This window comes from Ptychodera flava, chromosome 2 (assembly GCF_041260155.1).
Source record: "Ptychodera flava strain L36383 chromosome 2, AS_Pfla_20210202, whole genome shotgun sequence".
NCBI lineage: Eukaryota > Metazoa > Hemichordata > Enteropneusta > Ptychoderidae > Ptychodera > Ptychodera flava.
In genome coordinates, this window is record NC_091929.1 from 39902709 (window position 1) to 39968143 (window position 65435).

Here is a 65435-nt window from a genome sequence, read left to right on the forward strand (position 1 = left end):
ACATGAGGATTTCGGGAAATTTAAATTGAGGCACAAAATTTCTACATACAGCATGTCATTCGCTCAAGTCTGAGAGGATCCTCCATCAAATAGAGCTAGTAACTAAACCTTACCTCCCACGCACTCCTCTGTTGGCATAATCTGTTTTGCCTTGACGGAGCCTCGACATTATGAACTCCTCCTGATGACGAAGCGGAACGGGCATTGTCGCAAAAGTCTATCATCTGATCAAAATGCAAGTTGGTAAGGAAATAAGTGTGTGAGTGAGTGGATGAGTTATTGGCGGGTAGGTCAGTCAGACGTAGGTCAATCAGTCAATCATTCAGTCAGTCAGTCAGTATGCAGGTAGGCAGGAAAATGAGGAACGGGGGAAGGGGAGGAAGTGAAGGAAAATGGATGGGTAGGTAGGTTTACTAAGGAAATAACGAAGGAAGAAATGGAGTAGGTAGGTAAGGTAGCTGGCTAGAAAAGTTGAAAGGTGGGTAGTTGGTCGGTTAGTAAGTTTGTTTATTTGTTTGTTAATTATTAAGCTAACTGATTAAATAGTTCGTTACTTCGTTAGTTAGTCATTTAGTTAGCTAGTTAATTAGTTAGTTAGTTAGATAGTTAGTTAGTTAGTTAGTTAGTCGCATTATTGTCATTCAGTTGGCTTTACAACTTCATTCATAATCAGAGAAGACAGTCGACATATTTACGTTCGTCAAGTATTCTGAAGAGTTAATTACTAGATGTGAGCCTGGCATGTTGGTGTCAATAAACTAACTCACAAGTTTACTGTATTGAGTGAATGATGGCTATTGTTGCACGACAATGTGAACATCGGTCCCAGACTTTGGATTTGTCTTCAAAGGGTCTTTAAACACATGGAGCGGTATAGCTTGCAAAGAACAATTATGGCCAGTGTTTACTATTTTTCAGGGAAAATTACAAGGAAAATGGGTCGACGTTGGGAACCTTGTAAATCTGCCCAAGGGGATCTTCTTTAAATTTTCATTCTCAAGGGAAACCGATACTTGCTATTATATTTTCTTGCGCCCCCCCCCCCCCCCCGCCAGGACAATGAGAGTTTACTGACTGTATATCAACGGATAGTATACTTTTTCCGGTTCCGGTTCCGGTTTTTCCACTTGCAAACTTATACTTTATGTTACAATTCGATTCAAAATATCGATATCATGATAGAGTATGCCTAAAATATGAAAAGCAGTTATGTAGTTTCACAGAATAAAATGAAAACAATTATCCAGGTCACACTCCCCTTGTTGTCAATAAATTTTCCATATGAGCTTTATCAAATATATTTAATTTTGAGTTCATGTTGCTATTATAAGTGTAGTTTTTACCAATTACACATGAACGAAAAGGAATCTTACTTCCTTCAAAACTTCAAATAAAACTGTCCCACTTACCTCTAACATGTTGGGGTAAGTGGGACGTTTTTCCTGTTTTATCAAAATCGTTTTCATATTAATACCGTGAAATTTATTCTTTTTCTTATTTCACAGATTTGAGCAAGAGACAATACACATGCATGATAATTATATTTCAAATCACTTTGAACAATTATTGATAAAATATTAAGCAAAAATGCTTAAGTGTCCCACTTGCCCCTAAATTAATTTTGCAGCATTGATTGTTGATTGATGAAAAATCTACCCCCAAGATGCAACATTTAGCAAGCTACCCAAGCCTGTAGCATTGGCTAACTATTGTATCGGTGCCAATGACTCAACTTATAATAACTTACATTCGGTAAGAATTGCTTGTACATGATTGATGCGCTGTATCCTCTGTCTTGACGATCGTCATAAAAGTGACAGCCTTCACTTCGACCTCTCTGAGGGATGCCGTTTCTTAGATTACATCCGGAAGACCAACGTCCTAGATGGATGACATTTAAGATTACGGTAGTACGAGTTCGATATTTAAAGACAAACATTTTGCTTAAACTTTCCTCCATTATTTTGTAGGTTAAAAATAACAGTAATAGATAGCCGTGCAAAAATTGGAAGTAGAAAAACAAGCAAATCAGAATTGACTGACATTTGGTCTTTCAAAATGTCCACTTTCCTGCCTGAACAATGTGGGGGTACTTCACTTATTCCTAAAGCTGCAAAATGAGTATACACAAGTAGCAGACAAGCAGTGTGTAATACTTTGAGATTTTACTTTACCCGAGACACATTCTATCTCACAACATTAATAGTAACATGCAAAACGGAACACCAATATACCTTTTATTGCCGCAGAACATCGAATGGCTTCTACCGCTCCTTTTGTTGAAAAGTAATGTTGTTTGTTTTCATCAGTAGGATACTCATCAAATACACCATATCGAAGGTGTCCCCACTCATGAACCATGGTCTGAAAATAAAATACCCAAATATTTTATTCACTTTTTCCATTCCGCTATCGAAAACATAAACATCCTGGAATGTTCTGTGGACTGTCCAGTCTCCCCGATTTAACCACGCGTGTGGTTATTCAAGCTAAGGGAAAACAACAAACCTTTCCACCGGGTCCATAATTATTTTGTCACATTGGGATCCAATATATAATTGGGAGTCAGGTGCATGTATCTTCCCATTTGACCGCAACAAGGTTAAGACGTATGGAGTGTCTGCTAAGCCTTGTATCCTAGTGTGATCGATGATGATATGACTCCTGTCATAACTCTCTGTCGTTGCCCTTGTAGATGTCACAGAGTCCGACCAGTGGCTGGGAACTGTGATGGTAATTTGTCGAAAATACGCGCGTTTCCTGAAGAGAAGTAAAATGTCGATGGATTATGTTCAGAAGAAAATGAAGGAATAGACCGTGGTACCTTGCAAAGTGCCATGCTGTGGTGATGTAAGAGAAGTGTACACATTGCATAAATAGCTTACAATGTAACAAAGCATTGTGTTATTTGAATGACTTTTTGATTTCCCGTTACAGTTGGTTGAATCAATATTCACAACCTAAGACGTATGTATATTGCTCCTCCCGTCCTAACCTCTTACAGGTATACAGTCACCAGTAATCTAAACATGCCCATATATGGTCAAAGGGGCGTTCCTTGGTATTCAAAATGCCCATGTGGGGGCGCTGTTTTTAAAAGCGCCACCCGCTTAAAATCTGTGATTGGTTAGATTTTCTCTTTCCATGATAACTGTAACAAAATGGAAGAAGTGACATTATACCCTTAACAACCTAAAAATTGCATATATGTACGTCATTGCAAAATACCGTTGTATTATCATTACAAGAAAGTGTCCTAGGTACATTACAAGACGGCTCTGAACTTTTGAAAATAAATCGTTCGTTGTCTGTTCTGATGTATGAAGAAATTTGCTACAATGTAGCTTCCCGGTAGCAATATTGAATACATCCATTCCATTGTTATGTTATGTTATGCCTCATTCTGATTTCCAGAGTAATGTGATTTTATTGACACACCTTCTGTTAGAAAAACACTTCAAAATGTCAAAGACATATAAACTGAAACTCTGAATTCACCTTGAACTTTGACATACACCATGGGCATTGCCAAACTCTAATCTCCTTTTCAGTAATCAGTGACACTGGAGTTTTGCAAATAACACCAACTTTTCAATTTAGATTATGCAGCTCCTATTTCGTAGAGTTATTTATGTTTGTTTAAAAACAAAAGTCGTCTAAAATATGGGTCAACAGGATTATATTTGTATTCTTTAGCCTACAGTAGATGTATAATTGGAGCATTAGTACGGCACATTTGTCTGAGTGTTTTGATCAAATTAAAACAGAGATTACACAGTGAAAAGTAAATGGTTGAAAGCTAAAACAGATGAGTATCGTATGCATAAAATTACAAGTATAATTGACTTTAGTAGAAGTTCGTTTACCTTTCTGGATAAAATGGCAGCTTATGAACAGCAGAAACATGGCACATTGGCAGTTGCGACGTACATCTTTTAGACAAACCCTGCAGTGAGTGTTAAGCTAAGCATTACCGTGATTTTTTACACAAAATACGGCTTCTTGTCCCTATCGGTTTATGAATCAGAGGTGCTGTAATGTGACCTTGAACTTACCTTGTCGCTTTGTACAGCTCTGCAGAACCATCGGTGAAGATATCTTTAATTTCATCAATGAGTTTACTGTTTTCTTGAACTCTGTCATCTATACCGATGATTATTCCGATGTAACCATTGTTCTCTAGCTCAAGTTCGTCGGCGGTCCGGAAGCAGTGCCGACCACATCCGTCTACGCAGTGCAGCAGCAGCACCATCATCACGACCAGTGGGAACACCATTCTGACCCTGCGCCTTATTCCGACCCGAATAAAACGACAAAATGTACAGCTAAAAACGGGAACCCTAAATCAATGAAAGCAATGAAAAAATTGATCCGTGTCAAAGCACCGCCAATATTTCCGTTACTCTATGTGCCTTTTGCTTCAAAGGATATGACTCGGTTACAGAAGTGGTATATGACTTCATTTCCTTTTCGATAGTCCAAATTGTTCAAATGTATCTAAATACAATTTCTTCGTTAAAATCCCGTTTAGTGTGATCAATTGCGCCCAGTGGATAGGCAAAGTTGACTTGTGAGAGGCTCAGAGCATTAAGGGGGTGCTAAGAGGGGCTCTAAGACAAGGCGCTATGACGGATCTCTGACAGCTCCGAGAGCAGAGCTCCATCTTTCTTCTGAATGCTACCATGAATTCGAATCCGAAAATGACCAAGCTAAACACGAATTTCCCGGACTCTGCCCAGTTTTCCTGTCAGGGGTATCCCGGTACGGAATATTTCAAGACCGATTGTGATCAAGACGGACTGCACCAAGGCCACAATTCATTTATTATTTGTAAGAATAAAAGTTTTTTCACCAGAGATACCTCTATTTGACCCATTTAAAATATGGTTGCTGGTAAAAAAAAGGCGTTACATTGATTTGTACAGCCGTGAGGAAGACACGCTAAGAAATTAAAATCTCCCTCCTACAAACATTAAATGAAACACCTGATGACTTTCAATTTTCAACCTACCAAATATCAAATTTTCATATGAATGAGGCGTACTATGCTTGCTTACGATGGTAAGAAAGAGTAACCATCGATAAAAGATACGCAACGCTCACATTGACAAGATAATTCATAAGTTCCATTGTGAGAACGTGACTGTCAAAAGAAGCGACACGGTTTTAGCGTCTGACTTCGTAGACGGTAATGAGTGTCGGCTACAAATCCTGTCACAAGCTGCCAGTTAAAACGCATCAACTGGAGTTGCTGACTTATCTACGCTTTTTATCCCCGTACCGGGCGTATCCCCATCGTTCCATCTAAGAGGACACGCAAACTGTCCCCGTGTACATTCTGGGTAACCGAGACTAACGTAGTGGCAAGTTGGTGTGGAAGCATAATCAACCATTGTCAAGAAGCGATGTTTTATTATGAAGTCCGTAAAAAGCTATGAGTGCCAAATGGATGTTTTGCGCTGGAATAAAACAAACATTGCAGCGATGTAAGAGAGCCGATACGAATCTTAGGTACTTTCTTGTAGAATTATCACGCGACTGAGCTAATATAGCTGAGCTAATATATCTGCTTTCGTGTCTTCCCACACAGGATTATACACAGAATTGACCCGGACATCTTTAACAGTATCAGATCACTTACATTTTCAGGTTTTGATTTGATATCAACCAGATGTGATGTTTTGTTCAAAAGATACTATGTAGGCCACGCTGTCATTTTCATTACAATAACATGACCTTTCACACCCTTTATTCCAAAAACAGTACTTGTTGTGGCGGAAATGCAGTTTTTCCTCGAAATGACGTGATTGTAGATTCCATTGACACGATCTTGTGAGTTGGTTTCGACAAAAAAGCAGGATGTAAAGTCCTCTCTTGGCAAATAGACTTAGTTGGATTTCCGGCACTATAGAAAAACAAAGGCTATACTTATTGGCCCCTTCATATTTCTTTTATAATTTCTTTTATAATTATTTTGTATGAACTTCCCTAACCTCAGTGACAGTTCTGGCGACTTGGTTTCACATCTTACTTTGTAAGAAGTCTGTGAACATGGTAAAACATGCAGCCTATCCTCTTTTCAAAGTGAAAAAGTGCCGTGTTCATACATGCAAGTCAGACCTCATATTTCCCCACTCCGCGTTATGCTGTACATGACGACAAGTCTACGAAGTGGGCCTAAAATCGCGTACTGTGTGTACACTCTAATTACAATGTACGGTTTTTTACTCCAATACATTAACCAATAGTAGGGTTAACCCTTTGAATGCTGTAATTTTTCCCACCAAAATTTTAGTGCAACATTTTACCAATTTTTTTAATTTTTCTGTAATGTTTTTGATAATTTTTAACCAAACGGATATCACATTTCATTGCCTACAGTTTATGATCAAAATTTTGACAAAAATTTCAAAAAAATTGACTGAGGTATATTTTTAAAGGTGACAAAAATTGACTTTGGCGCTCAAAGGGTTAAGCTACCCCTGGGAAAACAGGTTTTAATAAACTTGTCCTTGTTTTACTGGTGCCCCAATTTATACTCAATAGGGTTCTGCATATGCGGGTCAAACCACATTAAATATATCGTTAAGGTCCAGCTAAAGTCGTCAATGCACTCTCTCAAAGATCCGTCAGGAACATTGCTCACCTTGACTAAAAAGTCATATTGAGATATGGTAGCTAATCGGAGGTTCAACCTCCACGACCGAAGCATAAAATCTAGGTCTTTGCAACTCCCGGGCTCATGCAAAAGGGAGGCATCGTCTGATTGGTCAGCTCGCATCAAAGCTCTACTGCTATTGGCTACAAGTGACAGGACGCTTGTCGAAGATCAAATTATCTTGCTTGAATAGAACGGAACATTACATACACAACACCAGAACAGTGAAAGCGGACTGCACTTTTAGCTCATTGCGCGTGCGCACAGTCGATCGTTTATAGGCGCAGCCCGGAATTTGCGTTTCTAATGTTAAAATTACAATTAACGCTATAAAGAAATGTGTAGAGATGGGAAAGTGGCTGCTACCTGCAGGCATTTGATGGCCACTACAGCCGAATAATTACAACGTCAATTGCAAATGAAATAAGGACATTACAAATTGCTGAGAAATCTTACTTTCACTAGTGATCGGTAAACAAAGGTAAGTGCTTGCCCTGTACGGTAATACGGTTGTAGGGCTGACATCAGTGTGCGAAATTAACGTCGGTCCGACGGTCCAAGACCGACAGATTTCTCGTCGGGCCGAAAGTTTTTAGCAACATGTCGGTCCTTATGACCGACTGAAATTTGGAATAAATGATGAAAATTTCTCCGTCAAGACCTGTAACAGATGCTGATGATGACTGACTCTGAATCATGCGATTCAGACTTGAATGCCATTCATGCACCTATCAATGTTTTCCACCGTTGAAGTACGGGGCAACAGGGAATATTGATCGCACTTCGAGTTCTGGTAGTGGGGAATTCGATCTCTATGGTACGCCAGACGGGGAGGGGGTGAGGTTGACAATATTGCAAACTGACTCCATTTTCTTTGCTTTGATTTTTCATTGAAGCGTTCAAAACACCAACAGTTCATAGAAGAGTTTAGCAAACCTACTAAGAGAACAGTGCTGTTGACTAATCATATTTGGTTTTGAACATGGAGGTATTTTTACCTCTATGGTTTTGAACTACGCCCGATACAAGGACTAGATGTTACACGACAGCCCAATTGTGCTACTTGCAGTCGGCAATCAAATTCACGTTTCGCTGTGTTTGTTTGTGGACCGCTAGAACATCTTGCTTGCTCGTTGGTCTTTAACCAAAGTTCACAAGGCCGACTGTTACCACGATATATCGACGTAATAATAAGTATACATTTTATAAAACAGAGCGGCCTTATCATAACAGTTTTGTCGAGTTGCACGATCCGTCGTGTATACTCTCTGAGGCTTCAAATTGTTTCGATGTATATCGATACCGTTTTACGACAGGCATGCAAAACTCACCGTCATCCTGGGCTGTAGGCCTAAATGTCGAAAAAATACGTCTTTTAAGATTTTACGGTATCATTATCTGATCGTGTCGATAGTTTTCAGCAGTATCGAGTGTCTGTCAAACTTTTCAGAGTCATTTTGATAACTTTAAGCTTTCAAAGGGCGATGAGACCCAGCAATCGCTCAGGCAAAACTTTTCAATCAAAAAATATGCATTCATTTCCGCGAGTGGCGTTTGCCATTCATGTTGTCTGCAATTTCTATAATCGAGAAAAAGTTACGATACTTGTCCTTTTTAATTAAAAGTATAACTTCATCTGGTTCTTCATGAATGCAACATAGGCTACATTTAAACATATTTCTTTTTTTTTAAATGTTGAAAGTAATCCATACGTCATATCAAAATACATACCAAGTATTTTCTCCCTTTTGTTTAAAAAGACGTAGTAATCAATGTTTGCATAAAAAATTATTCATACACCTATGACTGTTTTCAAGGTACTAAGTTATTCACTCACTCTTCTACCACTCGCGTTGGCTAATTTCAGAAGTGATTTTCAGCTTGCCAACCATTTTCAAATCACAATATCACATGCCCTGGTGTAGTGTACATTTTTACTCAGCAATGTAGAGAACACCATTCCCCGTAGAAAGTCATGAAAGACAAATTTTCTCGCTTTCATCAGCCACATGTAGCCAGTGCATGAGCCAGTATTCCCTGGCCCCTGGGTGTTTGACATCATTTTATAGTCCGAGAGTGGGGGATTTGACATGGCTAGAAAAAAATGTCAAATTTTCCTGTTAGTCCCATAGTCCTTTCCCCCGTGGCGGAAAACATTGATAAATGTGTGCGCGAGGAAGATGAGGGCTGTGATCTTTTTCAGATTCCAGATCATGTAGATAAATGATTCATGATCATTCACCGACACTATTCTGCATCTATGTGAACAATAGTCCTTTTGAGTGAATACTTACTGACTCTATTGATAAAAGGACATGAAAAATTAAATATTACAACATTCAAAAGCATAATATTGGCGCAGAAGTTTACTTTAATGGTCGTTAACAACTGCATTTATTGAGGACCGGCAGTTTTCTGTAAGGACCTGAAGCTTTGGCTTGGTGCAGGTCCTTATGACCTGAAGCTATTTTCTCTTAATTTCGCACACTGGCTGACATACGCCTTGATAATCGGCATCATAATTCGTATGGAAAAGGGGCGCATTGGAGAGAGAGAGAGAGAGAGAGAGAGAGAGAGAGAGAGAGAGAGAGAGAGAGAGAAGAGAGAGAGAGAGAGAGACGTGGGGGATAGGCACAGAGACAAAACTTACCTGCACATGTAGCTGTTGCTGGTAGGTCGCGCAACTACAAGTGAAGTGGTTAGATGATCAGTCTTAAGCTTTATTGTACAGGGGCGCCCTCATCGAAGAGATTGATGGGCCTCCGTTTCAAATCACCGAGCGCGATCGAATCGAATGAATTTAGGAAGAAATTGGTTCCCGAAATGAAAGTACAAGGTGTGAAACTGGCTACGTAAGCAGTGTTGTCATATTTTACCAAAGAGCAAACTTTTCTCTCGTGGCTGAAGCTCCGAAACAAAACGCAATTCCCACAAAATGTTTTATGTGGATTCAGTTGGCCATTGTCTTTCTGACCTTTCTTTTTATACCAGTCACATACCAGTCATATCAGAAACAAATATTTTTATGTTACAATGTCATGCCGTTTTGCGATATAGGAGCATATCCGTTTGTAATTATGTGTTAAGGAAGTTCGCGCCTTGAAAATGAAAGAATTCAACTTTTGCTCAATCTTTTCGGTAGGAAAGTTCAAGTTTAACCATCCTCTTTCAAAAATCAAGAATGAAAATCGGGGTAAGGCCAAAAAAGATAGTTTCTGGTAACCGCGCGCGTCATTTCAGAACCTGCGCGTCATGTCTTTTTTTGGGGGGAGGGGTCACATACTCATCAGTACAGCTATCCTTGATATCCCTGTTTGCATGTCCAAAAAATGCTAAAAAGAAGACGAAGTGTTATGCAGCCAGTGCTAACAGACAATAACAGTTGCATCAATAGTGCCAAACCACTATTGTAATGAATAAAAATAAAAACAGAAAGAAAAAAAGAAAACCGCGTCGCCGCATCACTTTGCTGAATGCCAAGGACCAGAAGGTTTTTTTTGCCTAACCGTGCAAATTTTGGTATTACAGAAACAAATCACCCAATATTTGTCGAAATTTGAAATTCAAAATCTCTATTGAGGAGAAAATGTAATTTCCGATTTTCACAAAACTAACCCGATAAAATCTGTACTTACTTCATAAGCTTCGAAATGAGCCCTCACAACTGGTAGACCAAAAGAATAATAAGAAATGAGAGAGTCTGAATATCTGTCTCCGGGGCGCGTTGGCGTCACACTGGTGTAAATCGTTTTGTACAGAGAATCATCAAACTTGATTTCGCTACTGCTCAGCACTAAGTCTTGAATACAGAGAAGTGTAGCGATTAATGTCCGGAAGTACGTCCGTCAATAAACCTGTACAGATATACCACACTCCATTTAAACGAAGTGAAACTTAGATTTCACGAAAGGCTATCTTTGCACTACAGATTTCGAAACAGTAAAAGTTCAGGAAGAAGAACAATTTCTTGCAAACAATGCATGACAATACTGTACACGTGAACAGTATTGCCATGCGTCACAGCAAACTAGGTCAAATCAGCGTTTGGAGTAGTAAAGGGAGTGTTTATACAATCATGTGTGGGCTTCTTCAATATTTACCAATAAAATTTGCACTTTTAACAATACTATCTACTTCTGAAATAAAATCTATTTCTTAGTACGCCTATTGCAATCAATCAAAGGAAACGGAAGTATCACATTTACAGATTGATTTTTTTTCAAATGTAAACATTCACCGTATACACCGTTGTTGGAATGATCAAATCAACCAATTTGTTTCCGAAGACATTTTGAAAATAATCTAGGTAGAACATGTCTTGGAAACAACGATATTGGGACTCTCAAACTTATAAAATGAATTTGGCCCGGCGCTCGCGGTGCTCATTTTGAAGTTTGTGGAGTAAATAAAGTTATCACCGGCTTATTTTTGTAAAAATTTAAATGTTACGATAGAGTTCACACGGACATGATGGCCATTTTGAATTTCAAGAATCTGTAAATATTGAATAATTGGTTTCTCCAAGAACAAATTTTGCACGTTGACCCGTGAATTTTATCCTGATTTCCAAAGGGACTAGTTTAAAGTGTTCTTACGGAAAGCTTCAGCAAAGATTTAAGTCTGTCTATTTCTAGGCGCGTACTGTCTTAATGCAAATGCAAGCTACGTGCACATTTACTGGTTGAGTTTACCATTTACTTAAATTTGGGTTCTCCTGGAAAATGGCCTGTGATTCAAGGAGATCAGGTCACCATCTGGACTGAAGACGCATAAATCACTTGCAACTTGAGAGGCGCATTTTACACTTGAATATATGTCCGGTTATGTATCCGTTCCGTAGTGCGTAGGAGTGTTCACAAAAGTTGGCAAACAAGAGAGTCAAGCAAAGGATAGATTACAAAATACACCGGTGCAGTCACCCTGACTATTACCCGGTGGCACAGCGCTAGGATCAACCAACCCATCAACCATAAAGAGCTCCGCTTGACTTTCAGCTTTGAACCAATCAGGCTGCCGTAGCGGCCAAGGGGTTTTATCTGAGATGTCCCCAACCGGCACAGCTTCAAAGTTTCATTTAAGTCTACTTGAAGTGGTGGCTCAAAAACTCAAAACAAGACCCAAAAATTTGATTTCTCTACTATCGATAAGCCCTGTCTGAAGGATTTCAAACTAGGGACTTCGCAACTTCAGCCGGCAAAGTATTCCAGAGAAAAACAGTATTTGGGAAAAATTATAAGTATCACTTGCAACCTTAAATTGCCGGAGCTTTGTAACGGTGCTTGGGTGGCGTACGGCTCGGTGCTAATGAGAGATAGTCCGAAGCTGGAATGTCAACAAGATTATTGATTATCTTATTATCCAAGTAGGAAATTCGACTTGTGTCCTTTATAATCAACCTAAGTTCCGATCCGATCCGATCCGAAAACTTTCACATAAATTACCATTGTAGATGTATATCAAAACGACAGTTTCTCTGATTGGCCGTATAGAGGGAACGTGGTCGTATTATAGTTTGGGGCGAAACTTCAGTGGGGTTCAATTCGGTGCCACTACTCTGTGTGTGAGACAGTCTTAGCTTCAGCAAACATCTTCTAGTTATAACTTTCACCTGTATCATAAAAACAGCTACGTTGTAGATCAAGTGCAATCAACTGTTCAGCTATCCATCCAGACAGAGTTGCCCAATGCTGGTACTGTAACCACGTGAAAGCGGGACCGTGCTGTAATCAATAAGTCGGTGACTTTGAAATGTGTTGTGATACCAAAGCTAATCGTTTACATTGTGCATACAGAGTGTTACACCCATGGTCTCACACACAGAAGTGGCACCGAATTGAAACCATGTATATCACTTTCAGCTATTAAGGAGCCGTCGTTATTTACTGTCAGAGGGTCGTTTGAATTTCATCACAAATTCCGAAAGTTCGAGTAACCCACCCCGCCCCCGCCAACCATGATGAATTTAAGTAACACCCTCTCTGACTCTGAATTTTGACTGACACCCTACTTAGAAAGTTAAATACAATACACGTATTTGTAAAATTTTAAAAATACAGCAATAGTAAAGACCTTTCAAATCCTGATGTACCCTGCTTCATCATAATCGGTTATCTCATGACAGTTGAAAAGGAGAAACCAACGAAATAAAATTCAAAGTCACAAAAAGTAGAGATATAAAGCCCACGCTATAACCAGTATCTAACCAAATAGTATATTGTTTAATTTTTGATGGGTATCATGGACAGGGTTTTCACTAGGATATCTGACTGGGCAGAATTTGAAAGTACAGGGGGGAGAACACACGAGAGGCTGAGGGGGAAAGCGTCAGAGATAATCATAATCATAATCTTTATTTCTTATATAGCGCATTACATATTTAAATATCTCAATGCGCTTTACATTAAAAACAAAGAAAAAAGTGACAAATAAAAACAGTAAATTTAAATGTTCAATAAAAGTAACAGCTGGTAAAACTAAAACTAAAGAAATGGTTAAAAAGATCAACAAATAAAACTCAGGTATAAAATTACTTAAAAGGGTATAAAACTCATGTATAAAATGACTTAAACAGGTAAGTTTTTAACCCGACTTTAAAATTATCGAGTGACTGAGATGCACGAAGGTGCGACGGCAAAGAATTCCACAGACGAGGCGCACATATTGAAAACGCCCTATCACCATAGTAAGCTGTGCGGCCGATGGGTTGGTGTAACTTAATTTCCCCATTTGAAAATGAACGCAATGTATGACTAGTACTACGTCTAATCAAAAGCTCATGAAGGTAAGATGGTACATGACTACAGAGAACTTTGAAAGTAATACAAAGAATTTTAAATTGGATACGTTGTTCAACAGGGAGCCAATGAAGGTCACGAAGAATGGGAGTAATGTGATCACATTTTCTCTTCTTGGTAACAAGTCGAGCTGCCGAATTTTGAATTGTTTGCAGTTTGCGTATTTCAAATGAAGGGAGGCCAAAAAGTAAACTGTTGCAATAATCCAGGCGAGATGTGATAAAAGCATGAATGAGTTTCTCAGTTGAAGGCTGATCGAGTATATTACGGATTTTACCAATCTTCCAAAGAGCATGAGAGGCCGATTTACACACATTGACAACATGTGCAGACATACTGCCACTAGAATCCATCGTGACACCAAGATTGCGAACAGTGTCAGATGGGTGAACACTGACATCACCTATTCTAATATCACAACGAGGAACCGGACCTACACCTGTAAATTTAGAAGAAAAATGAATGACCTCGGTTTTACCATCATTTAGAGCGAGCATATTGTCTCGCATCCATCCCTGATTTCATTAACACATAGCTCAATTGAAGTTGAGAGGTGGTTACCCCTATCTTGCATGGAAAATTTTGAGATATTGATGTGTGCAATAGTGCAGTCTGGTGCAATCTGAGAGGTCTTTTTAATTTGCTTTTTACTACTAAAACTGTTCGAACACCCCAAGCGGGAGAACACGAGAGGGAGGGACCCCTCTCACATTGAAAATTTTGAGAAATTGATGAGTTTTAGGTGCGTGACGGTGATCAAACAGCGACCACTGTGTCTCTATAATCGCCTTTGATATTTTCGTGCCTTCCAGGATATCTAATCCGGAAGTCAGCAGGTTTTGAATCTTACCAGTGCACATTGCAAATCCAATTTAACTTCACATGCCTTCCACGCACCAATTTTAAACAACAATCAGTAAATCGTCATTTTTTCGATCTCGAAAGGATATCAGTCGAAAAGATACTTCACTTAAAGGGCCATTATTTGTAACTTTTGACCATTTTTTACCTCGGAAAATTCCAAGTTGGAGGCTCATATTTGTTGCAAAATGTTGTTTTACGAAGAAACAAACATGATTAGTGATGTTACAGCCACATAAAACTGCTAATTTTTGTTCAAACGTATTGCCCTTCCGAGCTCGTTTGTTGACGTCTGGCGTGCTCAGCGTGCTGGTGGGGAGAACGCAGATATGGTGACGCCGCGATCACGCCAGATGTACAAGTTCACGTTTATTGTCGGATCAAAACAACATTGCGTCGTGGATTGCCAGACATCTGGCTACGCAACGTGCTCGGACAATGGACTACGACGTAAGTACCGGGCATAAGTAATGAATATTTATTTTGAAATTGCTGTAATAACTCGCGCAGGTGCAGAAGAATGCCTACGTTGCAATTCGCGTGTCAACAGTTTGTATTTCTGTCCGGACAAAAATTGAAATTTTCGTTGTAAAATCACATGTTATTTAGTTGTAGGGCACGTAATGTTTCCGAATAATATGCGATTCTCTGTTATTTGACAGGCTATTCAACATGAGCCAGTGATCATTTCAATCAAAACTAACGGAAAAATCGCCAGAAGATACAGCTAATGGAACTTTAATATTGTTGCAATAAAAATGATATGTACGCGCTAGATTTCTGCGTGAATGCATATTTCCACCAATAACAACTTGTTAGTTAGAGTTTCTGATATTTGTATTAAAATATTGGTGAAAGTTCTTTAAAAAATGTATCAGTATTAAGGAATGTGTGTTGTGTATTTTTTCATAGCTATATTAAAAAGTGGTAACAAAATGTGCCGAATTTCACTGTGATACTTGCGTTTGATACCAGAAAGGCTGACCCCCTATGATCTTTCCATACGGCATGACTTGACTAGCCATCAGAAAGCCTATCAGATGTCATCCTCAGTCATGTTTGGAAAAGCTTGTGACCTTTTCAAAGGTTAAAAGTCTGTAAGTCAACAGCATATAAATCAACAAGAGCAATGACGTCATGTTACTTTCGATAGCAATTTTTATCTTTATAAAAAGAACCAGATGCGAATTTAATGTGCTTTTGAGATAGCCGCCTGAAGTGGAAACTTTGTACTTTCAAGTCTGTATGCAAATAGCATCGTCGATTTTAAGCGGTTATGAGCGCGAACGGGTTAGGGAACAACTAGTTCAGTACATAGGCCTATGCCCATAAGTATGTTTGCGCATGTCAAAACCTAGACAATAGTGCCCTTCGGTCATTGGTCAATGCAGCAATCAATTGAATTTAATTGGTTCAGATAAAGGCCATTAAGATCCTAAGTGTATGTATAAATACGACAGGCGAATCTCCCAGGTATGCTCAGATTGAATCTAAATTCAAGCACTGATCAAAATGTCTGGACGTGGTAAAGGAGGCAAAGCAAAGGGTAAGGCCAAGAGCCGATCCAGCCGTGCTGGTCTGCAGTTCCCCGTTGGTCGTGTGCACCGTTTCTTGCGCAAGGGCAACTACGCCCAGCGTGTCGGTGCTGGTGCTCCAGTCTACTTGGCTGCAGTGCTCGAGTACTTGGCCGCTGAAATCCTCGAGTTGGCTGGCAACGCTGCCCGTGACAACAAGAAGACCAGAATCATCCCCCGTCACTTGCAGTTGGCTGTCCGTAATGACGAAGAATTGAACAAACTTCTCGGTGGTGTCACCATCGCCCAGGGTGGTGTATTGCCAAACATCCAGGCAGTACTCTTGCCCAAGAAGACCCAAGCCAAATCCAAGTAAATCGTATGCCTAGCATACACATACCAAACGGCCCTTTTCAGGGCCACCACATCCTCAAAAAAGAGAACTACCGTAATAAGTCTCTTACTATTATATTGTTATATAATGATAACCACTTCCCGAGAAAAACACAGAACACTAAGATGTTACAATTGCATAAAATACACTTGAATAATAGAAAGTGAATCACGAGGGAATATACTAGAAATGACCACTTAAAAATTGGTAGTTTCTTGAAAGAAGTCCATGAATATAAGCAATTACCATAAGCACAATGTCATTTTAAAGATATGAAAGACGCTCATTGTGCAAAGAGACGCCATACGAGTACATGAGAGCTCCAGAGATTGCGGTGTTTTGGTTTTTTGGGGGTTTTTTTATGAAAATTTATGAAATGGGAATGCTCTACAGGAGATTATTTTATCGATGAATAATGATTCCTTATTTTTCAAACCGATGAGTTTTCGGGACAATTTTAGTGGGTAATTGTGGCTGGCCAGTGAGAACGTCGATCCAGGGGACGCCTATAGGGATTTGAATTCCACTGTCAATCAAACCTTCTGCAAAGTAAGACACGAGTCGGCTTGATGCGTACCTAATGTCGATTAGCATTCGCCTTGTCTACTAACAGTGACTAAAATAGATAAAATATGTGTCAAGATTTCCAGTGTCGAAAAACGTGCGCAATAGTTCACAGTTCTCCAACTTTTGTACCTACCCGTCACATTCTTGGGATAAAAAACGTGATCAGACTACATTCAAGTCGATTACATCATGGATGTAAAAAATTTTTTTACATCCATGATTACATCTTGGTGACCGTGAAGAAGAAAATGTATTTATCGGGTACTCTCTTTTTGGAAATCTTGGTGGCCCTGAAAAAGGCCGTTTGGTTTGGTTTTGTGGCTTTTACCCTACACCAAACGAGTCGGACAGGCGCATTGTCATTGCCACATTAATGATGCTAAACTCAGAATGACAATAAAGAAATGTTCAATACCCCGACACAGGTGTGAAGCGGTACGGTATCCGTGTATAGTTTCCCATGGAGTGTGGTTTGTACCTCCATGAGTCTCCTAATAAACCAAATGTTTATTTGACTTCCTCTGTTTTGTTCCTTCGTCACTCCTGGTGTACTACTGTCTCTATATCGGTCAAAGTTCACTATGTCTGAGAAATTTACGAGATTTCCTGTCCCAGTTTGGGAAATGCATCTGATTTTGGTACTTTTTTTGTTCCAATCCAAACGAAGTCTCGCAACTCAAATTGGCAAATAATGTAATACACGATAATCTGGGCTCGTTGTCTGACTTCCGACCGTCATCTTGGCCTCATAAAAGTTTTACGTTGGCTGGCTGAGTACGTCGGGATCACGGTTCAAGCTTCACAAAAATTTTCGTTTTATCTTATTTATTCATCGATGTTTCGAAATCTAATAAGACATGTACTTCCAAGAATTTAAGACATTCGAGCGATGCAGATCGTGTATAGTAATCTTGTTGGTCGCAGACAATGTCCGCATCCGTCGCCAATCGACACACTGCTGCAATCGGTGAAATCTGTTTTCACCACGTACGGTGAAAACACCTCATGCAAAATGTACGTATTCCAAGGCGCCCATCGACGTTCGACATGAATAGTTTATGTTTGTAAATCTACTAATATAGCAGCGTTTGGCGGTAAACAATGAAAACGATACTATGTTGAGAGGGTGGAGTACCCGCTAATGCGCGAACCCGGGAACGTCGGGAACGGCGGCTTTCAACGCTTTTATTTCTAAGTATTGAAGCCTGAAACGACAGGCCAAGATTTCACATACAAATTAAAGTACACGTGTAGAGTATTTGGGCATTATACATATCAAAACAGATGAAATTGAATGAATAAACTTCAACACACCGCCGCGTTCGTGGTTTAAACGCGTTTGCCAGCAAGTAACTGCTGTCGAGAAAAAGGCGAGCGACGGGGACCAGTCTACATCACGGTCCTTGCGGAGGGACCGTGTCTACATGCTCATCACTCAAATTACGCGATCATTTGAGGCAAATTTAAATATTATAAGGCTTAGCATGTCAAATTTCTCGAGGCTCAGTAATTAGCCATCGTAAGTACGTCGAGGGTTGACGCTAAATTTACATAACGTCCTAATTTATGCATCGCAAAGGCATTATTTTTGTTGAAAATAGAATACCTTGTTACTTCGAACAACCGTAGCTGTAAGTCCTCACGAACCAAATAGCCCTACCTTGTTTCAAAAAGGCTTCATTTCGGCCCAATTTATAAGAATGACAAGGGGGAGCAAGGCAGCCGAAATCAAGTATTTCCCCAGTTGTATTATAACTCTACCCAGTGCGATTTTTTCGGTTAATTTTATGAGCAAGAAATGATGTATGTTGAAAAATCTCGGGCTACATGTGTATTCCGATACCTGTGACAGTTCAGCCCTATCTCATCGTCGAATTTATGATTAATTTTCTAATTAACAATCAAAGTTCTTCAGGGCACGGTCCCTCTGTGATAGAGGGACCGTGTTCAGGGGAGGTAGCAAAAACCAATATATACCGCCCTTGTCTTAAGGTAGCGGTAAAGGCTAGAGCGTCAGTTTAAACTTCAATAAAACTATTAAAACATGAAAGAAGTCAACATTCTCTGTGGAATAAAAAAAAACTAGACATTTGGGGTCATAAGCATTGCAGAGTTATAGCCCATTGAAACTTCTGAAAAACTGACCAAATAAGAGGAAGTTGGGGAGTCCTTAGTGTATTAACTATGGTAGAGGTCCCTAGCTTTTAAAAAAATGTTTGAAAAGGGAAAGTCATTTTTTACTGTTTTTTAGGAAAGTTTGACAAGGCAGTGCTTGCATTCAGAATGCGTGACTACTATTATAAATGCATTTTTAGATTCTTTGAGTGTCAAAGAGGTGTCAAAAGTGAGATTAACCAAAAAGACTGCTCTGTGACTTCAAAAGAGGGGTGCAAATATGGCTTGTTTTCAACAATTTTGACAGAATAACAGTTTTCCTACATAATTTTATACCAATTAAATCCAACCTTTGAAATGAGATATGGACATGGAATTTTTACAGCCTATTAACAAGGTTACAGATAAGATTTGTACGGCACAATTTTCCTGTATTTGAAGTACTTTTTGAAAAATCACATTTTGAAATTTGAAAGAATTTTAATAATTTTTTGATATGTAAACCCATGTAAAATCATAAAAACAAATTTTATTTACAAATCCTGCCGTACAAATCTTACAATTAATAGTGTCAACATATTTATAACTAATTTGGTAATATTAATTTATTATTAAATTCAAAGATGTAAAAAAATATGAAAAAATTAAATTTAATATTGATTGGTGTCATATTTCAAAATCATGGCTACAAACATACAATTTTTATATTCTTTGGAGAAAGTATTAACTAAGGGAGTTATCCTTAAAATTTGAACTAAATATCTTGATTCTAACACTTGAACTTGCATTAACTCTGAGAAAAGAATTGGTGCAAAAATAGCCTTTACCGCTACCTTAAGTAAGTGCTGAATATTCATGAGAAGCTATAAGATGAAAAGAGCATGGTAACTATAACGTGTAAATTTCTTTCTTCTCTTGTGATGTAACGTGAACGTGTCAAAATTTACAGAATTGTTTTAAAGTTTGCATACCCAAGGATTTGGCTTGACACAACCAGGGGTACCTAAGAAAGTGTAGCTTTTGAATGAAAACGATAGCTTTGACACCGTGCAGGATAGCTTGGGTAGGGAAACGATAGTTGGTGGAATGAAATCCGTAAGTTTGGTCATCTAAAACGATAGCTTTGAACATATTTGATGTTGAGGGCATAAAACAAGATGGCTGACAGCACAAGCAGTGGTAGCGGCTGTAAATATTTTACCCGTTTTCTCAACAAAATCACCAAATCTGTTGTGTAAGATGCCGCGTTCAGTGAGGTTCAGGCTTGATTACACTTCTGTAAAGTTTCTGCGCCCATTTTACAAAACTTGCAGAGAAATCACCGTTCCCGTTTTCGAAGTGAACAGGCTATCAATACGTCCTATTCTAATACATGTACAGGGATTAGAATGCATATGATAGTGTAAAGACGTAGTCGTTAGTGTTGGCAATGTCTGTTTTCCCAAAGTTAAGACTTACCAAGATTTCAAAGTTAGCTTCAGATAAGATGAATAGTTATCTTCTCTACCTTCAATGTATGCACGAGCACTTTTTTATACACTAATCACATACACAAATGTTTACTTTTTTTTTCAAATTTCAAAATCGCTAATTGGTTGTCTCAGAAATTTCCCATACGCCAGACTTTTCAATTTTACCACCCCCTCCAAGTCAATAGCTAATGTTTGACAACTTCGGACATCTAACCGGTGTACTCTGCAATCTGGTAGAACAATTTATTGGTCAAGATCGCAAAGTCAATGTCACAGTCCCGCCACACACTGAACTGTGTCATAATCCTCAAAATATACGCAAAGATAATATTTCACACACTCAATTCATAAGGGTAATTTGGCGCGAAAATGCCCAGCTGCAATAGCAGTAGGTGCAGACTATATCAATACGGACTCCACGAAATACAAGCATTGAATCATAGACCCTCGAGAAAAACGTGGGCCTATGTCGGATTCCACAAAACTGTTCGTTCAGCTAAATATCCACTAAGTGAGAAAGCCATAGTGGAGATCAGGATGCTATTTTTCATGTCCCTATCTTTTACAACCACTTGTCATATTAAGCTGCTTTACATATCGTCTAAATTAATTCATGGCGTGGGTTGTCAAACAATAGAAAAACTTCTCCGTGTCAATGTACCGTACATGTAGTAACAGCTATACCGTCGCCAATATAAACCACTTTTTATGGTTATTTGCTAACTTTTGTCAAGAACCTGTCCGTTGTTTTGGTATGGTAACCGCTTTGGCTAAAGGTCGTGAGGTACACTATCAAATAAAGAGAGAGATTCTAGCCAGCGAAGCCGTCTACTGTGAGTGTGGACCATATGAGTGTGTTACGGTAGTTCTCTTTTTGGAAAATGTGGTGGCCCTGAAAAGGGCCGTTTGGTATGGGTTTTGTAGTTGGTAATCTAACCGCCGAAACCGTACAGAGTACGGCCCTGGCGTTTCAGAGCGTAGACCACATCCATGGCGGTGACGGTCTTTCTCTTGGCGTGCTCGGTGTAGGTGACGGCATCACGGATGACGTTCTCCAAGAAGACCTTGAGTACACCACGGGTTTCTTCGTAGATGAGACCAGAGATACGCTTGACACCACCACGACGGGCCAGACGACGGATAGCTGGCTTGGTGATACCTTGGATGTTATCACGCAGAACCTTACGATGACGCTTGGCGCCTCCTTTTCCCAGACCTTTGCCTCCTTTACCACGACCAGACATGTTTGCAGTTCAATGTGCAGATAGCAAGATGACAGCTGTCAATACTTACATATAAAGCAGTTGTGAACGCAATAGAAAGCATTGTTGAAAATTTAAATAATAATCGATGTATTTAATATTTCCCACCTTTCGGAGACAAAAGATCTCATGTTGTTTCATTGGTCAATAAATACATATCATTATTATCATTGTCCAATCAAAGGCGTAAAACAAGATCTGGTGAGCCAGCTGTAGTGTGGCCCATGTACTGTCGCTATGCCTTGTTTTTTCGGGTCCCCCCAATCTAGCTTAGTATCTCGTATTTGCGAACCAGAAAAATTTGGAATCGATAAATTACACACTAGCGTAATTTTAAAAAAAATGAAAGTTTAACAATGCTGATGAAGACGGCAGTTTTATCACGCGAGTAGCAATGTCTATACAATGGCCATATATTAAAAAGAGGTATTATGAACAATACATTAAGAAACAATCAGACATATATACGAACAGTCTTACATTTATTTTTATTCATCTTCTATTTTGTTTCATGTTTTGACCATCGGTCTGGATTAGATGCACAGATGACAATACCGATATGCAAAAGTGTACGTCCGCTTAATATTCAATATTTATACGCATGAACTCCATTCAGTTTCATTTTAAGTAAATATACTTTCTGACTATGTACACATCTATAGAAATGATATCAATGCAATTACTAATACACCCAGTGTTATCCCTCCCCGCAGTATTTTGGCTTGGGAGATGTCTGGTCTTCTAGGCTAAAGATCTCCGAAGGCCAAAAATCGCCGAAGGCAAAATTACTGCAGTGAGGGATTAATAGACTATAATACACCAATCTCAAGTTTGAATATGCCTTTGACGCATACCTTGATAATGTCACTGTTACTGCTTCTATGGTTAGAATTGTGTTCCGAGTAACGCTGAGTATTTTCTATAAGATCTAAACTACGTATCTATGAAATATAATCGTGGAAACAAGGTAATTCATATATCTAAGGGATCCACAAATTCTTAACAAAGTGTAAAGTGGTTCATAATGATGCATGATGGAGTGCGGAAAGCTGTGTGTGAGAAATTAAAGCCGCAATTTTCAATCCCAGATTCTCGCATTAGTGGAGTTCTCCTCCCAGTCAAACACTTGGCCAGTACGATATTTGATTTCTATAACACAAACTGATCTCAACCTTTTGGCGCCTTTTGCTACTCCTGCAAACAGTTTATACAAGCGTTTGATTGATGGTCGGTTCGAATCGCCAACGGTCATTGATTCCCCACCATCAACGCTCGAATTTCCTGAAAAATCGTCTTCCAGTCGCGTTAGAATTTAAAAATAACCACAGAGTTCGATCGGCAGTAGCTTCGCACTGACCGCTTGGCAGTCTCTCTGCGTTTTTGAGGCCGGAAAAAACTAAAAAGTGGCATTTTCTTGAGCTTGTGCCCGCGTGTTGCCTGTGAGGTGCTATAGCTTCGCTCCCTCAGTCACGGTGAAGTGTGTTCATTAACGTCGAGGTCCAATAAAGGTTTAACCTTATCTTACGGCCAAACTTTACTGATTTTAGCACGAACAGTTAATGTGTATTGATCATATCTTCAGACAGACGAGTAGTTTAAAATGTAATGCATAACTTTTTGGGAAGGGATATTTGTATGTTGATGTATTCTATAATAAAAGAATAAACCATGAATAAACAAACGCCAGCAGATTCTATCTATATTGATAGTGCCTATATTTTACCGAAGGTAACTAATATTACTAGTGACGCCACTTGATATTCATATATCTTATTTCGTGAAACTATATTACTGATATAAAATAGTATACGGTAGTTCTCTTTTTTGAGGATGTGGTGGCCCTGAAAAGGGCCGTTTGGTTTGTGTATGCTAGGCATACTATTTACTTGGAGCTTGTGTATTTGGTGACGGCTTTGGTGCCCTCATTGACGGCGTGCTTGGCAAGCTCACCGGGCAGCAAGAGACGGACAGCGGTCTGGATCTCTCTGCTGGTGATGGTGGAACGCTTGTTGTAGTGGGCCAAGCGGGAAGCTTCGGCGGCGATACGCTCGAAGATGTCGTTGACAAAGCTGTTCATGATTGACATGGCTTTGGAGGAGACACCAGTATCGGGGTGGACCTGTTTCAAGACCTTGTAGATGTAGATACCATAGCTTTCCTTCCTTCGTCTCTTTCTCTTCTTATCTCCAGTACGTGCAGCTTTGGCCTTGCCGGCCTTCTTTGCAGCTTTACCGCTAGTTTTGGGAGCCATTATGAACAACGCTGATGTGAAATACGGAATGCCAGATACCGGGAAGTACGTCAATTTATAGTTATTTGTATGCAAATAAGGGATTGACGGTAGGTTGAAGGTAGCTGCGAACGGGATAGGAAACCACTAACCACTTAAGTACACACTTACAACTATATGTGTAACCTATTATGACCTTGTCAATGGTACAGTTCGATCATTGGTCATTGCAGTCGACAATTACATTTGATTGGTCCAGATTAACGCCCATAGGGATCTTTTCGGTCTGCATAAATACTGCTCTGGAAGGCGCCAAGTAATGTCAGTTTGAATCTACACTCAAGCAATAAACAAAATGTCTGGACGTGGTAAAGGAGGCAAAGCACAGGGTAAGGCTAAGAGCCGATCCAGCCGAGCTGGTTTGCAGTTCCCCGTCGGTCGTGTGCACCGTTTCTTGCGCAAGGGTAACTACGCCCAGCGTGTCGGTGCTGGTGCTCCAGTCTACTTGGCTGCAGTGCTCGAGTACTTGGCCGCTGAAATCCTCGAGTTGGCTGGGAACGCTGCCCGTGACAACAAGAAGACAAGAATCATCCCCCGTCACTTGCAGTTGGCTGTCCGTAATGACGAAGAATTGAACAAACTTCTCGGCGGTGTCACCATCGCCCAGGGTGGTGTATTGCCAAACATCCAGGCAGTACTCTTGCCCAAGAAGACCCAAGCCAAATCCAAGTAAATCGTATGCCTAGCATACACATATCAAACGGCCCTTTTCAGGGCCACCACATCCTTAAAAAAGAGAACTACCGTAATAGTCCAGTCAATCTAAGCCAAAAAAGGGGTCAACCTAGGACTAATTGCAACAGAAATTATTTCTTCACCATGCATTTTTGAAAGGTCCTATAAATAACATACTAAAAGTATAATAAAATCTAAGGGGTGCAACAGTGCCTAATTTGCATAAATGTAAAGGGGCTCATGGGTATAAAATTGTCGCTGATAGATGGTTTTTACTTAAAATATGTGGCTAAACATGGTTTTGATACAGGTTTTTTGGCTTATTTGCCTCGTTTTCGGTCTAGGCAATGTTGATGGAAATATTTTGTCGCCATAGAAATATTCCTCATTTGCATAAATCCAATATGGCCGCCACAACACTTCACTTTTCTTTGTTTTTCTCTAATTAATAACTATTTTTAAGCTACTACTGATAGCAATAGAAAAATGTTTTCAATTTGTATTGTAGAGAAGTCCTAGAATAACATACCGAGAGCCTAGTACAATCTAGAATTGTCAACAGTGCCTAATTTGAATAGATGTAAAAAGATTATGGTTACAAACTTGGTGCTGATAGAATATTTCTGCAAAAAATAATTGGCTAAACATGATATGTTATGCAGGTTTTGGCTTATTTGCCTCGTTTTTGGTCTAGGCAATGTTGATATAAATATTTCGTCGCCATAGAAATATTCCTCATTTGCATAAATCCAATATGGCCGCCACAACACTTCACTTTTCTTTGTTTTTCTCTAATGAATAACTATTTTTAAGCTACTTCTGACAGCTATAGAATAATTTATTCACTATGTATTTCAAAGAGGTCCTACAAAGGTATACTAAAAGCCTAGTAAAATCTAGAAATATAAACAATGCCTAATTTGCATAAATGTAAAAAGATTATGGTTACAACTTGGTGCTGAAAGAATTTTTCTACTTAAATATTTGGCTAAACATGATTTATGCAGGTTTTTGGCTTATTTGCCTTGTTTTGGTTTAGGCAATGTTGATGCAAATATTTTGTCGCCATAGAAATACATTCCTCATTTGCAAAAATCCAATATGGCCGCCACAACACTTAGCTTTTCTTTGCATATCCCTAATTAATAACTATTTTAAGCTACTTCCGACAGCAACAGAATTATTTTTTTCTGTGTATCTTAGAGAGGTCCTAGAATGACATACTAAAAGTCCAATACAATCTAAGAGGTATAACATTACCTAATTTGTATAGATATAAACGGATAATGGGTGCAATACATTCACTGATAAAAGAAATATGCATATTGAATTGAAAAAAAACGCGACATTATGTTTGAGTAATGTATGCATTTATCTTATTTTTGTCCACGCAATATTTTTGATATATTTTATCGCCCTAGAAATATTCCTAATTTGCATAAATCAAGTATGGCTGCAACTGTGTTTCACTTTTCACTGGATTTCACTTAAAAAATTAAATTTAATCTACACAAAAGTAGTAAACCGTATGTTTTCACTGTGTATTTCAGGAGTGTCCCAGAACGACAAACAAAATGACTAGTAAATTCTAAGAGAAAGAGGTGAGAGAGTGCATTATCTGAATAAATGTTACACTCAGTCATGAGAACAAAATCGTTGCTATAAATGGATTTCTTAAAAATATATTGAGCAAAATGACATTTTATTCAAGCAATTGGATGACAGAATGTATTTTTTGTGCGTAGGCAATGAATCATATCATTTACGATTCCTCATATTACATAACTGCAATGTGCCCCTTCTACCACTTTACGTTTCCCTTTCTTTGACCTATAAATGACTATATATAATGTTAAAAAACAAGCAAGATCATTAAAACTATTTCTTTATTGTAAATTTTAGTAGGGTCATGGAAATTACATATCCCAAGTTTAATGAAGTTGTGCATAACACAGCTAATTTACCCAAATGGTAAATGGGTCATAGATGCTATACAAATCTGTTGTTGATAATATATTTACGAAAGTGATTTAAGAGGCTATGTAAGATCATTTATGTGTTTTTAGTTTAGGCAATGTTTTCAAATATATCTTACAGCAATAAAAAAAGTTCTTATTTGCATTAGCCTGTTAAATCAACTATGTCATTTCCTTTTTCTAATTGGAACATTTAAAAGTCCAAGGAAAGGTATATTCAAAATTTAATACAATCTACATTGTGCAACAGGGCTAATTGTAAAATATTTTATAGGAAATGCCTACATTCTTCTACATGTAATACTTGAAACTTGAAATGTTATACAATATCGTAAAGAGAGATTGGAATTTTTTACTAAAATTGCTAAATATTTTTACCTACTTTTGAACGATTCCTCGTGTGCATAAATTCTATATGATGATTAAAATAATATTTTCTAATTTTTCAAATTGACGTCAACTTATTTTAATTAATTATATTATCAGTAAAATAAGAAGTAACATTAAGAGACACTACTTATTTAAGTTATAATTACTTTAAGTACTTCCTGTCGAAAGATGATCATTTTACAACTTGAATGAACATTTTGCTCATTACAAAAAATTGACATAATTATCTATTTTCTGTGTATTTTAACTCATTGTAATGATTATATACTAATAGGGCATACAGAATGAAAAGCCCTGTGAAACTAAACGATGATTGATTCGTATAGTTCGTTTCAATGATATGTGGAACTTTCTGGCGGATTTTGATTATATTAATACATACCAAATGCTAGTCCAAATGTCAAAAGCTTTGTACTATGGGGGGCTGAAGAAAATTTGTGTTTCAGCTCTAATGGTTTCTTCTATGTTCACCCTTACCGGTATTACTTTAAATGTTGGAAAATGTAATTAAAGACTAGGTTATGTGGTCACTGGTAAATCAGATATTAGTTTGACTGTGTGCAACTTGCCTGTTAATGCCACGTACAGAAATTTAGGATAATAATGATACAGAAATACAATTATAATGATTATGATGATATAGCGGTACAATTATTATACTATACTGCCAATTATGAAATATGTAATGAGCAAAGCTGTTCCTTAAACAGCTGAAAGACATTACGATAATCAAAAGACACTGCATTTCTCAAAATTTTTAAATTTCTTGAAGACGACAATTGAAAACAGTATAAAGTCATATAATGGACTAAAGAGCGAGATTTCCCGTCTGTTCTTACAGTAAACAGCCAAAGCATTAAAGGAAAAACTAAAAAAAAATCTGTTAACTGAAACATGATAATCTAAATCAGTCTTGTAAAAGCAAATCTAGATACCTTTCATAATTTTACATGGTCTAGCTGCTTATTGTAATTTTTATAACCGTGAAACAAGAAAACCAAAATGGAAGGGATTTGCATCACAGAAGCTGCCGTTAACGAGTTTATCAATTAAAATATCAAATTTTTTACATCAAATTATCATATAATTGGTCATCCTGTATTTTCAAACTTTTGGAAGTCTCAACTCAGATTGGCCAGACTGTCAGTTCCTTCAATGATCGATCTTATTGGTAATGATACAAAAGTCTAATAATCTGCAAATGGAAAGTGCATTACATAAACAGCCCCATGAGTGATACTTGCACATCTAAGATCTGATATGATACACTGTACAATTATATCATCCCTGGCTTCACATCTTTTCATTGAGTTGCCCTTCCCCCATTTTATGGGTGCTACAATGAACTGCAGTAGCCTCAATAACCCCGGAAGAAAACAAAATCTAGACTTTCTGTTGTCAACGAAAGGATTCAGGCTGTAAACAAAGGAACAAACCTACAGGAAGATGTGAACAGGGAGAAAAAGGAAGAAATTTATGATATGATAATGACCATCATAACAATTGTCATCACCATCACCATCATGGTGATTCAAATGATGTTCGTATTTATACTAATCAATAGTTCAATAATGAGAAGATGATTCACAGGCACAACTTTTAAGTGTGGTGAACCATTTATTAGTAACTGAATATTTCCATCGTCATTGAAAATAGTGACCAAAAGCATGACAAATTCCATCAAAAATTTTACTGCAATCGAACATGTTGTAGGAGAAAATGACTGAACTATTGACAATGGATGTCACAAAAATTGAACACGTTAAATGATTTTTCATGAATAACCTTAAGGTTGTAAAAGAAAGAAGAAATCCAAAGAAAGTATTCTGATTCCCTTTATTTAAACAGTAATGCTCTGAAACTCTTCTTTATTCATTGCATTTTAGAAAGACCAGAAAATGTCAATGGAAGCTATTGTAGTCATATTGTATTCAATTATGCAAATTAGGCATTTTGTATTAAAATAATTAGCATGCAAATAAGGTCAATCTCATATTTTTTTGGTATGGAATTGATAATTCTTGCAAAACCTTAACAATTTCATAGAGAAAAAATTAGTTTATATATGAGCTTAAACATTAATTTTAATGGAAAATTTATTGGAAAAACTGTGAATATATGCAAATTAGGTAATTTGCATGATATTTATTGTTAGGGACATTTAGAAAATAATTTGTTGAACCTTACTAAATTGTGTTGCAATGAAAAAAGTCACTTGAATTCAGTTTACATGCCCAAAATGTGAGTATAGCAGTCATTTTACAGGCAATATATAGCTAATTTGAATATATGCAAATTTAACCAATTTGCACCCCTTAGATTTTCCTATACTTTTAGTATGTCATTAGTGAGACCTTTCAAAGGTCATGGTGAAGAAATAATTTCTGTTGCAATTAGTCCTAGGTTAAACCCTAAATTGACTGGACTATAATACATTTTTACAAAATAATAAGCTCACACACACATATAGGTTTGTGTGTGTGTGTGTGTGTGTATGTGTTATATATATATATATATATATATTATATATATATATATATATATATATATATATATATATATATATATATATACATACATTACATACATACATACATACATACATACATACATACATACATACATACATACATACATACATACATACATACGTGTGTGTGTGTGTTACCGATAGTCTTAGGAAAAAACATAGTATATCTCATGAACGAAAAATATAAATATCGTAAAGTGGAAAGTTGCAGAACCTCATAAGGTGAACCAATTTATGGGATCTTGCTACTTTACACATTTCCATAGTTTTTTGAGAATTTGAAAGTGGATGTTGACATTCGTAATAAATAAGTTCAGTGATATTTTATTATAAAGGTGAATTTGATGTCTTCTTATTCCAGTTTCAGAATCATCAATGTCATCATCAAATACAAAGGGTATAAATGTTTTCAGTGACAGAATCCAAATATAGGCTAAGTCTGCACATTGTTCTTAATCAATCATTGACAGTGTGTCAGAGCTTTCGCCAGAAAAAATATGTGTTTGTATCAATATAATTCAGAGTTAGTTTATCTGTGTATAGAAATATCAGAAAACACGAAAGTGCGATAACGGACTTTTTCAGAATGCATTGTTCCTTTTCATTAAAGTTTCATGAAAACTGGTCTGATATAACCGTTTTCATTTTTCAAATCGATGTCAAAATTATGTATATATATATATATATATATATAGAGAGAGAGAGAGAGAGAGAGAGAGAGAGAGAGAGAGACAGACAGACAGACAGACAGACAGACAGAGACACAGAGGAGCATTTAAACCCTTCATAGACGTGTACAACCAGAAGTGAACTATCAAAGAGTGTTGTTTTACAGGCAGGCCGGAAAGGATGATTGAATTGTTTCTCGGAGTCGTCGCTCCCACCCTAAACGCTTTAGGAGTTGGCTGATCAGTACTCTCCTTATTCACCTAAAACAAGGAAGAAATGATTGATAATGTAGACCTCGAACTTGTTTATTGAATGCAGAATCATGGCTAGGCCTCATTGCCCTGCTGCTGATACATAAAAATATCCCTCAATAACAGAGTGACTGACCGTGGCTATGAATGAGTCAATCTATTTACAGTATTGTGCATATACTTGACACCGACGCGATACAAAACGCAATAACGAGACATTTTCTTGACATTGAGAAGAAACAAAAGTGTGATTATATTACCATGCCCTGTCCATCGTGTTTTGATTGGTCGAGCTGAACCACGTGACTGCCCACAAATACACAGTAATGGTTTGTTTTCGTGCCCGTGAATATGATAATATCGTAAACATAGAAACTTTACAGCTAAAACGAAAATTGCAATTTGTACAAAATTCATCATAATCAACCACAACATAAAATGAAGCATCTGTCGCCCAAGTTTAGACGCTGTTTTTCAAAAGAAATATCTGGATTTGCAAAATTTTGGCAGCGCGCGCACTACTCACTGTCAGGTTCTTGGGCCCCGTTGTCATTCGCACGGGAAATTTTCGTAAATTTTGACAGTTTTTCGGTGTTCATTGATAATATAATGGAAATAACAGACTCCGCGCTGACCATTAACGTTTATTTATGGGCGCAGGCGAGAGGAAAGCCAAATTAACGGGCTCGGCAAGCCTCGCCCATTAATTTTTGGCTTTCCTCTCGCCCTTGCCCATAAATAAACGTTAATGGTCAACGCGTCGTCCGTTATTTCTATATTATCAAATGCCCCTGCGAGGAATGCTACATCTTTTGTTTCAGACCCACGCCATCTAATGAATTATTGTGATAATGATTACGATACAATGGGAACATGGAGGTAGCAAGCAGATTTCGTCCATGACAAGTATTTGTCACTGGGTGAATTTTGACTGTGTGAACGAGTTGCACCATCTTGTATATCCAGCGCTGTATCTCGTGTCCAAATCGAGTGGGAAAAAACGCTGGAATTACACCGTTCAAGGACGGTAATTTGTCGGGAAACGTCGAAAAATATAGAAAATGGATAAAAATAAAGAAGGCAGAATTATAGAAACATGACTGCACCATTAATATAGCACACACATTATATACACCTTGCGTTCCAAGAACTATCTTCTAATCTTTGTTGAATGTTACAGTATGTTAGAACAACGTTGACTGGGATGCAGATGTGAAAAGTACCTACAGCGTGTGTATGCTCTATGATTTTATGTGACATGCGTAACTTTTCCAAATATACCTTATCAATCTACATTCATAGAAATGTATTTTTAAATATCTGGCATGAATAGAAAAGTCCTTTTTATCAGTTGTCGTCCTGAAATGTTGTATATTTTGAGCAAGATTCACTTCAATGAGTATATTGGGACAAACGTTGTCAAATTTGAAAACAGCCCTCACCCAACAAATTTGAAGGAAAAACATTTTACCGTTAACACACTTACATGTGCCTGTACCATATCATATAAGGCCTATACCTACACACAGCTAGCGGACTCCTACACTATACTGTCATGTAGATTGTAGCACAAACAAATAATTTTTCTGTAGTTGTAAGTATGAGCTTTGCCCCTTGTTGATGTGCATTCTAACCAATATGCATATTGTCAATGTTACCCATCTTTTAAGTGATTTGAAAAAATTTGGAAGTGTGAACGGTAATTCTCTTTTTGGAAAATGTGGTGGCCCTGAAAAGGGCCGTTTGGTATGGGTTTTGTTGTTGGTAGTCTAACCGCCAAAACCGTACAGAGTACGGCCCTGGCGTTTCAGAGCGTAGACCACATCCATGGCGGTGACGGTCTTTCTCTTGGCGTGCTCGGTGTAGGTGACGGCATCACGGATGACGTTCTCCAAGAAGACCTTGAGTACACCACGGGTTTCTTCGTAGATGAGACCAGAGATACGCTTGACACCACCACGACGGGCCAGACGACGGATAGCTGGCTTGGTGATACCCTGGATGTTATCACGCAGAACCTTACGATGACGCTTGGCGCCTCCTTTTCCCAGACCTTTGCCTCCTTTGCCACGACCAGACATGCTTGCAGTTCAGTTTTCCGATAACTTGGTATGGTCAACGTCAGTTTTATATAGAACAGTTGTGAACGCAATAGAAAACACCATTTAACATTAAGTTAACAATCACAGTACATTTAATATTTCCCGCCTTTAAGACACAAAAGATCTCACGTTGTTTCCTTTGTCCGTAAATGCATAATATTAGCAACATTGATCAGGCAAAGGTGTGAAGTAAAAGTTGGTAATCTATTGTAGACCATTGTGCATGGAAGTGCTACGAAAATGAAAAGCACTTCCATTGTACAGAGAGGGTTTTGCACTACGGAAAACTTTTTCTTGTGAGAAGGACAACATAAGTCCACGCCATGGACCTACTACTATTCCATGTTCTCGAGATATGAGCTATGTTTTTCAAAAATTGGCCCCCGGACCACAATCTAAGCGAGAATGAAAGCCTTATCATAATCTTGCATCTATGAGATTTGTAAAACACAAACCTACTCCATACATTCTATTTCCATGTTCACAAGAATGTTAACATAAAGTTTATATATGGACAAGTGATAAGCGACAAGTGACCTTGTCTAATATTAAATCAAATCCGACTACTTATAGAAGAATGACAATTTATATATATATGAATCTGTGGACAAAGTTTGTACATATTCCTTTGAATGTTCCTCGTGTAAATTATGTCAATGTGCTGTGATTTCGTTAGAAGACTGTGACACACGCATATACTGCTAAACGTTCCCCTATCGCGACGGTTCAAGGCCCCTCAATTCTAAACCCTTGTGTCCTTTTGAAGTAAAAGGTATTGCACAATACTAGCGCTTCAAGGAAATTCGAGAGAACCATGGCGTGTTTACGTGAAATAAGACAAACACGAACCCAACACTGTGGTTGATTCATGACTACACAAGGTTGCAATATTTTAATATCAGAACAGTCACCTTATACGACTAACCTACCGTATACTAAATGTATGGTAATATTAACCTGTTGCAGGGAGGTACTGGAGAAGTTTGTCGAGCGCGTTGGTGTGGCAGTTATTTTATAAAAATTTGATATAATTATTCTACTGATTTTATTTTGGGCTCGGATTCCAGGGAGTAATATTCCATTGCAACAACCTTTCAACGATCGAGAGCCAATTTTACTTCACGTCACACTATTACGGTACGAATCACACTTATCAATGTCAAAATATGGGTGGTTAGTTACTATATTTTTGCTACATCCAAAGTTTCACGATTGTATGAAAATAGTGATTAGATGCCCATGACAAAATTTAAACTGTTCCATCGATACTCTTCGCCCCTAATGAATATTATTAACACATACAGCAAATTCCCCGGGCAAATTTCTACCATCTCTCCGTCTGTCTGTCTGTCTCTTTCTCTCCCTGTCTTTGTCGTTGTCTCTCTGCATCTGTCTCTCTCTCTCTCTCTCTCTCTCTCTCTCTCTCTCTCTCTCTCTCTCTCTCTCTCTCTCTCTCTCTCTCTCTCTCACACACAAGTGCACAAAGTTTGTATTTCCAATATCCAAGGAATTCTTAAACATTCCCCATTAGAGCAAACGTACGCGTGATATTAGGACTTTCATTTGTCCAGGAGCTGGAGATCTTCGGCAAGAAAATCTAATCATAGATGGACTCCCTGATTTTGAAATTTGAGGTCATTACATCTTACGGCCAGCAAAGAAGATCATCAAAGTGCGTTCGGAGGAATTAGTAACCTGGAAAAGTAGATGCCGATGGGGTGAGGGGGCAAGCGCATACGAATTCATGGCCCTGCGTTATGCTGTTTGCCCAGCAAATTAGGATTCAATTCAAACTTTAATAGAAAGTCTCTCCAAACCAATCATGCATCTACTGTAAACCAATACCACTCTCACAACTGAACCAATCACAGCATGAACAATCATACATCAAAAATAATAAACCCAGTAAATCAAATTAAGGAAATCATGTGGACGGATTTCTTTTTATTTTATAATTAATAATCACAACAAATTTGACATAAAGGTTGTAAAATGTAGAAATAAGGTCCTCTGTATCAAACTGGTAGTTTAAAAACATTGGAATGCGTAAGTTCAATGCATTGATTGCCTTGCGGCTATGATATGATGTGACGTAGAGTACTTCAAAATGCATGGAAATTTTGACATTTTAAATTAGTAGCCACAATCAAGTTGATGTACTCCAAAAGAGATTCTGGAAGGACTGTACATGCTAAATGTCCAACTCTTACGACTCCCTAAGTTACTGGTGATTAATGCAAAATATATTCATGCCCCCATATCTTCACTCATTTTGTACACTACGCTATAGCAATCCGAAGAAATTAGCAAATTCAAACAGTAGTTGCAGAATTATTGTTTATCTTTTGTACCATTCATTATTTGTTGCTGCGTGTCATTTTTAAGTTTTATTAAAATTTGACATAATGCCATCATAAAATGAGCTGTATTCTAGGATTGTATTTACACATTAGTTAATATAAAGCAAAATAAAAGATTTCTTGTAGACATGAAAAGAAAAGACGAAAATGTTGCTCCAAGTGATGATGATGATGATGATGATAATGATGATGATGATGATGATGATGATGATGATGATGATGATGATGATTGTAATGGTGGTGATGGTGATGGTGGTGGTGATGATGATGATGTTTACTAGTCTCAGCACTATTTTGTCATTCACTACATTCTATTTACTTAAAATACTTCCAATGTGCATTCCTTTCCTATCTCACCTAAAGTAACCGTGTACAGATCCCATTGTCTTAAAGGGCGGTGGTCGTCAGAACGGCGCTCAAAGGTCGCTAGGGACCCCTACGACCGATATGAACACTGTATCCAAGCTACGTTGGCGATTGATGAAAGTTAAAACATGTTTGTCTTAATGTACGTTGTAAAATTTAAATGATGCAGCTATTTTGATATGATGCATCTATATATAGTGCATGAAATACACTGTTTGTAAACAAGAAAGTTGCACATGCGCAGTTCCGACGACTACTTCCCTTTAAAGTCTACAAGTTCCGTGCCCAACGTATATATTTCAGTTTCTCACATAGCCAGCCGACGTGCCTCCCTTCATTATCAAGGTCATGACCTCATGCATGTATATGAATCCCCCTGCTTCAATTATAAGAATTTCACCATTTAAAGGCGTCTGATTATAACATTATCAATGCCCAACCCTTCTGAATACCATTTTCATGTATCGTTGAGGGCGGTAAGTCACCGTGGGGGATTCGTAATTGTCATAATTGTAGTTGTAATATCCATTTTGTCAATTCAACATAAAGACACTATAACGCTCAAATTTCAGTATCCGTAATTTTGGCCACATATATAGAGTTATGTGTGAATATATATTTGTATTTCGAGTCACTTTATAACAACTTTGAACGTCATGTCTTACTGTGCGGTTACTCTACGGGTGGGGATTGGGGTTGGTTGAGAACCGTGGTGCGGTGTACTCCGCATCTTGATAAAGATGTATTTGTAGCCAGAGATGAGTATAGCGCCACCACAGATCAAACCAAGATGCTCTGCCTGCTCGGACCACAAATTTTCAAATTTCAGTCCGTATTAACTGCACATTAGATTCTTTAGTCCATGCACGGCAAGGTGTCGAATAAGTTGCGACTGCTTTTAAAACGCGACGGTAGTCAGTCGTAGAGGGCGTAGTTCATGGTAACAGCACAATTCCATTTCCAAGAGAGAGATCGATGATTTTTATTCTGCTTCGTCGAAGTAAATTTGATCTTCTGACGTTAAAGTTGGTGCATTATTATTTGTAAAGGAAATAAACTTATGATTTAACTGGTTGAGGATTGTAGAGTTTGTAAAGTATTAACGTTGGGCTTGTCCCAGGATGAGATGTCTGTGTGGTAGTGTAAATAATACAAGCGTCCATCACTTGACGTCTGTCTCTCCCACCTGATCAAAAAATAAGAAAATCAAAATGTAAACAAATTAAGACAGAATACACCTCGGGGACAGATAATCGGACTCTCAAACTTTTAAATTTCCTTTTGGCCTGCCACTTGTGACAGTTCATTTTGAAGCTTATGGTTCTAATAAAGTTTTCACTGGCTTACTTATGTGAAAATCGGGAAGTTAATTTTCCTCATAGAGACAAATCAGGGATGGCGGCCATTTTGAATTTCAAATATCAGTATATATTAGGTGTTTCTCTTACGCCAAAATTTGCACTTTGCACCAAAATTTCATTCTTGATTTTGAAAAGCAACGGTTTAAAATTTGCTTGAGGAAAGTTGGAGCAAAAGTTCATTTTATCGGTGTGAAATATCTTTGAGGTAATAAATGCTTTTTAATCAAAATGCCTGAACTTTCCTACAATGTTTTGTCCACTTTGATATGACATTGTCTGAGGCAGGTTCACTGCATTGGTAGGTGATGTCGCGAACAAAACAGCGCCGCCAACGGCAATGTAGACTCATACTTTCGGACACACTGCATCATAGAGCTGCATAAAGCCAAAGTAGTCTTTGGACTTACGATACATAATTTTTTATGACAACGTTGAATATATACTTTGAGAATTAAACTTACCCAGAAGGGAGAATTTCAGGTTTTTCCCAGGAGATAAATCCGGTTTTACAATCAATGTAGTATGTAAAGCCATTGTCGTCACAACGTTCTTCCCAGCTGTAATGTGATAAGAACGTCTATCGTGAATTTCAACGCTTGCATCGTTTCGCAAACATAGCATCTGTTAGTTTTATCTATAGCTTTTTTTGTTACATTAAAAGAAGACCCCCCCTCTTCCCCCCCTTCCCCACTCTCTCTCTCTCTCTCTCTCTCTCTCTCTCTCTCTCTCTCTCTCTCTCTCTCTCTCTCGTAGATATGGTTGTATGCTACACACTAGTAGAAAAGTATTCATAACAAACTCACAATTTAGGCAGCACCAGAGGTTTTTCCCAGGTTTCAGATTCAGTCTCTTGTTCTTCATAGTAGGGGAATCCGTAACAATTCCTCCTCTTTAGCCACCTCAATTGAGAGAATGAAAATATCAATGGAACACCAGAAAAATATTTCGTTGTTTAAAACTGTTTTTGGTGGAATTTTCCAGGCTCATAATTTCAAGATACTGCATTGGAACACAAAGCTTTGAATTCAATAGTTTGACGAAAATTACTCGTAAAGGTTTCCAAACATAATTTGTGTAAGAAACAAAGGCAATGGGCAGGCAAATGTCCGAATTTCTGTCGACAGCACAATATATTGCGCGCGATGCTAAATCAACAATTGAATCAGCGACATCACATCATTATTTTCTGATAAAGTAGCAAACTTAATGTTGGTTTGTCACAAACACACCTGTCTTGTCTCTGCGGACTAAAATGCTCAGTAAAATTACGGTCCCTCTATCATAGAGCGACTGTGATAAATTTAAAAACGCGAGATTATTGCTTTTGGTCCTTACAATCACAGGAATGTGACAAGCTTTGTAAACCTTTTTGCTGAAATTTTGCTATCAATATTCTAAAACGGGATGTTTATCACTTTTGCTTGCGCTCTTCAACTTACCCTGGTTGCACTGTTTCGTCATCTAGGACTGTGTTTTTCTTCCGACTCTCTGTCGTAGATTAACCTCGGGTCAACAATGACCTTTGACCCTCGGCGTGAAGAAATGGGCTCGTCAAGGACTTCTGAAATGTGGAATTTCGAGCGATTCTTTAATGAAACACCTTAAAATGACACGTTTATTATGTATCTGTGTATCTGTACGTCAATTTATATACCATAATTGAATGTGTATACACGTGGTTATATGTGTTAAAGTAAGGACATAATTTACTCTCTCAAATGCGTATATGTTCGGTGGTTCCTGGCAAACATACTTTCCTGTCTATTTTCAGGGTCGTCTTTAACACCTTCAGTTTATATGACCTGTAGGTCAGTGTCCAGCAGCTGTTTACATGTATCTTTAATACTGTGTCTTACTTAAATATAAGATAACATCACTGCAGTAACTGATATCACTTATCCATATTAGAGCATGCCTTTGTCAAACTGAAGGGGCAGGGTGCACCATAATGTGGACTGATTTTTTGTAAAACTTACAGAGTTTCAGTAATGGCAGAATTTACTCTATAAATTCATATATTTTCGTTGTTCCGGTCAAACATGCTAGTCAGTCTATCATCACAGTCAAATATCATTGTCTCAGTTAATTACTATTATCTCCTAGGAAGTCAGGATATGTTATCTGGAACTTGATTACATAACAGTGACAGTGTCCACCTTTTCAAGTGGGTTGGTTCCCACATTAATTAAAAACTTGAAATTATGTGGCAAAATAATGCTTAAATTGAGCACATTAACTTCAATACCTGTTTGGGCTCAGAATAAAACTGTTAAGACATTGATTCAACACATTTTTCTAGGTAACATATATTGGTGCATGGCCCTGATTGTTGTTTAAAAATGTTAATTTCGGTAAATTCGAAATTGTACATCCATACTGTAATTTGCTATTGAGTGTTTGACTATACGGTAGTGGTAAGTCTTACTTGCAATATGAAAACTGACTGGCTATCTGTGCTGCTGAATAAATGAAGAATGCATTCAAAACTGGGATAGTAGAGAATGCTGCATTGCCGCCAGACAGTTGACTTTGAAACCTGAACCTATCGCTGTAGACACTCAGACCATTCTTGCAAGTTACATAAATTGAAGATTTTACAGTAATTATTTGACTTGGCCCAATTACTGCCAAACAAAAATACACGAAGTTGCTTCATCACCTACAAGTAACCTTGACAGATATAGATCATTTATTCAAATCCATGGCAGATGTTAGGCTAATCCACATTGAGGGACCGGGAATATGTACTGACAGATGGAGAGGCATAACTTTCCTTAATATTATCGATAGCTTTTTATTTTACTTTTCAGCAAGCGATCCTGAGGTTCATTGATAGTAATGCTGGCTTTACTGTTACATTTACACGCTATGTAGCCCGGCCGGCCAACCACGGCTGTTGGTGACTACAAGCTTGAAATTGCTCTAAAAATCTTAAAAATTGATTTTGAAATCTTATATTATATAATATAGAAAATGCTTAATTGATAGTTTCAGCTGAAAAGTGACTGAAAAATATTAATTTTGGAATTGTCATAAAAACTTGACGGCATTTTAAGGTTAGATATTAATTTGGGGTTGGGGCGTTGACGCTCAAAGGAGACAAAGCACGGGCATTTTTGAATCAAAGTAACGATTAGTTTCACAAACAGAAATGTCGATTATGTCGACAGATATGTGATTCACTGTATTCTATTAAAAGAAGGGAAGAAATAGAATGGGATACACGAAAAATAAAAACCTCAAAAAGTAACCAATGCTACCATCAAAATTCAATGGGCAACTCGGCAGCGAAGTCATAGGCGAACACTCGTCATATATGTAGCAGTCTTTGACTGAATTTTTAGTATCACGATCTGGCTAATTTTTCCCGACATTTTGGACAATTCAGTTTTTTGTTTTATTCCCTGAAGTACAACAGAGTTATTCGTTACAGGATTTATCAAGAGTGTCGTGATGATCATCTTACCTAGAGCACACTGTACAGTACAGTACACGGGTGCGTTCGTGGCGTTGCCAGAATACATGTAAAAAGATAATATCAAGTGGCGCTACAAAGTGACCCATTTCTTTTCAATCTTCCGCAAAAAGGGCAAATCGTTCACAACGGAACAAGCGCTTCAGTAAAAATAGCTGATTATATCATTTAAAAACACTCGCATGTCACAAGTCCTGTTTTGCTCCTGACACATTGACAGGGGCCTGTTCCTCGCATGCTATTAACAGTAAACGGTACTAAGTTGGATTTTTTTTTGTAATCTTGATTCTACTTTTGTTCACAAATAACTACACAATTTAATTACTGATGATATATATTTTCTGATGCTGATTTATTTTACATTAGTTTCATTCACAAATTTTGGTAAAAATTCGTTTCCAATTTTGGTGCGAGTGACATGACTGTGAAAGTACAAAATGTAGCAGAAGACACAACGCAAGCAAAAATCGGATCACCTTTGGAGATATGCATTTCGTAAAAAATCAAGGCAAAGGGATAATTTGAGCGGCAACAATATAATGTTCTGTAACACTCTAAGGATACACTTAACGTGGGTTGTTCTACGAGCCACTGTGTGGAGTTGACTGCATCCGCGGAACAAGGCTCCAGGATATGCTAAGTCGCGTTGGCGCGGAAACGTCGGAAAAGTAGGCAGATCGGTTATCCCGGATGTACTGCAAACCTCGTTGGTCTTCGAGAATTTTCGGAAACCTCCGATTGATGTATCGCAATATTCTGATATTTTGCCACAGTTACTTCAACGTATGGAGTTACCATGGCAGGCATCAAGTTGCTATCGCACGTGAGTAACGACGTGATTTGAGTCACTTTGATAATCAGCAGATTTAGATGAACACCAACTTCCATATGTCGGATATTTTTAATCATGTTACAAACATCTCTGTACATGTAGCCAACCAATCAGAAAAATCGAAAATAAATCCAAAAACATGAGAACAGCCCCTCTTGTAGACTACGCTTGCATACTACAACATGATAAAAGGAAAGTGGCTTCATATATCGCTTATCTCGTCCTGTATGTGCTTAAATGTGTTTTGTGGTTATATTGTATTTTGGTTGTTTGTGTGAAAATTAAAATATAGGTTGTTAATTTCAAAATAAGCCATGGTGAGACATGCATGGGCGGTAGTACAGCTGTGACCCTTTGAACGTTTCTAAACTACATCGGTTTCTTCCTCAGTCGCCAATAGATATAGTTATATCTCTTTTTCATATTTATATTTTGTTGATGTTGTTGATCTCTTGTTCTTCTAACAGAGAGATCGAATATTTGTTTGTATCGTTTTTTGTATTTTGTTTGTTGCCTTGTTCTTGATGCCGTTGACTTTGGCCGTTATCAGTGTATCGCTTATTGGATTTCTTTTGTATGCGATGATCAGTTGTTGTGGGAATAATTTCCTTTAAGTGTTTCGTCCTTTTCTATGTGTTCACAGTTTTCGCACATTGCTGTTTTTATAGCTTGTTCTTACATATATTTTCTTGTGTACACTAGTGTGTTCTTTGTTTCTTCGTTTGTTCGCTGTAAGTTCAGCTGTAAGTTCTGGAAGTTCGCTGGTGTTGTAGTTGCGTAATTCGTGTGGCGATGTGACTAGAGATTTCCTGTTGTTTTAGCCACCTTCGACTAATCTAAGTGTATTAACCTTTGAAACTAGTTATTGTTAGCGTTGCAAGTGCTGATGTATCTTAGTTTTCGCCTTTCATCAAAGGGGACCCGGGGATCTGGTTGTTGTTGTTTATGGTGCTCTGGAGGCGTGTCACTGTCTTTCGTGTTGTCGGATCTTGACAATTTAATATCAATCTCTGTTTGTTGTTCCGCGATGAAGGTCTTTTTTGTTTGGTTGTGCAGTGCTTGATGCAGTGGGATGTAATCAGAGAACAAGGTGACAAATTACTGGTGCCAAACAATCAGTTCAATTTTGCTACATGATTATACCGTTGGCGTATTATCTAATATAAAATCATTTCATTAGTTTTTGGGTTCACAACGATCGGGCATAATATCCTAAAATCTTTTACAAAGACAGTTGCTATGAATAAATAAGGGTGGACTTCAGCCAACATTAAAAAATTCGGAAATAAATTCAAAAACATGTGAACAGCCCCTCTTGCATGCTACAAGAATTGCCCTCCTTAAAGTTTGGCTTCCCTCATCAGGTGCAGACAGTCTAAGGGTAAAACCGTTATATCGGCAATATACCCGCAGTATCTGGGCCAGCTGTGAAGGAGTTCGTTTTACCCAGACTGCTTTGCTCAGCCTTGTTTGGCGCCCTCACATATACCCTAAGAGCTTTAGTAAAGCAGTCCGATAACAGCAGCGGGCCGTTACTCCCCCTCTCCTCGTTTTTCGCAAAGCCTTGTCCCCTGGACAATCAACTGATATCTGCCATCCCGACAAAAAAAACTAAATTTTGCTCCCCTGCTACCTAAAAATACGTCCCCTCCCCAAGCAAAATTATAATTTCCCCTGCCCTCAAATATTGCTCCTGGAATAACTTTTACGACGAATAACTCCGATGGCTGCACCTGATGACTGTACATTCAAAATATTCGATAGTTGGATTGATTGAATTGCGCATATAGATATTTATTTCAATAAGTGTAGATAAAGACCATGATTGCACATTCAAAATATGGGATGGTGAATGATTGTTGTGTGCATATAGAAACGGCAAATTATTGTCCGTTCTAGCAGGCGCTTTTTCCATAGCGTTTAACAGGGCATAATCTAGGTTATGATAGGGATATTTATTTCAATAAGTGTAAATGAGAGACCTTGACTGCACATGCAAAGTATGGGACAGTGGAGGGATTGTAGTGTGCATTTAGATAGTTGTTTCAACAAGTGTAGATGAGAGACCATGACTGCACATGCAAAATATGGGATAGTGGAGAGATTGTAGTATGCATGTAGATAGTTATGTCATAAGTGTAGATGAAGAGACCAAGCCTGCATATTCCATATATCATATAGTTGGATTGATTGTAGTTTGCATGTAGATATATATTTCGATAAGTGTAGATGAACACGATGAGAACTAATTTGGGATAATTGGATAGGCACAATTTCTCAAGAATTTTAGAAATTTGTCTAATATTACACCTGATTTGCTCACCACCTTTAAAATTTTATTCAAATTTACAATGCTGTTGAAATGTTATGAGTAAGTAAGTATCAGTGCATGATAGTGTCTAATGCAATATTGTTCAAAACATAGGAACAATATTTATATTTGAATGAAAATATGAGAGTTTGTCCTGTAGTTTCTTCATTACTGAAAAACTAGTATAATCTCAGTTTGTCAATTTTCCTTGACCAAAATGAAGTCTTTTGATTGATTTACAGTTAAGTCAGTCAGGGTCATTTAAAATGTGCCCTGACTCAATTAAATGTTTATGAAGCCTTAAATTCACGAAAAAGGCAGGGGCATTTCAAAAGTGCCCTGACTCAAAAGTCGTCAATTAGAGAAATTTTAAGCATCTTGTCTCGTTTCTTCAGTACATTTACACAAAAATCAACATTTTTTCATAAAATGAATCCAATGAAAGAGGTATGCAATAATCATTGTGTTTTCGTTGTTTTGTTCGATGAGAACAATATTTCAAATTTTACTCTTTTCTATCATTTTGTAAAATTTCAGCTGTAAAAATTTCGATTTCGTTACATTTTCCCAATAATTACCTTCATCCAATTTTCCCAAAATAGTTCCAATCGTGTTTAGATGAGAGATCGTGATTGCAAATTCAAAATATCGGATAGTTGGAGAGATTGTAGTGTGTATGTTAAGTTGTGTGAATAAGTGTAGATGAGAGACAATGACTGTACATTCATAATATGGGATAGTGGATATACTGTAGTATGCCTGTAGATAAGTAATGTCAATAAGTATAAATAAGAGACCATGTGTGCACATGCAAATATGGGATAGTGGAGTGATTTTAGTGTGCATGTAGATAGTTATTTCGATAAGTGAAGATGAGATACCATGACTGTACATTTAAATATATTCGATAATAGGATGGATTGAATTGTGCATGACTGTACATCCAAAATACAGGATAGTTTGAGTGATTGTAGTATGTATGTAGACAGTTATGTCAATAATGTAGATGAGAGACAATGACTGTACATTCAAATATGGGATAGTGGAGTGATTGTAGTCTGCATGTAGATAGTTATGTCATAAGTGTAGATGAGAGACCATGACTGTACATCCAATATACACGATTGTTTGAGTGATTGTAGTTTGTATGTTGACAGTTATGTCAATAAGTGTAAATGAGAGACCAAGCCTGCATATTCCAAATATTTGATTGTTTGATTGATTGTAGTGTGCATGTAGATATATATTTCGATAAGAGTAGATGAGAGGCCATGATTGCAAATTCAAAATATCGGATAGTTGGAGAGATTGTAGTTTGTATGTTGATAGTTGTTTGAATAAGTGTAGATGAGAGATATAATGACTGTACTATCAAAATACGGGATAGTTGAAGATTGTAGTATGCATGTAGCTAGTGTAAATAAGAGACCATGCGTGCACATTCAAAACATGGGATAGTGGAGTGATTGTAGTGATTATGTAGATAGTTATTTCAATAAGTGTAGATAAAGACCATGATCGGACATGCAAAATATGGGATAGTGGAATGATTGTTGTGTGCATATAGTAATGGCAACTTATTTGCTAGTTCTAGCGATTGCTTCCTCCGTAGCGGTTAACATGGGATAATCTAGGTATATGAAAAGGAGAGTTATTTCAATAAGTGTAGACGAGAGACCATGATTACACATGCAAAATATGAGATACTGGAGAGATTGTAGTGTGCATGTGGATTGCTATTTCAATAAGTGTAGATGAGAGACCATGACTGCACATTCAAAACATGGGATAGTGGAGAGATTGTAGTGTGCATAAGGATAGTTATTTCAATAAGTGTAGATGAGATACCATGACTGCACATTCAAAACGTGGGATAGTGGAGTGATTGTAGTGTGCATGTAGATAGTTATTTCAATAAGTGTAGATGAGAGGGCAACATTTTACAAGTGGTATAGCCACAAACTGATGACGTCAAAGATGTGCGTACTTATGGAAATGAGGTCAAAGGTTACGTTCTAAAAGGGGCGATAAATTATTTTGGGGGTAAGAGTTAGGAATGGGGGCTTGGAAACTTAGGGGGAAATGATTGAAAAGAAGGGTCCCAATTTTTTACTATCTTCACTCCTATTACCCTATCCATGTCTTCTTCAGCCAGCCTGATACCTATGAGGAAGTAATGGTTGATTAATGACAAGGGAGAGAAATGTTATTTTTAAGTTACGTTTTTTTACACAACAACTATCACCGCTGCCGGGGGTCAAACCCAGCACCTCCAGCATGTGAAGCACTACCTATAACCTGTACTCCACGAGAACAAGTTGCCAGAAAGGAATGCAATGTTTCATATAAACGATAGGATGATAATGCTAAGCAGGAACTGATGAATTTATAATGTTCACTTGTAATGATTTGAAAGTCTTTTACGCATTTTCCTCCTTTAATTGAATTTATGCCTCTGAATTGATTCTTTATTGCCTGTCTTTATTTTTTTTCTCTGCATTGTCGTGTTTGTTGTGCAGATTTGTTATTTTTTGAATATTTTTCATATTATTTGTTGTATTTGCACAGTTAAAGTATTAAATTGTCACTTGTTTAGGATGTTTTATATGTTGAAAACTTTGTGTTTGACATTTATTATTGAATTTGTCATTTGCTGCCTTTTTTACAATACGAAAGGTGTGTGTTCCGTTTTTGACAGGATACACTTTTATATAAAAGTGGTTCATCACTCAACATGTATGAAATGCGATATTTCATTGCTATTGTAGATGAAAACGTGAACAACAATTCGTTGGATATGCCACGAAAATTACATTATAAAAATTCCGGCGATCGACGAAGTGAATTAAGTTCAGAAGCAAACGAAATTCGCCGCCAATATAATGTTTTAGGGTGCATATATTGTCACTAGCACGAACTTGTTCTGGTTTGTGCATTCCCAGTGTCACACATCAGCGGCAGTAGTGGCCTTCTGAGTTGTCAATTTAGGCGTGATATTAGTTTTTAGACCGTCTCAAAACATTTGGCATAATATGGTGTTATGTGCAGAGTTGCAATGAATCTACGAAGGGGACTGTAAACTTGAAGGACAGAGAATTGAAATATGTTGAACAAGTAAAATCAACGCCTTAGCTTTATCGCCGAAACGCCTTCGCCACATGACTTCATAAAGATAAGTTGAAAATAAATCTGAAGGTGTGAAGCCAATCCAATTTCGCATGGCATGCATCCACATGCCTTCAAAGGTGTTGGTGTGGGCGAAGGTTTGAGGATCCACAAAATGAAGACAATGATTAGCGGTGAAATGAGAGAACTGAGGAGACTTGGACAACGAAGAATAAGCCCCCTACCATTCATCAGAATAATACTGGAACCTGTAGGAACAAATCGATAAAGCATTGGCATTACGTACGCCGGTCAACAGAAATTAAAAAGCAAGCACAAATATCGCGACCAATGACTCCAATCACCAAATATCTGTCACTGTGTCGACTCAAGATGTATTTGGACTTCCGGAACTTTAATTCAATATAGATTTTTTTTTTGCTTACATCCGTGTATTCATAAATTTCCATAATACAGCCTGGCTAAAATCTATTGGGAGGCATATCGCGAAGATAAAGGAAACAAATTTGTGGACAAAAAATTAAACCAATCAATAACAGAGTTTGAACTAATGTACAGGTGTGATTTTCGGTCTGTAGAAGAAGTAATGCAAATGAAAACATACAAAGATTTTTGGCCGTCATATCGATTATTATTTGCATTCGAATGAACTTTGAATTCTGTTATGTAACTGTGTGCCGTCTTTGGGAACGGCTATATTGAAAAGGGGTCAATATGGGCATTGCCGTCGGGGTCAGTTTGTACATGACAACAAATTTGATGAATAAAACGTGAGAGGGGACATATTGTACCCGGAATGAGACGGAATTATTGCGGCGATCACATGAACTAACTAACCCTAACCCTAAAAACTCTTTGATGGTCTTCATTTGCTTGATTTTGTGTCGGGTGAAGCACAGTGGGAGCCAGAAATTGGGGTTAGCTGACCAAATTGTCGGAACTCCGCTCGCTTTGCTTGCTCCGTTCCGACAATTTGGTCAGCTAACCCAATTCCTGGCCCCACTGTACTTCACCCGATACAAAAACTAAGCAGTCGGAGATTGTGACAGTATTTTGGAGAAAGTGCAAATTAATATTATTTTAACCTTATTAGTTAGTCAGTACCGCAGTTACGGGCGTCTGTGTTTTGTGTACGGCGATTTTGACGTCATCAGTTTGTGGCTATACCACTTGTAAAATGGTGCCGATGAGAGACCATGACTGTACGTTCAAAATATTTACTAGTTGGATTGATTGAATTGTGCGTATAGATAGTTATTCCAACAAGTGTCGATAAAGACCATGATCGCACATTCAAAATAAGGGAGAGTGGAGTGATTGTAATCTGCATGTAGATAGTTATGTCCATGAGTGTAGATGAGAGACAATGACTGTACATCCAAAACACAGGATAGTTTGAGTAATTGTGCTGTGTATGTGGACAGTTATTACATAAGGGACTGGTCAGTTTTTTCAGCCTAGCTGACTTATTGTCAGTTTTGCCATCAAATGAGGAACGGGCTAGTTTGCAGGCTGCGAGATATAACAACATACTCGGCACACTCATCGATGCCATCACTCCTCAAATAACTAAAGTGACCCAAATCAAGCAACGGATCCCTTGGTATACCGAAGAGCTTTTGGGGATGAGAAGAGATCTTCGTCGCTTTGAAAGACCATGGATTGGAACCGGTCTAGTTGTACATGGAGAAATTTACAAATCCTTCCGTTCCAGTTATGTTAGAAAATTAAATGGCGCTCAAGATGCATATCATCGCGCTCGGATAGATCATGCTGACCAGAAATCTATTTACAAGATTATAGACAACATGATTGGAAAAAAGAAGACCATGAGAGGAATTTTCCCAGATATGGACATTGCAAAATTACTAAACGCCTTTGCAAATTTCTTTTGATCTAAAGTTCAAGACATTCGCAAGCATCTGACATTTGTTGCACCCTTCTGATTGCCCAACCTCAAATGTTTCACTTCACTCATTTACACTTATCACAATCTATTATATGTCAATGCTAATTAGCAACGTGCAACCAAAATCTTGTATGCTCGATCCATTGCCACAGTACTGTTGAAACAATGTAATAAACAGGTGGCTCCAGCTATTTGTATATCATCAATAGGTCTTTGCTTTATGGCGAATTTCCAGATTCATGCAAATCAGCACTCGTTCGTCCTCTGCTCAAGAAGACAAACCTGGATCCAAACATATTTAACAACTATCGCCCTGTATCAAATATTTCGTTTCTTTCAAAGCTTATTGAACATGCAGTTTCTAAACAATTGAATGCATTCTTATGTTACCATAAGGCCAAATAAAAAAATATGTGCTGTTCCGATTACATGTTTTCAAAAATAGGGTAGGTAGGTAGGGAAATTTTTTATTATTTTTTTTTTATTTCTCAATGTGCATTTTGTACGCGTTCAAACACACTACCAGTGAACAATTTCCTCAGGAAACACACTCAAATTAAATACCAATATATTAAAAAAATATTCATCAGTAGAATTGAAGTGTGTGGTTTATTAGACTGCCACGGAATTGATATGGCTGAATTACGATTCTTTGACAGGAAAGTGAACTGTTTATCCACAGGTAAATCCTCAGCTTTTTTGCAGTCACTCGCAAGAAAAACACACATACTTTACGTTGAAGTTGTTTGTAGCCTCGTCAACCTGTATATTTGTCTGCTGTACTTCCAACCACGGCCCAGCAGCATCACTGGCACATTCAACTCGAATAGAGTACATTTTACATTCAGAAAAACCTGGATGGTGTTCCTCCAAAATTTCTTCGAATGTTTGGTTCTGTTTAACAGGAGACAAAATCGATCTTTCTTCGCCGTGATCGCATTTGCGAAACAAAACTGAGTACACGCTATGTCCATCACGAGTCACCATTTTGTTTGAGACGAGGCCTGCTATAAGTAGGGATACCAGGCCCTTTTTTGTTCTTGGTTAAACTTACTTGAATTGTATGTTTTCTTGAAGATCTTGTCTCAGGATTTAAAAAACTGTTTGAATGATGGTTCTATCTTGTCTACTTCCAGGGTTATGATTTTTTAAAAATTAAACTATGCTCGATTTTTTTTGACAAATGGTCAAAAAATTTCAACATATGGCTAAGAGTCATTTTGTGCGTATCCCTATGAAAATATAGTTGTATAATAATATTGGTTCTCTAACTAATCTGCTTTAAAATACTTTTTGTGCAATATATTGTAAGAGTACGGTATAAGGAGCTTTTGTTTTCTTTACACAGAGACTTGAAAATGCCAAAACTTTTGTGAGACAGAGTTGAAAATTGGACGGCACTGTGTATACTATCAGTCAAAAAGCTATTTTTCGCCATTTTCAAACTACTGTAACTTTCAGAGTTTTTAAGCTAGCTCTGTCAAATTTTGAACACTTTAATATTGAGAGATAATGCAAAAGAATACATGCATTTTAGATTTGTAAAATTACTTGAAGTTTGTATTTGAGATACACTGACAATCAAGGAGAGCCAAAAATGTTGGACGGAATGTCAGTAAAAATAGCCACTTCTCCCCATTTTCAAACAGCTGTAACTCTCAGAGTTTTTACGCTAGCTGTACCAAATTCTGGACAGTTAAACTTGAGTAATAATAAAAAAGAATAAATATATTTTAGATCTGTAAAATTTCTTAAATGTTACATTTGAGAAATTCTGATATTCAAAAAACAAAAAACATAGGAATATCAATAAAATAAGTCATTGTTCAACTGATCAACTCACAGTACAGAATAACCCCCTGGAGCTGTCCTTTTTTACACAAGAATATTACTCCCCCCCCCTAAAAAGCTGTCATCTTGTTGTACTCAATTTTCTTTTAGCATTGAAATCTAGAGTCAGGGTTATGGTTTTTTTCCTTTCCTTTCCTTTCCTTAGATTTTTCATTCTCTCTTCATTTGCCCGTCTTTCAACTTGTCTTGTTTATCAATTCCCGATTCCTGCACTACCCCTGTCTGTCATTTTCCCCAGTTTACGTTAATGCTGTTTAAAAGTAAAGGTTGTTTACATCGCATGCTGACTTTATTCCCATACATCATTGAAAGAGTATTCATTTCTGTTGTCAAATATCATTTTGTAAATTTTGTGTAACATCAACAGATGAAAAATGAACACAGTTTAATGTTCGCAAAACTACCAGGGTTAACGTTTGAAAACAGCTGATTGTAGCGTTGGCAGTTAGGGGCTTTTCAACGAAGTACGTACGTACGGCAAATTCACGGTTAATTCCGAACGCACAGACTTTGAAACTACTCAGAACTGACCTTAACCACACAGTTTTTTGGTGTACGGGTTTATATTTAATGATAGAATGACTATAAAAAGTAAAATTGACCAAAATTTTGCTCGATTCAGTATCACAAAACACTTCCGGGCTTTCACTTGGCCTGCATAATGTGGCCCGCGCTGTGCATGGCGCGGTTCGGAAATGACAACAAGAATGTAAATGAAAGATTACATCAGAAAACGGCCATGAAAATGCTTCAAACTTTCCACAAATTTAATATAACACTTGCTGTTTGGTATACTAACTCCGATCACTGAAAATCGTCCCTGCATTTTAGCGAAAACCTACCTACAGAGCGCCGTTTAGGCACTGAACAACATACTGTAACGAGCCATTCCATTCTAACATAGGAAGTAGTGGCCTGAGAAATGTGCGTGCAGTGCCGCAGTACGGCACGCTGTATGGCGAAAAATAATGTTTGATTTTGAGCGCTAAAATGACACAATTTTTTCCTTTATTTTCAAAAATATCCCATGGTAGGACGAGCAGTTGAATTGGAATTTTTTTATCGAAAATTTTATTGAATTAGACCTAATACTTTTTGAGATATAGCAGTTTGAAAACCGGAAACCGTTCAGCAGTTCAGTGTGCAACAACTGTCAGTGTCATGTCGCAAGTTTTCATGAGCGTCTGGCATCCCTAGTATAAGAATGACGTATTAGTTCTCGCGTGATTCACGCGATTTGTCATAGTTCTCGCTGTGATTTCATGCGTTTCACGTTTTTTCATATCGTTATTTTTACTTCCGGGTTTACGAGGCTCTAAAAGTCTAGGGTCGGGGGGTTAAAATTGGGGTAGGTCGGGTAATCGGAACAGCACATATTTTTTTGTTTGGCATAATCTGTTCTCAGAACATCAATCGGCATATCGAGCTGGTTACAGTACAGAAACTGCTCTCCTTAGAGTGCAAAATGATGTATTGCGTTCTCTTGATAGACGCAGAGATGTTATTCTGATTTTACTTGATCTATCTGCTGCCTTCGACACAATTGACCATAACATTTTGCTTCACAGATTGCGTTACAGATTTGGTATTTCAGGAACTGTATGGGATTGGTTCAAATCGTATTTGCGGGGTCGTACGCAATCGGTCTGTGTTGAGTCAATTGTGTCAGAGGCACAGTTCCTTGAATGCGGTGTCCCCCAGGGTTCGGTCCTTGGACCATTTTTTTTCAGCTTATACATTGCACCATTAGATGATATCGTGACAAAGTATGGACTTCATTGTATGATGTATGTAGATGACACCCAATCTCATATCACTTGTGAGGGCGATCGTGTCCCGATCGATGTTATGGAGTCTTGTGTGGAGAATATCCGAGGGTGGATGAGAGAAAATATGCTGGTTCTCAATGACGGGAAGACAGAGATTGTACATTTATCATCTAAATTTAAAGGTGTCGGCCCGGTAACTCGCTGTGATGTACAGATTTGTGATGTCATCATACAGCCTTCGAACGCAGTTCGTAATCTTGGTGCTACCATGGATACAGTCGGTAGTATGTCGGCCCATGTTGTTAATGTTTGTAGGTCAGCCTCCCATGCGTTATGGAAGATAGGGAAAATTCGTAACATCTTAGATCAAAGCACTACGGAGAAACTTGTTCACGCTTTCATCACGTCTCGCTTAGATTATTGTAACAGTTTGCTTTTTGGCCTGCCAGCTATGGAATTCAAAAGCTGCAAACGATTCAGAACTCTACAGCTCGTTTAATTACTAGTACAAAAAAAAGAGACATATCACACCTTGTCTTTACAGATTACATTTGCTTCCAGTTAAGCAAAGGATAGAATTCAAATTCTTTGCATCACTTATAAGATACTCAATGGTCACGCTCCAAAGTACACCCGTGGCCACTTTAGTGTTGATTAAGCCTGTCTGGTGCAAGCAGAAATTCTGTTTGTATAAACGAAACAAAGTGGTGGTCGGTGTAATAAATGTAAGGTTCACTATCGGCACCCCACTGTTAGGATTGAGATAACGTTCTACTAAAATGTCTCGCCTGCCCAATTCAAATCGATCACAACACTGCACTGTAGACACGCTGTAAGTCTGCACTCCGACAATGAACATCAATAACAACGGTCGCGAATATCATACGGGAAAATCCTTCAGTAAGGACGTGGGCAGCTTGATTGTTCAAAATATAAAACATTGTGGTGGCAACTAGCGAGGTACCACGAGGAGCTACAAAATAACAAGCAAGCGACCGTTTTTAAGATAAGCGTGGAGGGAGCCAGAAAAGTTTGGAAGAGATATACATGTATCAGGACAGGTTCCCTTCAACCGGAATGAGAAAAGTGTCGTTCATATGGTTATACACATGTGAATACATGTACATGTAAAACGCTACCCGACTGTACTTCACTTTTACCTTTCCGTACCAAGTGAAATTGGAGTAAATTTATTCGGTTTGTAGGAGAAGAAACATGGCTTAGTGCAAGTGAATGTTTATTTCGAAAGTTTTGCAGTCAAGACGGGCGATGTCTGTAATTTAATTGCTAACATTTTCAAAGTGGCATTTTCTCAATTCCTGTGTCTGAACAATGTCTGAACACGACACTTACGATACACGGTATAGTATCGTTGGTATTCATTCACTGCAATATTGAAATCGGCACAAAATGTGTGATGTTCTGTAACACTGACTGCATTTGAAACACATGAGTTTTACCTGAAACTAAATACTGATAGAGCAAATGCTGTGGTCAACATCATTTGTATACAGTGTATTTATAATCACTTCGTAATTTCAGGCTAATCAGCGTGTCCATGGGGTACCGATAGTAGGATCATTATCACCACTGATACAGGGTAAAGTAACCGTTTTATCACCCTTCTGCAGACAGAATTTCTGCTTGAACAAACAGGCTTGATCAACACTAAAGTGGCCACGGGTGTATTTAGGTGAATTGCTTACAGTCCGTGACACTCAGCGCACACTTCGCTCTCACTCCAGTGTTGTACATTTATATCATGTGTCTTACGGTGATAGGGCTTTCTCAATTTGTGCACCTCGCTTATGGAATTCTCTGCCATTACATATTCTAGAGGTTCAGTCATTCGATGTTATTAAAAGTAAACTGAAAACTCACCTTTTTACGTCTTTTTATTCATAATTTTTGTAGTTTTTATGATTAATTTTTATAACATGTTGCTAATTTTACCTTTGCTTTTTTACTGTCAGTTTAAACAATTTTATGATAATAAGAATTAAAGATTAAGATTAAGATTAAGATTAAGCCTGGGGGCGGTGGATTCATTTGGGGTCACCCTGTTTTTGACTTTGGTGATAGGGGGGTCACCATGTTGTTGAAATGCCCAATAGCGGGGGGGGGGGGGGGGTTCAGTGTGTTTTTGAATTTTGACACAGGCTCATCATTGCCTAAAGTGCTAGTGTCAGCCACAAATTTCATCATTAAGTTGTATTTTTAGCGCGCCCTTTGGGCGCGTAACTTTAATAATCAGTCATATTTTTCAGCACACCCAACTTTTAACATATCAAGCATACATACATCAGAGATATATGTATGTTCAATATTTTTCAGCGTGCTCTTCAAGCTCATTACTTTAATATATCAGACATTTTTCAGCATGCCCTTCAGGTGCGTGACTTTAATATACAAGGCATATATATCAGAGATATCCGGATGTTTCATATTTTTCGGCGCGCCCTTCGGGCGCCATAATCTAATAAATCAGAGACGTCTTCATGTTTGCTAAGTGGAAGTGTACCATTATGAAATCTGCATTTCATATGAAAAGGATGACAAATTCCTGATACTTTTCTGTTCTCTCTATGAGAATTCAGTATGAGAAAGCAACATGCACAAAAATTTCACAATATATATTTGATACAGAGACTTATTTTAGAGATAGAAAAATGACAAGATATCTTTCCTTCTCATTGATGCAATTATTTATTGCTAATAAGGACGTCGTGCGTTCGAACGTGAGTCCCTATTAGCATATCAATCGAAGTCAAAGTTGGCTGCTGCAGTGAAAATCTTGAGTACTCCTCAGAAAATCAGCCGAATTACGTAAACGAACCAGAAATTTTGTTCACAAAAGGAGTTAGGGAATGAGCAATAATCAGAGTTCAGGCAGGTATAGGTCATTTTATTGAATTACACCAACTTTGGTTTATTTTGCCATTCAAAGTTCCGATACAAGTGGTCACGTCGTAATGGACCCACTTTCGCCGGCAGTTGGCCCGCAGCTATCCGTGGCGGGGTTGACCTTTGACCCGTACAGCTACATACGCTACCCCGCGCCAAGAGATAGCTGCGTTTCCACAGCTAATAAAGACCATGATTACACACGCAAAATATGGGATAGTGCAGTGCGGTCCAATAGCATGTCTGAGTGTCCAGTACTCCGGGAAGCATAATTCCTACCGCACAGCGCTATCGGCCGGTCGCTATTGACAACGGTGAACATTGTATTTTCAATAGATTATCGATCGAAATCTGTTTGGGTGTTGCTCATGTAATTCAGGTACGCCATGAATATTTCCAAAATAACTCGTATATTTTGACTTATATACCATAACATCTAGGTTTCTGTTGGTTTCTTGTACAAAAAATGAAATTGACGACACATTTTCAGTTTTTGTGATACTTTTACGTTTCATTGTATTTTGGCGCGCTTTGGCCAAGTTTGCAGCCACTGTGAGCCGGGAACGACCGGCGAGTATGCAACACAACAATGTATCATTTCCGACAAAAGAATATCGATCGATAACGTTCACTGCACGATTGCAGAGGAGACCCTGCGTTCGTTTGCCTCCGTTCTGTAATATTTTTTTTCAGTTTACTGGAATTTTCATAGTTCATAATCGCTAAAATTTTGTGTAAATTACGGCAACTTTACGGGTATTTGGTCTGTACAACTTAAGAGACGCTTACTGATTACAATGCGCCAATTTAAGACCCTTGTTCTGTGTATGTAAACACCGTCAGATCACCATTTTATTCCGGGCAACAGTATTGTATTAGTGATCGGAATAAATAAAATGCAAATAAAACAAGCTTCGTGAAGAAATTCAAAAATCTAAAACCAAAGGAATTTTGCATATCAATCACAGGATCGCCGTGCCGCTTTCACCATCATTGGTTCAGATTCAGGGGTACCTAAGAAATTGTAGTTTTGACAGTGAAACAGATGCCATGACTATGCACGCAGTAGTTTTGACCCAGGGTCTAGGTAGTCGCTTCGGGAAAAGTGATGCCGTGCCGGATTATCCAGAAGTCGTGACGAAAAACCAAACGTTTTGACTAAAATTCCACCGTTGGTGGCGCTAACAACATGGCAGCTGACAAGTCAGATGCTGGCGACGGTAAGAATTTTATGCCATATCTTTACTATCTTGGTGGTGATGGTTGTTTAAAGTATCTCATACAGTGTAGAGGATATTAGAAAATGTACCAGGAAAGTTTCTGTCTTCAATTTTGAATAATGGCCGAGGATTCAGTGTTCCCGTGTGAGTCCACTGACTTAGTGGTAAAAAAAACCTCCTGTACCTTACATGTATTACAGTACTGAGTACATGTAGTTCAATGGAAGTACGATGCGGACGATTTTTTGAACATGTTACTCGATCTTGCTTCAAAATTTCATGACCTTGGGCTACTTTTCGAATAATAATGATGATGACATGTAGAACTGAAGAGAAAGAGGAATTTAATGTCAAGAGTCCGAGTAAAACCCACTGCTCCTCTGCATTTGCACTTTATACATTCACTATTTCTACAATCGTTACCATCGCAGGTGAATCAATAACCACTGGTCAATTTATCACTTTTGATTTTATTATCTTTTTCTCCTACCGTTAAGTGTGTGCCAAGTTTTTACAGTGTAACAAATAACAAGGATTGTTTTCAGTTGTATAATTAGATTACTTTTGGTTTTTGCTTGTCATGTTATATCAGATGCGCCATGAAATTATTTGCTGACATTGAAGGTGTTGCTGTGAGGAGCGCCGTGCACTCTTCAGAAGTAGACCCAGTGTGCATGTGGAATCTCGAGATTTTTCAGATGAGGCAGTTGCTGTAACAAGTGAAAACACGAATTTAGCAGAAAGAGTTGAGGGGGAAGACAAGAAAGTAGCTCTTGTTATGCATGTTCCCAGGTTTAACCCTTTTCCTGCCAGACAGTAATAACTGTATCACTTCCCCATCAGCAAAGTCAGTAAAAAGTGGCATTTAGCCAAAACATGACGTATTTTCACCCGCTTGGCTTGGTATGTTATAGCATCTTTTGTCCAAAAAATCAACTTTACATTATTATGTTTTCAACAGCCTTCAAATGTACAGTATTATATTAAAATACATCATATTGAATATGTTGCGTTTCATTAATTTTAACCATCTTGACCTGGTGGTGAAATATGGACTTGGCAGGAAAAGGGTTAAACTTAGTTAAGTATACTCCGGTTTGCCAAGTTGAACAAAATGTGAGCCAAATGTCATTGGCGATGTTTATTGGAACTGATTGACAAGGTATTTCAGATATATTCAAATGTCTAGTATAAAGAACATTTAAGAAACAATAATATCTTAACATGTACATTTTATTAAGCTCTTTCAGTGATAAGAATGATGTGCAAGTCTTAGCCAACCTGACAGTTACTGTTGTCTTTTAAACTCCTTATGAATTGCTGTATATGTGTTTTATTTCATTTGAACTTGAAGAACAGAATATTTAGTTATATTGTATGTCAATGACTTTGTGAAAGTTGATTGAAAATGACTTAAATGTATAATCATGGTTAATTAAGCAATAATGCACCCCTCCCGGCCCATAATGGACGAAAGCAACTTTGCACGACATAATGTACGAGGCGAAGCCGAGTACATTATGGAGTGCAAAGTTTGCTTGAGTCCATTATGGCTGGGAGGGTGTGCATTATTGCTATTATTTTATAGTTTTGGCAATGCCAGTGAATTTGTAGTTGTAGAAAATGAATAAAAAAGGAAATTTAAACTGAGTTTGAAGCCAGTGAGCGTCCTGACTCTGCACACATCACATGCACTCCACACTGCACTGCACTGAACACGCACGTTCAGCACAAAAAATGACCAGCACTTTAACGGTTCAATTTGGAAATGAAAAACGATGTATTTTCGAAGGAAATGAAAAGGAATTGCATCCCTACCGTCTATATGAAATATCACCTTTCAATATCATGCCATTCGAAACGCCGACACGGTGAAATGCCAGACAATAAAGAAAACGGAATGTTCATGCATTGACATCAGCATGATCAGCGAGCTGCATGGTATGGTATCAGCTGATCAATACGATCAATATTATGTCGCTAGTAGTACAGCATTCCATTGCAAACGATATCAACAGAGTTCAACATTGTTATTCTAATTTTTATATTTCAATAATAATGGCCAGTGTCTATAAATTTAATTTTCGATGGCTTCTTGAGAAGAGCTATTTTATTTCGGCGAACGAGAAAACTTGACGTAAACGGGTGCTTGAAAGGTACAGTTGACAAACATACTGGAGGGTTTCCGTACCGTCGCGATATCGAGAACTAGGCAAGGTAAAACCACAGACAAGGAGAAAAAAACGATGAATGAAAGTTGTCTCCGATTACAGTCAGTGCATCAGAATTAGGTGGCCGAGATGTTAGATCAACGGAGAGTCCACGGTCGTCATGATTGTTGGTAGTAGCTGACCTTGGACCGAGACTTTGAATGGCTCCGTAGTATTTTTCCGTAGACACTTCCGGTCAAGGTTGATGACAGCAAGCTGCCGTTGTTGGCCCGTTTACGGCTGTTTCGAGTAGCCTTTCAAGCTTGCTTGTTTACATGGCCACTGACATACATATATGCCACGTGTCAAACCCAGTATCGTATAGGAGTTTGCAAACGTACTGAGATCTGTTTCACCTATACGGCAACGAAGCGAACCATGTTGTAAACAAACGTAGTAGTACAACCAGCGTATCGGACGGGGACTGCATGCTGAGCGCCAGCCAGACAGACGACAAGTGCATGCGTGAGGACTCAAAAAAATGTGATAAATCGTACAGTAAGACATTATTATCAATATTGTGCACCATTATCAAGATTTATAGTTTTGTGTATTACATGGTTTATCCGATACTTTCCCTCCTTTGAAATGCGCAGTCCTTTTTTCGTTTTCAAAAGAAAAACTTGCTCGCTGTGGGGCCGCAATGCTGAATAATGGAATACATTATCAGTAATAATGTATGGATATGACGTCACAAAATTCACTGGTATTGACAAAGCTATAATATAATAAACTATATTATACAGTGTGATATTTCAAGAGAGTACTCTAGGGATCTCAAATTCACACTATCCTGTGGTTTTTTTCATATTGATTCAAGTAGTTGTAGTTTTAGTGAGAAAAGTGTTTATTCAAATGCAGGTTTTATTTTTTAAGAAGTCTATTTTGGTTGCAAATGTGACAGTCTCTGTTCAAAGTTACAGTTAATTCTCTTTATTGAGTAAAACATCTTAAACCTTTTGCTATAGTTATGCATGGATGTTAAATACATGCCCAATATTTGGTGTTTTAATGTTCTCGTAACATTTCACCACTTCTGATGTTTTTATGTCAAATACACTTTCTTAGTTCTTCTCTGCAAAGCATGTTGAACACCTACAAGCACTATCCATCTTTTCAACTCGATGTGTACTCTGTATAGACTGTAATATTGTTGTTGAAAGTTGAATTCCAGTCTTGGCTAGAATGCAATCAAAACCCAAGTACAGTTCACACATATTGACACTTTGTTGACAAGTCAGATAATATCAGACTCTGTCAATATGCTTTCGGGAGTTAATCAAGAAAGTGTATTTGACACTGAAACAAAATAGTTAAAATCATAATAAAAGTGCAGAACTGCTGAATCAAGATACATATACATATATGTGTGAAAAGCAGTGTGACTTGTAACCTTTGAATACAAGATTGCCTCAAAGCTCCTTGATAACATAGCACAATGACCAGTGAGAAGATTAGCCTTCTTCCTGTTTGCAATGTTCACTTATGAAAAACTATACCTCATATGTCTTCTGTTATGTAAAGCTTATACGATACATATTGATGTTTACACTGCCAGTAAATATTTATTGTTGTTTGTTCAAAGTGAAAATATTTTTGGGGTTATGGATTTATTTTTATGATTACACATAAAATGTATGTGAAATATATACTAGATTATTACATTGTTAAAAAACTATACAGTTTAACTGTGTCTATTTTTCTTTGTACACACTAAAACACAGACAAGGCCACTAATATGGAATTGTGAGGAGAATATCCAACAATCACACAATTTGAAATTATACATATCATAGACAATGCTTTCTGATCTTGTTACATGTTATACACTTCTCAAAGGTAACACTGACACCAGGTAGCATGGTCTTGCTGGGGTTGTCAAAATTGCATACTCTGTCTTGCCACTTTTGCCCATGTCTTATGAGGGCATTAAGTCGTCCTTCATTGACTCTGTGGAATACCCTGACACCAGTGACTCCCCTGGCTGGCTCAAGATTTGTCAATCCTTGCAACTTTCGTCGAGCTGTACATTTTCTGATACGCATATCAAATGGATGGTCCTAATGAATTGAAAGGATTACATAATAAGTAATTCACAATAACTAATTCGGCCCTGATGTCAAGTTTTGGTTCAATTTCTTTAACTGACAATGTGGATTTAAGGAATTTACACAAAATAATAATTATAATGAGTCACGAGGTCTATTGCACGGTCAGTAAATTTGCCAAAGTTTCATAGCTTTATCTGCCGCTTATCAAAGATGTGACAATACATTGATGCATACTTGGGCAAAACATGCAGAAATCAGTGTTCTCAGAACCACATGCAAACCTATGTCTTAGCTATAATCATGCAGCCATTGCATATGATACATATTTAGAGAGGCTGCCAGGACAAATGAAAAAGTTGACAGTTTTACTAACGGAGTATCAGTATTTGTGAAATCAGTAAGAATACTTTCTTTCCTGCTGCCGGACCTGACCACATGCATAACACATGAACTGGTAACCCCCTTAATTTTCGGGTAAAGGGGAACATCCTCCTGTTGATGCACAAACACTGCAACTCTCAAAACAGGCTATCCGAATAGGTACACAAAATGCCTTTGGATAAACTGAAGTGCCCTACATTCTTCTCTCATGTGTATGAATGGCCTAGCTAGCGCCTGCCCTGTGAATAACCTACACTGCACTGACTATGATGCGGGAACACTGAATTCTCAGAAATTATTTAAAATTGAACACAGAAACTTTCCTGGTACACTTTCTAACATCTTCTACACTATATGAGCTACTTTAAACGATCTTCAACACAAAGCAAGATCGAGTAACATGTTCAAAAAATCGTCCGCATCGTACCTCCATTGAACTACATGTACTCAGTACTGTAATGCGTGTAAGGTATAGGAGGTTTACCACTCAGTCAGTGAACTCACACGGGAACACTGAATTCTCGGCCATTGTTCAAAATGAACACAGAAACTTTCCTGGTACATTTTCTAATATCCTCTACACTGTATGGGATACTTTAAACAACCTTCACCACCAAGATAGTAAAGATATGGCATAAAATTCTTACCGTCGCCAGCATCTGGCTTGTCAGCTGCCATGTTCTTAGCGACACCAACGGTGGAATTTTAGTCTAAACGTTTGGTTTTCGTCACGACTTCTGGATAATCCGGCACGACATCGCTTTTCCCGAAGCGACTACCTAGACCCTGGGTAAAAACTACTGCGTGCATAGTCATGGCATCTGTTTCACTGTCAAAACTACAATGTCTCAGGTACCCCAAATATTTGAAAAATTTGAACCTGAGAGAAGTATGCAATCTGTTCGGTACATTAGACGCCATTTTTTTCTATGGGAAATCGAGCTTATTCGCCACATCGTAAAATGAAAAATACATCTGAAAAACCCGCTGACTTAACTTTTTCATTTCGCTGTTATTTCTTACAATATTTCAGATTACACATCTCTTGAAGTTTAACTAAAAGTCTATGATTTTACTTTTTTGAGTTTCTCTCTTGTTTTTCTGAGATGACGAGTTAACGATCATTTGGCTGTTGACTGTGTTTTCACCTATTTTTGCACATGACTATTATCGCTTGGGTATTTTTGGAATTCCTCCTTCAAATTCTTGCCAAAATACTATAATAAAGGGCAATATGCAAGGGAAATGTAATCTGCAACTCGTTCATAAATATTTACCTTTGCAGTGAGGAAATTCGGCGAAGTTTTTAACATGACGTGGAAGGTGGCATTGACCTTGTGTACGCGCACTTCGCGTATGTGTGACGAAAAGTTGGGACGTTTTCATTGGACAGAATGAGGGACTTTTGGGCTGCAGTGGTGGAATGATTGTTGTGTGTATATATAACGGCAAATTATTGCCCGTTCTAGCGGGCGCTTCCTCCCTAACGTTTAACATGGGGATAATCTAGATATATGATAAAGATAGTTATTTCAATAAGTGTACATTAGAGACGATGAGTGCACATGCAAAATTTTGGATAGTGGAGAGATTATAGTGTGCATGTAGATAGCTATTTCAATAAGTGTAGATGAGAGACCATGAGTGCACATTCAAAACATGGGATAGTGCAGTGATTGTAGTGTGCATGTAGATAGTTATTTCAATAATAATTGAGAGACCATGACTGCACATGCAAAATATGGGATAGTGCAGTGATTGTAGTGTGCATATAAATAGTTATTTCAATAAGCGTAGATGAGTGACCATGACTGTACATTTAAAATATGGGAGAGTGGAGTGATTGTAGTGTGCATATAGATAGTTATTTCAATAAGTGTGGAAGAGAAACCATGACTGTACATCCAAAATACAGGATTGTTTTAGTTATTTTTTATGTGTATGGTTACATAAGTGTAGATGAGAGACCCTGACAGCACATGCAAGATATGGTAGAGTGGAGTGATTGAAGTGTGCATGTAGATATTTATTTTAATGTTTAGATGTGAGACAGTGACTGCACATGCAAAATATGGGATAGTGCAGTGATTGTAGTGTGTATGTAGTAATTTAAATAAATGTAGATAAGAGACCCTGACTGCACATGCAAAAGTGGAGTGATTGTAGTATACATATAGATAGTTATTTAAATAAGTGTAGATGAGAGACCATGAATGTACATTTAGAATATGGGATTGGAGTGTTTGTAGTGTGCATATATATAGTTATTCCAATAAGTGTAGTTGAGTGACCATAACTGTAAATTCAAAATATGGGAGAGTGGAGTGAGTGTAGTGTGCATATAGATAGTTATTTCAATAAGTGTAGATGAGAGACTATGACTGTACATCCAAAATACACGATAGTTGGAGTTATTTTAGTGTGTATGTTGACAGTTATGTCAATAAGTGTAGATGAGACACCCTGACAGCACACACTAGTACAGAAATTTGTGAGAAATTTGCGAGAAATGGACACTTTCTCGCTTTTTGCAAGAAGTAAGCGACAATACATTAACTTTCTCGCAATAGCCTAGCGAGAATTTAATTTCTCGCATCATCAGCTGGCGAGAACTGTGTTTTCTCGCTCAGCATCTGCGAGAAACTGAATTCTCGCAATCAGTCAGCGAGAAATTTGTTTTCTCGCTTTGCATCTGCGAGAAATTGTATTGTTCTATGTAAGCATTTCACAAAAACTTCACAATTTCTCGCAGATGCAGAGCTAGAAAACATAGTTCTCGCTGATTTATCGCGAGAATCCAATTTCTCGCAGATGCATGCGAGAAAGCACATTTCTCGCAGATTGATTGCAAGAAAGTACGTTTTCTCGCTTACTTCTCGCAATACAACGAGAAAGTGTCCATTTCTCGCAAATTTCTGTACTAGTGACATGCAAAATACGGTAAAGTGGAGTGATTGTAGTGTGCATGTAGATATTTATTTCAATGTTTAGATGGGAGACCGTGACTGCACATGCAAAATGTTGGATAGTGCAGTGATTGTAGTGTGCATGTAGATAGTTATGTCAATAAGTGTAGATGAGAGACCATGACTGCACATCCAAAATACAGGATAGTTTGAGTGATTGTAGTTTGTATGTATACAAATATGTCAATAAGTGAAGATGAGATACCATGACTGTAATTCCAAAATAGAGATAGTTTGAGTAATTGTACTGTGTATTCAAAAAGTGTAGATGAGACACCAAGACTGCACATTCCAAATATTCGATAGTTTGATTGATTGTAGTGTGCATGTAGATAGATATTTTAATAAGTGTAGATGAGAGACCATTACTGCCAATTCAAAATATCAGATAGTTGGAGAGATTGTAGTGTGTATGTGGATAGTTATGTCAATAAGTGTAGATGAGAGACCATGACTGGACATTCAAAATATAGGATAGTTGGAGAGATTAAAGTGTATATGTGGATAGTTATGTCAATAAATGTTGATGAGAGACCATGACTGTACATTAAAATATGGGATAATTGGAGTGATTGTAGTGTGTATGTGGATAGTTATGTCAACAAGTCTACATGAGAGACCATGACTGTACATTCAAAGTATGGGATAGTGGAGAGATTGTAGTGTGCATGTAGATAGTTATGTCAATAAGTGTAGATGAGAGACCATGATTGCACATCAAAAATACAGGATAGTTTGAGTGATTGTAGTTTGTATGTATACAAATATGTCAATAAGTGAAGATGAGATACCATGACTGTAATTCCGAAATAGAGGATAGTTTGAGTAATTGTACTGTGTATTCAAAAAGAGTAGATGAGACACCAAGACTGCACATTCCAAATATTCGATAGTTTGATTGATTGTAGTGTGCATGTAGATAGATATTTTAATAAGTGTAGATGAGAGACCATTACTGCAAATTCAAAATATCAGATAGTTGGAGAGGTTGTAGTGTGTATGTGGATAGTTATGTCATTATGTGTAGATGCGAGACAATGACTGGACATTCAAATATAGGATAGTTGAGAGATTAAAGTGTATATGTGGATAGTTATGTCAATAAATGTTGATGAGAGACCATGACTGTACATTAAAAATATGGGATAATTGGAGTGATTGTAGTGTGTATGTGGATAGTTATGTCAACAAGTGTACATGAGAGACCATGACTGCACATTCAAAGTATGGGATAGTGGAGAGATTGTAGTGTGTATGTGGATAGTTATGTGAATATGTGTAGATGAGAAACCATGACTGAACATTCAAATAGGGGTTAGTTGGAGTGATTGTAATGTGTATCTGGATAGTTATGTCAATAAGGGACCGTTTAGTTTTTACGGCCTTGGGGGAGGGGGCAGCAAAATCTTGTCGCTGGTTTTCTAAAAAATATAGACCGCCCTTGCATTTTCCAGAAAAAAAGATGACCCCCGTTTGTCAGACGAAAAACATTTGATGACCCCCCCCCGGCTGAAAAATAACCAAAACCCATGTGTCAAATTTACCCGCACAGTTTGGATTTGAACTCCGGTACGCGGCGCATTTTATTCATGTAGCAGAGATGCCATTGCACAAATTCCCCAGCCACATCCATGCTAACGTCTGTTAAATAGGACAACCGATAGGCAATTTTTAACGTCATTTCATAAACAACCTTTGTCCATGGACATTTTATAAAGTAAACTATATGGAGTGGTTCGCCAAAGGCAGCCCTCCGGTTAAGTGGTCATGACCATTACGTAAAGTCAACTTTATCCTAGTGGGCCACCAAAGGTGGCCCACCG

At 37.9% G+C, this 65435-nt stretch overlaps 6 protein-coding genes and 1 long non-coding RNA gene across 7 annotated transcripts; 2 read left to right on the top strand and 5 right to left on the bottom strand.

Annotated features, from left to right (window-relative positions):
- Positions 1–2234: 2234 nt before the first annotated feature.
- Positions 2235–9353, bottom strand: LOC139120563 (calcium-activated chloride channel regulator 1-like). The gene is made up of 4 exons (XM_070685050.1): positions 9309–9353; positions 4056–4340; positions 2509–2760; positions 2235–2364 (listed from the first exon to the last, which is right to left on the bottom strand). Exons 1-4 carry the CDS (start codon positions 9314–9316, stop codon positions 2265–2267), a joined length of 645 nt encoding a protein of 214 aa, XP_070541151.1. The 5' UTR covers positions 9317–9353; the 3' UTR covers positions 2235–2264.
- Positions 9354–15807: 6454 nt separating this feature from the next.
- On the top strand, positions 15808–16358 carry LOC139148406 (late histone H2A.3, gonadal). Its single transcript, XM_070719852.1, has one exon. The coding sequence runs from the start codon at positions 15826–15828 to the stop codon at positions 16201–16203; it is 378 nt and encodes a 125-aa protein (XP_070575953.1). The 5' UTR covers positions 15808–15825; the 3' UTR covers positions 16204–16358.
- A 4949-nt stretch (positions 16359–21307) lies between these two features.
- On the bottom strand, positions 21308–21619 carry LOC139150170 (histone H4). Its single transcript, XM_070722357.1, has one exon. It carries the CDS (start codon positions 21617–21619, stop codon positions 21308–21310), a length of 312 nt encoding a protein of 103 aa, XP_070578458.1.
- A 1833-nt stretch (positions 21620–23452) lies between these two features.
- On the bottom strand, positions 23453–23896 carry LOC139148413 (histone H2B, gonadal-like). The gene has a single exon (XM_070719863.1). It carries the CDS (start codon positions 23886–23888, stop codon positions 23520–23522), a length of 369 nt encoding a protein of 122 aa, XP_070575964.1. The 5' UTR covers positions 23889–23896; the 3' UTR covers positions 23453–23519.
- Positions 23897–24076: 180 nt separating this feature from the next.
- LOC139148423 (late histone H2A.3, gonadal-like) lies at positions 24077–24612 on the top strand. The gene has a single exon (XM_070719874.1). The coding sequence runs from the start codon at positions 24223–24225 to the stop codon at positions 24598–24600; it is 378 nt and encodes a 125-aa protein (XP_070575975.1). The 5' UTR covers positions 24077–24222; the 3' UTR covers positions 24601–24612.
- Positions 24613–32187: 7575 nt separating this feature from the next.
- LOC139150176 (histone H4) lies at positions 32188–32499 on the bottom strand. The gene has a single exon (XM_070722372.1). It carries the CDS (start codon positions 32497–32499, stop codon positions 32188–32190), a length of 312 nt encoding a protein of 103 aa, XP_070578473.1.
- Positions 32500–34430: 1931 nt separating this feature from the next.
- On the bottom strand, positions 34431–38143 carry LOC139120467 (uncharacterized). Its single transcript, XR_011549103.1, has 4 exons — positions 38047–38143; positions 37411–37506; positions 37069–37164; positions 34431–36432 (listed from the first exon to the last, which is right to left on the bottom strand). It is a non-coding gene; the product is annotated as an uncharacterized lncRNA (long non-coding RNA).
- Positions 38144–65435: the final 27292 nt, after the last annotated feature.

Excerpts from the sequence above, each read along its gene's own strand:
- LOC139120563 (XM_070685050.1), bottom strand. Across the intron at positions 2,761-4,055 it reads GAGCTGTACAAAGCGACAAG|GAAACGCGCGTATTTTCGAC; the intron begins GTAAGTTCAAGG and ends ACTTCTCTTCAG. Across the intron at positions 2,365-2,508 it reads ATTATGGACCCGGTGGAAAG|ACCATGGTTCATGAGTGGGG; the intron begins GTTTGTTGTTTT and ends TTTTATTTTCAG.
- LOC139148406 (XM_070719852.1), top strand. The coding sequence starts at position 15,826 with ATGTCTGGACGTGGTAAAGGAGGCAAAGCAAAGGGTAAGGCCAAGAGC.
- LOC139150170 (XM_070722357.1), bottom strand. The coding sequence starts at position 21,619 with ATGTCTGGTCGTGGTAAAGGAGGCAAAGGTCTGGGAAAAGGAGGCGCC.
- LOC139148413 (XM_070719863.1), bottom strand. The coding sequence starts at position 23,888 with ATGGCTCCCAAAACTAGCGGTAAAGCTGCAAAGAAGGCCGGCAAGGCC.
- LOC139148423 (XM_070719874.1), top strand. The coding sequence starts at position 24,223 with ATGTCTGGACGTGGTAAAGGAGGCAAAGCACAGGGTAAGGCTAAGAGC.
- LOC139150176 (XM_070722372.1), bottom strand. The coding sequence starts at position 32,499 with ATGTCTGGTCGTGGCAAAGGAGGCAAAGGTCTGGGAAAAGGAGGCGCC.